Source organism: Leiobunum rupestre, chromosome 2 (genome assembly GCF_980474605.1).
Source record: "Leiobunum rupestre chromosome 2, qqLeiRupe1.1.hap1, whole genome shotgun sequence".
NCBI classification, from domain to species: Eukaryota; Metazoa; Arthropoda; class Arachnida; order Opiliones; family Sclerosomatidae; genus Leiobunum; species Leiobunum rupestre.
In genome coordinates, this window is record NC_143385.1 from 69,975,895 (window position 1) to 70,047,983 (window position 72,089).

A 72,089-nucleotide genomic window follows, 5' to 3' on the forward strand; every position below is an offset into this window, starting at 1 on the left:
TACCTGACAAAAAGTAATTTTTTTTACGAAGTTAATAAATGCATTTTTTTATTATTTTAACAATAATTTTGAGACATTTTATTAAACAGATTTTTCACTAACAACTTTTAGCAGCGGCTCATTGCAAAAGTTTGTAAGATACGCGCAAATCTTCCATACTTTCGTTTGTTGTGCATTCATACTATTTGGAAATACATGATAAAGCAAATGGAACTTTTTAACATTCCTTATTACACGTTCAACATGTATTTGCACACTAGCAATATCTCGAGTTTTATTTTCTTCTTCCAGCGAAAGCTGAGTTTTCTTCCTTAAGAATGGTGGGATATTTAAGCCAATATTTTTGTCTTTTAATAATGGTTCAATAGTAAATCCGCAATCTGCCATTATGGTGTCACCTGCTTCTAAAAGTCCACAATTTTGCTCTTATTTGTAAGCTCCAAATCCGACATTCGACCAGGCACAAGATCAGAAACAAATGTGACAAATCCATTTGGAGCTATTCCAATGAGACCTTTGGCCGTGCTGTGATGTTTGTAAGATGACCAAGTGTCACTTTGGGTTGTGTATTCGTGGGGGGTTTGTATATAAAGCTCCGAAGCGTCTATAATAACGCGCGTGGTTGGATACAATCTTTTAAATTCCTCTGGCATATCCATGTCAACAGTTTACCGAGATGGCCAAATATTGAGTTGCGATAACCTTTTATATAACAAATCAAACCATGTTATGCCTATGTTTGAAACTGTGGACACGGAAATGCCAAAGCGGTATGACAAATCTTCTTCAAGTAACCCCACTTTTAACCTACAAAGTACTAGAAAGAGCTGATCTTTAAAATCCAAGCTCATTGGCCTTCCTGTAGTTGATAAATTCTTTCTTTCAGATTTTCTTTTGTAACCCCCAGGACAGCTATAAAATGCTAAATGGGATAGGTCGGGTTCTACATATTCGTATAAAAAGTTAAAGTCTTCTTCCGAACTAAAGCCAGTATAAAACTGTAACATGTTAGAGTCAGTAATAGTACGTAGCGAAAATGTTTTGGTTTTTCCAACAACCGAATTAGTTGCTTTAATGAAATATTTGTAGTCTCTTTTTCGGGACGGAATGGAAATGTTTGAGATAGCGTTGCCAAATAATAATAAATTGCTATTAAAGTAATAGCTTTTGGGGCCCTTTTTCGGTTTGGGGCACGGCACTGGCACGACAACCATGATTTTTTGGTTAAGCTTCTTATTATTTATGGAACCTTTATAGATATCTGTTGGCTTACCACCACCCTCATACGCATTGTAACCCGGCCACCTGAATTAATGGCTTCAAAAGTCGCTTGACGACTTAGACCTAAGGTGGTGCGTTGGGTATTAGCCTAGCTGATTATTATTTATTTTATTATTATAAATGCTAAAAATATTTTTTATATAATATGCGGTTTACAAATTTCAAAAAATGGTCCATTTCGATAAGATCGACATCAACAATCCGATAAAAGGATGGGAAAAAATTCAACGCAAGTTAAATAAATGTGGTGTAGGTTTCCATTTTGTTGGAGAAATATTTTGCTTCCGAGGGGGGGGGGATAGAATCTAATACACGTAATTCGTGAGGGGCTACAAGAAAAGAGGATTTAGTGACAACTCGGCGTTAAGAAAGCGCATACGAAGTTAGATTTTCTCTCCTTGTCAAATTGACCCCTCCCGTCGAATTTAAATTAGGGGCATTTGCATGAACATTTGGGTGAAGCGCGTTTTGCTTTTATTTGTATATCCTTGGACGGTAACGAACCCAGAGGTGGATCTTTAAGCGGAAATAAAAACTCATAGTTATAAATCTTTTTAAAAACTGGTCGATAAAGCGTACATCATGCTTTTTAGAGTGGATTAGGTGAAGCGACGGCGAGAAATGAATGTGGAAAATCCAAACTATTAACGATTTCACATAGTTTATATTTCATGAGGCACGATTTCATTGGGTCGAACCGTGATTACCTAGAACTGGGGTCCATGGTCAAAGATTCAACTATAGTTAAAACCGTTTTTTGCCCGGCCTTTTTTTGTAAATGATCACTTTCGTACCGATCCGTTCTGTTAAATGGCGTCATGTGCTTTATAAGAGTTATTTTTATCTTGACATCCACTAAACAACGGATCTGCACGTAAGGAAATATCAACCACTACGCGATATTATAAAGTAACCATGTTTTATGGTTTTTATGCGTTAGGCTTCCCTCGATTATGGTTCTATTAGCACTCCAACCCAAGAGCTTATGAATTTTACCGCATATTCCTTTAATTTGGGATATAAGCAGGAAATTAATAACACCTTTTTTGTTCTTGTTAGTGAAGAATTTCAATTCTTCTAAAAAAATTAGACCGTCTGCAGATTTACTAAACTAATAATTCGATATTTTTAAACCTATAACTAAAAATATTCTTCGGATTATTAAGAAAAATATTTCCAAAAAGCGGTTAAATGCTTTGTAGATAAGGAAAGACGTTTTGTCGGAGGAGGCTTTAGAGGAAACGATACATTTTAGCATAACAGCTTTTAAATTAACCAATTAAGATTAAAATGCCCGTTTGATCATGTACCCGATGTTTGTCATTGAGTGTTTAAATCATCAAATTGTAAGTAGCTTCAATTTTGCTAAAATATTTTATTACTAAAAAAATTATTTTTATTGAAGGATTAGTGTTGTAAGTTGGAAAATTTTACGAATTTTTCCGAAAAATATAAAAAAGTTTTAATTCCATGATTAGTCTAATATTGTTTGCAAATTTAAATAAAGCGGCCTTTTCGCCTCATTTTTTTTATCTAAAAGTAAAACTAAACCTCTAAACTAGTTTAAACTGATTAACAATTTAACATTATTTATGTTTTGTAGTATGTTTACTGCCACTAGACATTTTGTATCGATAAAAAGTTGTAAAAAAACCCTTAAAAAGTAATTACTGTTTCAATTTCTTATTTTTCTGATTTACGGAAAAATTTTACGCATTTTATTTTTCCGGAAAATTAACAACACTATTTAGGATCCTTTAACTGAGACTCCAGCTATTAAGTTTTCAACCGACAATATTTTGGCATCTTCATTTGAAGTGAAAATTGAAAATATCAGTTTCGAGGTGTCTACAATAGAAAACGCTATTGCTTCGGGATTTTATGCTTTCCAATTATAGTATCCAAAGAAAAATGCCAAAACCATATATTATTTTCAGAAAGTGTTTTTTATAATTGGCAGCGAAAACATTTCAATGCCAAAATTAAAACTTGTAAACAAACTTTATATTTACACCTGAATAAGAATCGAAATAATTGCAATTTTTATTTCTTAAATGGCCATTGAAACGAATACTGTCGGAATACCTAGCTTATAGTTATTTATATATGTTCAGCTGTTAGCCGAAAACAACGAATTATATACATGTACAGCGTAAAAAGTGGTTATTTAAAGCTTGTTTAAGTTTTCGTTCTGCTCTTTAGAACTAACGCTTTCTAAGTTAAAAATATCCATGTTCAATCTGTGGTTACATTATCGGAAGAGATAATTAGTTATAATATACGGTGTAACCTTTTTAATTGTAGAGTTTAAAGTTGAAACCTACAGAATACAATTTCGATAAGGAAAACGTTCTCCTTTTCACGCTACAAAGCTAGCCATTTTGGTCCCAAAGCGTGTAAGTTTGCGTTCAAATGTACAACCACGAGCGTTGAATACAGAACAGCAAAGTGTAAAACTTTGAACATCATTTTGGCGTGCAGTTTTCGATCTTTCCTTTTTTTGTTTAAAGTTGCACGAAAATGTGTGCTCCCAGTGTGGCAGGACTTTGCTTACGATATTGTTCAGCTTTAAACAATTTATTTTAAGAGTATAAATGCAGAATTAGTTCTTCGTAGTTTCAGCCTTTACCACAAGCTGGGATCAAACCCGGCTCTTCTCTCTGCGAGGCAAAAGTACTCACCCCTCGCCATCACATTTCAATTTTACTGATATATAGTCGCAGGTAAATTATTATTTTTTTTTATTGAAACTGAGATATAATTATTAACAAGAAACAGGTTTTACGGAAACTAGTGTTGTTAATTTTCCGGGAAAAATAATGCGGAAAATTTTCCAATAAATTTTCCGAATCGCGCATAATTTTCCACAAATCGGAAAAATAAAAAATTGAAAAATAAATTATTTTTTAAGGGTTTTTAATTTTTTTAGCTTTTTATCGATATAAAATGTCTAATAACAGAAAACATGCTAAAAACATTAGTAGTGTTACATTGTTAATCAGATTAAACTAGTTTAGAGGTTTAGTTTTCGCCCGAGCTCGTCGGTTTCCCCTTCCATAAAAACTTGTAGAGGTAATCGGTAATCGCTAGTGTAGGGAGCGTTTCGCTCGCGTGGCATATTGGGCTTGCCACCACTCTCCTACGCATTTTAACTCGGCCGCCTGAATAACTGGCCTTAAAAGTAGCTTGATGACTTAGGCTTAAGGTAGTGCCTTGAGTATTAGCCTAGCTGATTATTATTATTTTGTTTTTTAGATTCGAAAAAAAATTAGGCGAAAAGCCCGCTTTATTTAAATTTGAAAACAATACTAGACCGAGGGGTAAGAAACTCTGCGAACTCGGTGTACACTGCCGTACCTTTGACAGTTTTACATGGAACTCGCGAACTCTAGAAAATATGTACGAACTCGGTGTACAGGTTATCTGAGACCGTCTTACCCCTCGTATTAGACTTATCATGGATTCAAAACTTTTTCTTATTTTTTTTCTTTTTTCGGCAAAATACGGAAAATATTCCGGAAAAGGCCTCGGTCATTTCCCGGAAAAATTTTCCAACTCACAACACTAACGGAAACTTTGTAACGATATTTTATTTGCAAAAGGAGAAAAACTATATAACAATTTATTTGACACCAAAGGGAAAATGGATTCGGTGTAATATTTTCATCAGTTTTGAGTTGTGATGTAAAATAAAATCTCTTAAACATAGTGTTATGAAAAAAAAACGGCATTTGTAAAATTGCTATTTTCGAAAGGTCCAAATAATTTGTGACTATTTTGCTTTAAAGCTAGATTTTTACGAAACACGTGAGCTTCTGCCAATGATGGTCGGAGATGCAAAATAAAATCCACACAGACTTTATGCGAACCACGCAAGTTCCGAGTTCTCAGATGCCTTTGGAAATCTAGCTTTAAACCTGGGTTATAAACACTTGTTAAATTTGATTTCTCGTTCAAACTGGCACTTTTCAAACAAAAGAATTACCAACGAATCCATAAATTTAACGAAAATGAAATTAGGTCCGCGCCAATCTTCGTTTATGTAAAGACAATTTACCGTTGACCAACGAAAAAACCTGCTCTTGTAGCGGACATTTGTGTACCCATAATTGTCCTGATGCGTTGAGTAAAATTTAAAACAACTTCACAATTTCCCTGTACACTAACTTAATAAGCGCATTGTAGCAATCTAAGAGGAATATTTATGAATAGAAGCGCTTTTCAAACACCCTTTTCATTCAAAACAGTATGTCAATCACCCTTACAAAAAAAGCGCACTAAGCAGTAAAAACCCAAAGAAGAACTATATCTCTATCACCCTGTGCTAAACAATATCGCACTAACTTAAGGGTAATTTTAGTATTTAACCATAAAGATAAACTATTACTGCTCTTTCTCAAACACCTTGTCCATTAATTAGGAATAATATTTCAATCAGCCTTTACATTTAATATAATTAAGCGGTTTGCGAAGGAACTTAATTTAAAAAAGTGTACTTCACTCTCCCTTTTAACCCTCTAAAATGCTTTTTTGATGTTTTACTATATTAAGAAAAATAATTAAGAGGCTATTTAAGGCCGAACAATTGACTAACTGACGAGCCACGGCGACGATTACTTATAGTACTAAATATTTGTATATCTATTTTTATTATATCGCGGGTATTCTTTCACAAACAGCTTTCTTACATAACCTCTACATTTAGCGTGACATTATAATATTTGGATTAATTTTCCCTGTAATTGATGAAATTTTAACTAAAACGAGCGCTACTTTTTCTTTAAGAACAATATCCCATTCAATGTCTTACTCACCCCGTAAAAAACCCTTTAAAATGCTTTCTCAAAAACCATTGATAAAAGCGTAAACAGTAACACTAAATCTAGCACCTGATTAAAGCTGTTTAAGGCATTTAAAGTCGCTAGATGACTTGGGCCTAAGGTGGTGCCTTGGGTATTAGCCTAGCTCTCGAATTTCAGACTTTGGGTGCATACGGAAAAATACCCCTAAGCTCCAATACGCCGGAAACGTTATTTATATAAGAAATAAAACACAGGTCATGGGCGTAATTAAAAATGGACTTTGCTCAAGTTTTGGGCTCAAATCGCAGAAAATGATTTAATTTCCCAAAAAGGGGGGCATTTTCTATCGATTGATACATTTTAACCAATGTCGACTTTGCGTCTATGCTGTGTGCTCCGGCTCTGGAAGTTGATAAATTTACACTTAATCTCATAATTGATTCACTATAAACTTACTCGTAAATTAGATAATTGTAGACTCAGTACTTCAACACCGCATAAATTATCTTGTTTATGTCCTCGACTTATATTCACGTTCCTTTAAATCACTGAAATATAATCCATTTGGTGAACTTTTTGAACTATCTTCCAATACCCGTACAAGGGTTCATATAGCTAAATTAGTGAAACCTCTGGTTAACAGCTCGGTGCGACAACGCCATTTCACTTGCAGAGTAATCAATGATTGGAACGCCCTCCACTTGAGATCCTTCAATCCCCCTCTAAGACAGTTTTCAGGAAAGCCGTTTCAACTTGGATATGTAAATCTAATAATTGTAGTTCTACTCTTCATATTTTCCAAAATAAATTTTTATTCGCTTGAATTGTTTATCATATATTGCTTTTTAAACTTAGCGATCAATCGTTGTTCGATATTAACGGATAGCATATAAGCTTACTGTCTTAGTTCTGAATGCAGCCTTTATAAAAGTATGAATTCACCTAATGTCTTTAAACCAACATGATTTTACCATTTCATCGTGTACCTTACTTATCTCTTTGTTTTCGAAAAAAACATTTTCAGTGTTCTTCGAAACTAGAGAGGTTTCTATTGTTTTGCAGCCTGCTTTGAACAATTTGCCACTTACAAATGCTTTTTGAATAATTAATGGAGGACTTTCAATCCACATTCGCTAGTTCATTAAATTGGAAACGTGACATTGAATAATAATAGTTATTATATCACCTAATTTCCATATATGTTAAACCAAGTAAATTTTGCCTTAGTGCTGATCTGTTTATGGGTAATTATCATATTGCACATGAGCAGGTTGAGCATAATAGATCTAAACTTGTTTATGAAAATATGTTTATCTAGGTCATTCTGCGATAAGAAATTGAGAATATTGAATGTAGATATTTACCAAGATTTTGATTTTACCGCTTTTAAACTACTGCGAGACCTAAAAGTGTATGTCAATTTTTTTTTTCAAAACCTAACCTGTAACAGAAAATAGTTATGCTAAGCCAAACAAACACACGTTGAAATTTAAACTTCAGCAAAGCCCAGTGAATAATATACGCTCGATTTCGTAAAATATTTTACTAATTTGGAAACAGCAATGCGAGTAGTAAGCATCAGTAGCCTTCGATGATCTGAATGCAAAATTTAAATTTATTTTGTAAAATTATAAACTTGCATTAGATCAGGGGATAAATTTTATTTTTTTATTTGCCTTTATTTAAGATGAGTATGACGCATTTTACTTACTCCGAGTACGCGTATATTATGCACCTAATGTACAGGTGGGCTCAGAAAAATAGTGTAGAAGCTCAAGATTGAACCAAGTACAGTTCCCTCAAAGACCTTTACCAGATAAACGCACATCTTCCGCTGTTTAGAGAACACGGGCGAATTCAACCACCAGGACAAACACGTTAGAGACTGAAAAACGTACCAGAAGGCCTTAAGAAACGGGTTAGTTCTTAAACCAATTTATTTTAACTAGTTTTTGATTACCCATTAGTTTAGGAAATTACTTGACCAACTTGGATTCAACCAATAATTATTCAGGTATTTAACATTTTCAGCAACGATCCTGGAACAAGTGCTCGGTGAGTTGGTAGCCGATGAAGACAATTTTACTCAATTTCCACAACACTCACCAGGGGAGTCAAGAACACCCCCGGGATTAGTACTAGATCTCACCAAGCCTAATGTTTTGAGTGTTATTGTTGGTGACCATTTAGTTGGTACCTTTTTCCTTCCTCCTAGGTTAAATGGTCACACATACTTACAATTTCTTCAAGATCATTAAGCGGAGCTACTCGTTGATGTTCCGTTAGGATCGAGAAGGCGCTTGTGGTTTCTGCACGATTGAACTCCGCCCCTTTTAAGCCGTGACGAAATATCTCATCTAGACGCGACCTTTCTTTTAATTTGCATAGGTCGTTTTGGGACCAGTTGTGTGACCAGCACGATCTCCAGATTGAACCCCTCTCGATATTTCCTGTCGGGATATCTTTAAGACTTACTGATGATTGAAATTCAAGACGCCGACGACCTGCGACAGCACAGTTGGTATCTTTGATAGAGTTCGATAATCGTTTGTACAATGAGCTCGTGCCTGTACAGCCGTAAGTGTCCATTTTAAACCATTTTTGTACTGTTTTAAATAAAACATAAATTTCCTTTGTAAGTTATATTCTAAGTTAGTAAACATTAGCCAATTCTTTCAAATATTTTATTAGAGTATAATGAAATCCATTAATGACATTAGTTACGGCTTTAATCGTTTCACGATGAATGGAAGCAATTGTAAGCATATGCAAGTACCATTTCGTTTCCTTAAGAAGCCCCATACATCGAGGAAAAAATTTGAAATGGCATTCCCCTCATAAAAGTTGCATATTTACTAAATTTCTTATCATGCTTCCTATCTGGGACATATAAAACATCGGGGATCCTTGAGTTCTGCTGTCTGTCCTGGATGCTGTGGCGTCACCAGACCCTATTTTGGAGGGGGGAGGGCATGGCCCCAACAAATTGAAAATTGCCCCCTAACTATTTTCCCCAAGCCCCCCCCCCCAAAGAAGACCGTAGCACCACAACTCATCAATAGCATTAAGGTAATTTAGATCTTCTATGAAGCGCCATAGAAAAGAGTTTCATGAACCTAATCCCAAGTTCAACTTTACTCAGTTTCCAGTCTAAACCAAGAAAATCTGCAGTTTTTGAAAAAAGCCAGTTTTTACTTTTTTAGCCGAGAAACGCGTAGTCTTAAAAACAAAGAATAAAGTTTATGTGGAAATTTTATTTCAATGATTTTATTGACAACGCGTATTTATTCCTCTATCAAGGAGACGACCCGAGTCGTAACTCACTGATTCCGTTTAAACTCGGGGACCAAGAAGACCTTAACACCACTTGAAAATTGCCCAAGGGATTCATTTCAATGGGCTATAGTTTTGCTATGGCAACGGAATTTGTTTTGACAACAATAACACGTTTTCTCCAGGTAATTTAACATGGAAAAATCTTAAGTTTTCAGGGACCCCCAGTGAAAAAATATAAAATTTAAAGAGTATAGAATTGAGTAAATTAGTCTTCTTTGGGTGATTGATAGCTAATTAAAGAAAATGCAAGTGAACAAGGGTAATGTTGAAAATGATATTAAAATTCTATAAATCCAAGATTAGTGATTTATATGAAATTGAATTGGTTAAATGCGAATGAATGTGGGCAAATGCGAATAAAAAGAGAAAATGCAAATACAAGTTATTTACGCATAAGTAATATCAAGTAAAGTTGGTTAATTGATACCAAATTAAACAAACTCAATTAAATTGAACAAACTCAATTAAATTGAACAAACTCAATTAAATTGATCAAACTCAATTAAATTGAATAAACTCAATTAAATTGAACAAACTCAATTAAATTGAACAAACTCAATTAAATTGAACAAACTCAATTAAATTCGGTAAAATCTTTTAAACTGTTTGAATACAACTAAATTTGGGTTATTGCGACTACATTTCGATAAATACATTAGTTATTTTTATACCCCCGTACCGTAAATTATATACATGTTGTCAGAATTTATAGCCCGGTGTACCGGTAAGAAAAGAACCACACTACCGGAGGCCGATGTATAAATACAGTGTGTCAGAATTTATAGCCCGGGGTACCTAGTAACAAAGACCATACCACCGGAGGCCTATCATCATAGTGCCCTACGCCAGCGTCCACCTAGCCCGGACAGGTGATAAATCCAGCATGGGTAGCAGAACCCTACTACTGATGGTCACACCTTTGACGCAAGCCACTCAACCCAGCAGAAGGTGCAGCAATGGGTGGACCAATCCCCACTTCGCACACAGCAGTGGGATTTAGAATGGATGTTCTAGCAAGTCCAGCCGACACCCTACCTACGTAGGTAAGGAGCCAAGCCCTTTGGAGAGAGCTCCTAAAGGGGAACGACGAGCACACAGCAGCCCAAGTAACCCGGCACAGCTGGCACCGGAGATCCCGGTGGGCCCCTAAAGGCTGGGAAACAGGACCGCCGTGCCCGCATATGGAGGCCCGCCGCCCCACAGCAGGCTACCCAATCCGCCGAGGCGGCCAGGTTGCCAGGCCCCTCTCCGTTAGCCTGAACCGAACTTCAGTATCCAGCCCAAACCGGACCGAAGTCGGAGGTGGAGATAGGACCATTTGATCAGAGCTAACATCTCCCAGTGCGCCACCGCCCTTATGGGTTACAAGAGCCGGACCCCGACTCCCAACCACCATCTAGGGCCCAATGTATAAATACATAAAGTTATGTATTTGTACCCCGCCGTTCCGCTAGGCACTACGGCGGCCCACAACACTCAAGCAGGTCCGGACAAAAATGCGCTTTGCGAAACAAACGTTCGGCCAGTGAGACAGCTATAAGAACAGGCTCACATATGGCAAACAAACGCCCTCTTCACGGCCCAACAAAAGGCGACACCATGAGCCTGCCCGAGAACCCATCCTCGCACAGCTGAGGGCTAGAAAGACTTTCTCTTCCACTGCAAAAACCATCCCCGATAAGGTTATCAAATGACAGGTATGGAGCGAACCATCGCGCGTACCCAAAGTCCGAGCCCAGCAACCACGAACACATCCGTCACCCCTCCGGCTGGCGGCGAAGGGGGCGATGCGAACTGGCGCGCAAGCCCAGAAATCAGGCCCGGCAGCCGCGAACGACACCAGTGACCCCATTAAGGACAATCCGGATAGGGACAGTGATACCTGTGCAAATCAGCCGCAGGTTATTAGCCATACGTTGCCCGGCTCTCGCCACGAGGAGGCTTTGCAATCAGGATTTAAATACAAATGAATTTGGATTAATGCGAATAATTTGGGTTTTTTTCATGACGTCATTTTGGAGGGGTTGGGCTGTTTCCAGCTTTGCTCGCGCCATAATGGTGGTAGGGCATTAATTTGCACGGTATATTATTTTCATCGGGGTATTCTTTCATAGAAGCCCTCATTCGGATCTCTATCTTAAATAGAAATAAAATGGCGGGCTCAGGCCAGAGAAGGCTGCCAGAAACGTTTGATCAGGACATCGTTACGTGCTTTGCAATCACGAATAAAACACGATTTTTGTTTATTATATATCAACAATCTTATGTTCTGTCCATTTCAATTTGCATTGATAAAAATATGTAGATTTTAATAGAAAAATCATCAATAAACCAAATACATGGCTCAATGATTTACTTGTGGCCAACTATTGTCTAATTTCTTAATGTGCTAAGGAGGGCATGATATTACCTATCTACCGACATAATATTGGCCATACTTGATCCATTCGTGGAGAGTAAAATTCGACAGCTGCGTTATCAGCTAAACTGTTTGTTAAACTTATATATACAAATGAGGCTAAATCTATTCATATTTGCCTTTGTTTCTTAACTCGGGATGTAAACGTTAATTTCTGATTTTGCTTTAATGATACGCTCATTATGTACAACAGATAAAGTTACAAGGAAGAAAATTTAGGAGCTTAAGATTTAGATTTACTCTAAATGCACGCTTGGATTAAGAATTTGTTACTGTATATATTACTCGTACCTTCGTCAAGGCATTTTGGCACGTCTCGATAAATTCTGAACTTGCGGGCGGGTACCACGCGGGCGGGATGGCATTTTGGTGTTACAAGCGCATTGCGCCGGTGCGAGGTTTCAAAGATAACGCTTTTGAAATTTGAATTTTTGTACTAGATTATTTGACTTTGGCTCTGAAGAAAAAGTTGTTTGTTAGAATTATAATGGGAAGAATAAAACATTGCGTTTATCCAAAGTGTAATAGCGATTCGCGCTATGAACATAAATCGTACATGCCGGGTATAACGTTTGTACCATTTCCTAAATCCAAACGAAAACCTGAAACATGTAAAAAATGGATAAATTGGCTAAGGGAAGTTAGGGCAGATTTCAAGTTAGAGAACATAACAAGAGGTACATATCTATGTTCTAAACATTTTCTTAATGAAAATGGTCCCTCTATACAGCATCCTGATCCCACTCATTGTCCGGTAAGTAATTATTTATATCGTATTAATTTATATATAACTGATGATGGTTTTCTTAGCGTGAGCTACCAATTTTGAGTACTCCATCTCTTATTGTTTGTGAGGAAGAAACAGATACAGTGGAAATAAATCAACAAGTGAAACTACATGACTCAAGAATCCAAGTAATTGAACCGGCGGCAGAAAATAAACAGATTTTTAATACTATTGATTCACAAGTAGGTTTCATTTCTACTACTTTGTTACCAAAGACTTCCTGTTTAAATTAACACACTGTTTCTTATTAGGGCATGGGATCTATTGTTTGCGAGGAAGTGTCTATTGTTTGTGCTGAAGGATCTATGGTTTGTGAGGAAAAAATTATTGTTTGTGAAGAAGAAACAGATACAATGGGAAAAATTCAACCAGTTAAACCAAAGGACTCAAGAATCCAAGTAATTGAATCTGCAGCCAAAAATATACAGATTTTTAATACTATTGATTCACAAGTAGGTTTCATTGATACTACTTTGTTACCAAAGACTTCTTGTTTAAATTAACACACTGTTTCTTATTAGGGCATAGCATCTCAATTACCTTCTACATCTATGGTTTTTATAAATAATGAAAACGTACCAATAATGTCTCAGAAGAGTGGTTGTAAAACACTGGACTCTGGAAATAATGATGCATCAAAGAATATGGAATTTACTGATCTTTGTCATACAGATGTTAGTTTCATTCAGTCTTTGATTACTTTTATAATTAGGGGTGTGCAAATTATTTGGACCAAATCAAATAGTGATTAAAACTATTTGTCAAATATTTTATTTCTTGACCAAATAATTTGATATTTGAAAATAGCTAAAAAAATAATTTGAGTGTTGGGTAAAATGCTTTCTTTTCGGAATTTTGACACTATTTGAAAACCAAATTATTTGATATTTGAATACTATATGGTATTTGATCAAAAAAAGGCATTATCACATCCCTACATACGCATACATCACAGTATAACCCAATTTCTGGTCAATTTTAGGAAAATGTGCAATTGCTTGTGGAGAAATCAAGTGCTGGAGAATTAGACCATCGAAATGTACTGTCTATTGCTACAAGTTTCACGCAATTTTTCAGTAGTGAAGATTGGCTTAAAATGCAGTACAACTCAAATTGGTTCTCTAACTTTTCAGCAATAAATGGCACTAAACTCCAAATCCATAGAGTCAATAAAGAAACCAATAGCATTGTAGTATCCATCACTGTTAATTCTAACTTCGAATTGAAAGCCAAAGTTTTAGGTGAAAAGTTTGGAGAAAATGGGTTTTTCAATCTACCACTCACAGTTTATTACGAAAATGAATTGCGTGAAGTGTTGTTTAACTTCGACCTTCTCAAAATGTGTAGTGGTGTTGCAGATGAACATCTACTTAATCTATTGAAAGAAAGAAATCATGGGAAGTTCTGCTTCACTTCTAGAGCAATGCATCATGAAAAATGTACTAGGTTATCCAACAAAAAAACGTGCTTGTTCTGTTTGAAGTTGCGTAGCTATGCTTTAAAAACCAAATCATTGAGTGTAAAGAAGCTCTCAAAAAGGTATAATTCTATGTCTAAACAAGAGCTCATTTCTCTAATTAAAGCCTCGAAGTATAATGAAATGCTATCAAGACGATAGATAAAACGACTACAAAAGAAAGTAAAAAAATATAAAGAGAATGATGGCAAACGCCTTGATGAAGAGGATGATTCCTGTATAGAATCCATTTTAGAAAATTCAATGCCAGAAAATGAAGATACTTCATTTGCAGCTGTTTTACTTCGCACACAATTAAAAATTAATAAAACACGTGAGAAACATGGACGCAGGTGGCACCCACAAGTCATTAAATGGTGTATTTTGCAGTATCATAAATCGCCGAGTGCATATCGAAGTTTAGCAAATTCAAAAATTCTTCAATTGCCTTCCTATAACACTTTGTTTCGGCACACGCCAAAAGACAAACGAACTTTAGGTTTTCCCGATGTTGTTTTAAATGAAATGAAGGAAAGTATCAAGCCAGAAACACTGCAGCCCCACCAACAATATTTTAGTATACTTTTAGATGAAATGAAAGTGAAAGAAGACTTGATACTCAAAAAGACAACAGGTGACATTATGGGATATACCCACCTAAATAAAAGCAGGAATAACATTAACAACATGAAATCAGAAGCGTATGCTGAAAAGTCTGTAGCAACACACGTACTAATGTTGATGCTTAGAGGAACCACCACCCGCATAAAATATCCTTTCGCTTATTTTGCTACAGATGATTTGAACTCCATAGTATGGGAAGCAGGTGAAAAACTAGAATCAATTGGATTCAAAATTATTTCTATAATTGGGGATGGTGCGGCGACTAACAGAAAGTTTTTACTATGAACACTGAATCCAAAGATGAAATTCCACATTTCTGCATGAATCCCTATAGCTCTGATGAAGAAAGACCTATTTTTTTTCTCGTTGATACTCCTCATCTGCTCAAGACAGCTCGAAACTGTCTACAAGCTAGCCAAGATGGTTGCAAGGTCCGACTCATGTATAAAAATGGGCATGATATTACTTGGGAGCCTGTGAGCGAACTGTACAAAAGTGAAATGCTGCATCCAGGAAACTTACGTAAAGCTCATAAACTTACAGGTGACCACATTTTTCTCAATTCGTACAGTAAAATGAAGGTCCGATATGCGGCTCAAGTTTTGAGCTCCTCGGTCGCGAATGCCATTGAATCTGTATTCAAAGAAGATATGGATAAATACAGTGAAACAGTAAAATTTTTAAAATTATTTGACAAGTGGTTTGATGCACTAAATACCACGAACTTTAATGAAGCACACCACAAGACGAAGCCAAACAAAAGACCTTTTTGCACGATCAATTCGCGTCTTAAGGTATTAAATATATTATTTTTTATTTAATTGGTATTTAATTTCACTTGTTCTACTTATCAGTGGTTGGAAAACGACTTTTTGGGATATTTGGACGAGTGGGAGTTGGATGTAGAGCGACGTCCAGGAAAGTATGGGCCCGAGGAAAGAAAAAAAAATGATACTTAAACAAGAAACTCTCTCGGGATTAAGGCAAACAAGTGTGTATTTTTTTAAGGTGCACTGTCTAAAAATGAATTTGTCAATTAATTTGATTTACTTACAGCAAAAGCCATGATAAGCATTATTAAATTCTTATTGAATAAAGAAGCTAGATTTGTGTTAACAGGAAATTTTAACCAAGACCCTCTGGAGTTAGAGTTCTCAAGACAACGAGGAGCAATTGGTTTGAATGAAAACCCCACTGTTGAAACTGTTGGCAACAACCGTGAAACACTTTGGATGTTGAAAAACTATAAAATTCCCTGCCATAATGAGTAGAAGGAAAGTAAGGGCTAGACATCGATCCCAGGTTCAGGTTTAGGTTCGGGATCGAGATCCGGGATTTAAGGGGTGAAATGGGGGGTAAAATCGTCGAAAAGTCAATGTATTTATGGTATTCCTCGCGACGATTTGTTTTCCCGTATATCAGCATATTGTGTTCAGGCCAACTTGTTCATATATCTCCGCTTATCTCGAAAGATACTTGAACGTATATCTTATCGCGTTTTATCGTACGGAATAAGTTGAAATGATGTAAAAAGTGATAACCTGAGTGGGAGGCGGATTTCCTGGGGGGCGCGGATTACCCGGGAGGCGCGGTTAATTTGAATTTAAGAGTGTTTTGACGTTATGGAATATGGGACGCGGTTAACGTGCGCGGATTGGGGCGCGGTTAATTTGAATTTAAAACATGGATTTGAATGTTTTGACGTCATGGAATATTCGTTGTTAAAGTAGAATGGAAACATTTTTAAACTTCATTTTAATATCATTGTAGTATGCTTGACACTTGAACCTATCTCACGAGTATTTCTTTAAACGAATATTTTAAGTATGAGAAACGTATCGTTCTCAAGTATTGTAATTGTACACGTGATCCCGTATGAGGATCGGGTAAATTCCTATATACGTAACGCGATACACTTCAAAATGCGTATACGTAGAATGGAATTAATTTTAAGCCCCATTTTAATAAATAAGATATCGAAGATAAATAATTTTAGAGTATAAAAAGAGAAAACCGTATAATAGTAAGACCATATTTAGAAAGTTCACCATCTGAATTGTATTGGAAGTGACTCCGAGGAACCTTAAAATGTAAGTAAGAATACTCAGTGATAATTCTTAACTTGTCTTAATGTATTTATTTTATAGGAATTGTTCATTTCCTGTGTCTGGTGATAAAGGGTTAATCGTTTATGCAGATGAAACCATCTACTGCGGTCTATTAGATTTAACAAACTAACAGAAGCGGAACTGCAAGAGCTATGGACAAAGAAAGATGCCATTGAAGCTTATTTCAATAACGAAGCTGAAACTTCATGGGTTTTCACAGGTTCTGAAACCAAACGGTTTTCGGTTCATAAATTTGCCGAACAAAAGGTTTTAGATGTTAGACAAATGTACCATGGTTATGGGGTAAACTATGGAAAACTGTTACCGACTAAAGAGGGGGTAGCTTTCGCTCAATCTTCTTGGTTGAATTTCCTCAACCAGTACGAGTCTATTCAGAAGTGTTTAAAGCAAATCAAGGAAATAAAGGAGGCGATGACTAACGTTGTAATTAAACAATTACACGGAGCTCTTAAGAAAGCGTGCAATGGCTGCCAAATTAATCATTCATCTCAACTCCAGCATGATTGTATCATGACGGATTATTCTAAGCGCGTAGATTTGCATTTTTATGAAATAATTATGTCGGTAGATTGTGAAAATATTATTGAAATGTTTACTATTCGCTGTGAATTGTCGAAAGAAATTTTAAATAATATAATGTCACTAATAATATGCAATGCTAAAAACTTGTTAAAAAACTAATAAAATTGATTGCACTAATGTTCCGATTCTCATTAACCATTATGGATTTAAGCTTACAACATCCAATGAATGGGCTTGTAGCCGGGTCCACCCAATGCGGAAAGTCATTCCTGGTGGGACGGTTGATTCAACATAAGAAGACCTGCATATCCCCTCCTCCGGAGAGGATAATATGGTGTTATACCGAGTATCAGCCGAAACTATTTCAATCGATATTAGAACATACACCTTCAGTCGAGTTTCACGAAGGGTTACTCGATGTTAATATATTAAACCCGCAAATTAGGAATTTAGTTATTTTAGACGATTTGTTATGCGAGATATCTAATAATAAAGATGTAACTAATTTATTTATTCGTGGATCTCATCACAGAAACACCTCCGTACTAATTTTAATGCAAAACCTTTATTACCCCGGAAAAGAAATAAGAACTTTAAATTTAAATGCTCATTATCTATTTATTTTTAAATCACCACGAGATAAATCAACAATTTATCATCTCGCGAGGCAGATATCTCCAACCAATAGCAAATACGTTATTGATGCGTTTCAACAAGCTACGTCACGGAAATTTGGGTATTTATTAGTTGACTTGAAACCTCACACCCCAGATCAGTATTTACTACGAACAGGTTTAATACCGGGTGAAGAATCGGCTGTCTTTATTCCAAAATGAAGTGTATTATAGAAGGGAATTTTTTTAGGGTTAATCGAGAGTGGATTATTAAAGAATTAGCTTACGTAGTATTAGAAACTGAAGAATCGGAAGTGTTTACTTTCAAATCTCCATGCCCTTTCAAAGAGCTTTCAAACGAAAATAAAAGACAATGCAGATGGATATCTCATAACATTTGTCATCTTCGATGGGATGACGGCGAACGTCCTTACAGAACGAGACGTGACATTTGCAATCAGATAGCGGAAAAAGCTACTTCGTTTTTCACCAAAGGTTTAGAAAAAGCTGCAGTATTATCGACACTCCTCGGGGTTCCAGTAAATAACATCGAAGATACCGGCTGTCCTAAATTATCAGAACTAGAAGACGTTGAATTAAACTGCCCTTTTCATTCCGAAACTGTTCATTGCGCTTTAAGAAAGGCTAAGAAAATCTCTAAATGGATGTCTCAAAACGAGTAAAGGAAAACCTAGACTTTCTACGTTTCCTGACATCCTGTAATCTAAATCAAAGAAAGACAGCTATTAAATACGCTAGCAAGGAAGCTATACTGGCTCTCGTTGAATGTTGTATAAATGTTTTACACGGAACAATTGAACTGTCAGAACGTCATCGTAAGCGGTTAAAGAAACATAGCGCGGTTATACGAAACGTGTCGAAGAAGAACCCTATATCAAAACGACGAAAGATACTGGTACAAAAAGGTGGTTTTCTTCCATTTTTATTAGCGCCACTGCTATCTATCGTTAGCTCAGTCGCCGGAAGTGCAATTAGCCGAGCTATAAACCGATGATGGCTCGAAAAATGCTTCTAGTACCTGAAGATGTAATGGAGAGATTAAAAAACACTCCACCTTCCAAAACAGAAGAAACACCTGAACTTCAAAAAGAGAAGACACTCGATGATGAAATGAAATCTATTCTAGATAATCCAGATTTAAACGAATCAGAGAAATTAGCATTATACAATCAAACTCTCCAACGACGGTTAACTTACGTACGTAAAGAGCAAATCTCTCCCGTTATTGAAAACTCTGAACGGCCTAAAACCTGGTTCGCGCAAATATCTTATTCTCTACCTGCAACTTATGTTAGTGATGCGATTTCATTATACCGAGCGACTACGGAAGATCCGAGATATATTAGATGGGCTAACTCAGGAGAGCTTTCTATTCGAGGACAAGTGATTGGAGGATCTAATATAATCGATCTTTTGTATGACGCTGTGAGAAAAACGCCTGGAACAGCGATTGATCCTATAGGAGTTACAGAGTTTTACGAGGGCATTCATAAGTCAAATATTTCAAAACGTTTAATTAAAAATCCTGTAAGATTGACACTGTTAAAAACATTCGCTGTATTTCATACACCACCAAGTAGTTCAATGTTATCATCATCTTCACCTAGTCCTCTAAGATCTTGGATACATACTAAATAAAATATATTAACCTGATAATTTTGTTCTCATTTCATAGTATAAGCCTACAATGGAAGGTTGTACAGAAACGGTCTATTTAGGACTTTTAGCCTATTTATCACAATCATTTTCAAAATCACCGAAAATTATCACAGCTGTATTAATTATCATAGTTATTATAATATTAGAATTATTTAATTTCCTTTTTTGGCGTTACATGCCATTACATCAAAATATTACCCAATATGGAGAAAGAACTTGAGCAGATCTATACTAACCCCGCTGGAGTTCGAGCGCTCTATAATTCAGCTCGACATAAAGGTTTAAAGGTTTCATTGGAAAAAGTAAAACAATTTCTAATAAAGCAGGATACATATACGCTGCATAAACCTGCTAGAAGACGATTCAAACGAAATCGAACTATTGTTTATGGAATTGACGAACAGTGGCAAGCGGACTTGGCAGATTTTCAGAAGCTGTCTAAATATAATTCAGGATCTCGCTATGTATTATGTATTATCGACATATTTAGCAAATACGCTATGGCTGTAGCGGTTAAAAATAAGAAAGGTGTAACAATTTTAGAAGCGTTACGTAACGTTTTTGAAAAAGGCCGTCAACCGAAAAGAATTCAAAGTGATCATGGAAACGAATTTGTCTGTCAAGAAGTGCAGAGTGAATTACAACGAAGGAACATTAAATTTTTCGCTACCCGATCGGAAATGAAAGCGTCCATTATTGAAAGATTCATTAGAAGTTTTAAATCTCGTTTATATCGCTATTTCACGCAGAATAACACCCTTAAATATATCGACGTTTTAGATGATATTATAAACGCTTATAACAATAGTTATCACAGATCAATTAAATGTAAACCCGCGGAAGTTACTCTAAATAACTCTGCTAAAATATGGAAAAATCTTTACGGTTCGGTAAATTTTTCTCCTCCGTTAACATACGCGTTTGAAATTGGAGATATTTGTAGAATAAGTAGAAATTTATCAATTTTCGATAAGAAATATAACCCGAATTTTACTACAGAATTGTTTAAAATAGCTGAGAGACTACCACGTGACCCACCTGTATATAAGCTGATGGATTTAAATTCTAACCCCATTTTAGGAGTATTCTATCGAGGGGAGGTTCAGATTGTTGGTCGAGATTTAAAAGACTGTTACTTCATAATCGAAAAAGTAATAAAAAAGAGGAAAAAATCGGACGGCCGCGTAAAACTGTATGTCAAGTGGCAAGATTACGACCCTACATTTAATTCTTGGATACAAGAAGTGGATTTAAAATGAGTTTTTACGTAACGCTACCTTCAGATTCCTCGTCATTATATTACCAAGATAATAGCGTTGGTAAATTTCGAACGTATTTAGCTGAACCGTTAAGATTTGAGGAACAGTACGAAGTTGGGTTAGCGGAAATAAGCTATCCTCGGACATGGCATAACGTTCGAAAACCTAATCTATTGGTTATTAAAGACCCTCTCGAATATGATAAAATGACTGATAACCCTCTAGTTAAAGACCCTCTCGAATATGATAAAATAATTGAAGTTCCCGCGGGTTTTTATAAAACTCCGGAAGAACTATTACATGTTATGAACGTCCACAACCAAGAAGAAGAACAAGTTACATTCGCTTATTTAAATTATTCTAATCGAATTAAAGTTAAATTGCAACCGAAAATCAGAGCTGTAATTGGCCCCGATCTATCGATTTTACTAGGTTTTAAGGATAGAAGAGATAATGATTTCACCATTTTAAATTCAATGATAACCCCCTACCCAGTTGATATGAACGCTGGGTTACATTCCTTATTCGTTTATTCAGATCTGGTTGAAAATAGCGTTGTTGGGGATAGTTTAGCACCTCTATTAAGAATCATAAGCGTCGAAGAGAAAGCCGAGTCTAATGGGAAAACAACTACAAAAATATTTTCACAACCTCATTACCTACCAGTCGTGTGTAATAAAATTAAGACTATAGAGATTAATATAACAGATGATTTAGGTGAGCCAATACAGTTTCATAGTGGAAAAGCTCACGTTGTATTACATTTTAAACCCCGTAAAATGTGGACTTCACTATAAACCTTTAATCATTCAGGACACACCTTCATTCTAGCTTAAGAGAGCGAACAGTTAACATCATGAGGTCTGAATATTCACCTTCAAGAACTGATTATGAAAGTTACTATTTAAACCAGGTTGGTTTCGGTGGAATACCTGTATATAGAGGTTTAGCCGTGCAAAGAGGACATGGACTAGGAAATATATTATCTTCAGCGTTTAGATTCGCGGTACCTTTACTGAAGAAAGGCGCTTCTTACTTAGGAAGAAAACTTTTAAGTACCGGAGCGAAAGTAGCGACCGATGTTGTTAGCGGAGTCCCAATTAAAACAGCGCTTAAATCGCATTCTATTAACGCTGGAAGGAAAACTTTAGCTTCAGCAGCTGATGAAGCCATGAGACTAACATCTTCAGCTACGGATCATATTAAAAGAATGACGGGTTCCGGAAATAAAAGGAAACGAACTCAGTCGAAAAGCGCCATTTCAACAGCAGGCAGGATAGCGAAAGGACGGTTCCCTAAACGTTCCGATATATTCTCATAATGTCCCTTTTACACCCGCACTCAGTGGAGTGTATAAATTCCGAGCTAGATTTGTTTCAAGTACCTATGACACAATCTTCGATTATTGGTGGAGAATGGGTTGAGTATAATCCAATATCAAATATAGTTGATAACGCATCAATTACATTTTCTATCAACGGTAACTCTGAAACGTATATAGACCTTTCACAAACTTTGCTGCACGTTCGAGTTAAGGTAACTAAAGATAATGGTCAACTACCGCAACCCGCGGTTCCAGGTGTTGCGGGTGGGGCCGCCGGAACTCCAGCCGACAATATCGCCCCCGAGAATTTGTTTCTTCATTCGCTTTTTAGCGACGTCCACGTATTTCTTAATGAAAGATCAGTAACACCTTCCAGTCAAAATTACGCTTATAAAAGTATGATACAAACTTTATTAACGTTCGGAGATTCTGCGAAAAAAAGTTATTTAACGAGTTCACTTTTCTATCGGGATACGCCTGGAAAGTTCGATTCATTTTTCGATAACGATGGTTTCTCTAAACGAGCGAGTTTAGCGCAAAAAGGGGCGATTGACTTGTTAGTCGTAGTCCATACTGATTTATGTCAACAACCACGCTTTTTATTAAATATGGTTGATTTGAAATTTAAATTCGTTAAAAATAGAGCAGCTTTTTGCGTTCATTCCGACGTAAAATGTAAAGTGGAGATTTTATCAGCTTCCCTTTATCTGAGGAAAGTTAAAGTGATACCGGAACTATCGCTCGCTCAAGCCAAGGCGTTACAATATGGAACCGCTAAATATCCTGTAACTCGTTCGGAGTGCACCTCATTTTCTATACCCGCTGGTCTTATGGCTAGTGTGCAAGATCATTTATTTACCGGACAAGCACCTAAGAAAGTTGTTATCGGGTTTGTGGAACAAAAAGCGTTTCTAGGAGATTTGAAAAAATCCCCGTACAACTTTCAACATTTCGATTTATCAAGCATCGGATTGTACATTGACGGTAGCAGCGTCCCTCATAAGGCGTTATCTCTAAACTTTGAGGAAAATCTATATATTCAAGCGTATTGCAATCATTTCATTCAAACTAATCAGTGGAACGTAGATGAAGGGAATCAGATAAGTCGGGAAGATTACCCTAACGGAAATTGTTTATTCGCGTACAATTTAACCTCGGATCTTAATAACAACGCTAATCACTTGCATCTTGTAAAAAACAGTAACCTGAGATTAGAATTAAAATTTGCAAAACCGTTACCGGATACGATTTCCATTCTAATTTAGGCTGAGTTTCAAAATTTGATTGAAATTGATAAAAATCGAACCGTGATTTTCGATTACAGTAATTAATGGATTCGCTACAGATAACTAAAAAGTATATTTCAAGGCGTGTTCGCGGCTGACATGCTACCTAAATACGTAAAAATATTCCCTTCTCTATTTATTGTAAATACCGATACGAGTGCTGAACCTGGAGAACACTGGGTTCTCATATATTTTTCTAAACATAAAAATTGTGAATTCATGGATTCCTTTGGAAACCCACCAGATTATTTTAAATTTAATGACTTTATTGAACGAAACAGTAAAACTGTAACTTTTAATTCTAATCAATTACAGAGTAATTCTAGTAATACGTGTGGAGCATTCTGTATCTATTTTGCTATAAACAGGTGTAAAGGAATAGAAATGTATAACATTGTGTCTAGGTTTAAGAAAGATAAATATGTACACGATAAAATGATTAAAGAGTTTATGTGTAAAATGTATCCAATAAAATAATTTTAAACAATTTATAGCAATATCAGTTTTTTTTTATATATACATAAATACAAGCATTCATTATAATTTTTCAATATCTTTATGACCGTGCGCTAATGTACGAACCCCGTAGGGTAGAATGTATCTCTTATCATCATTTGGTGATAAACAAAGTTTTCTAGTATTTAAAGTAAATAGTTCATGCTTGAAACTAGCTATACGCATCATCTCGGCTGACATGGTTTCTTGATTAAAAAGACAACGTTCATAGTCTTCGTGGCGGATGACGTTTCTAATAACGTTCATGGCAACGCCCTTACAAACCTTTTTATGGTTTAAAATTGACTCTAAAGATTTCCCCAATCGCAACTCCTTTTCTATCTCTTCAGCGGTCTTAGACTCCCCGTACAATTTAACAGAATAAAGCTTTGGACGAAGTCCTACAAAGCTTTGAATTAACTGCGAATTTGTCTCGTCTTTAAAATAACCGAGAGCTTTTTTATTCTGATTAGAATGAAGGAAATGCGAAGGTGGATAATCAGAGAAGTCAAAGCGGTTTTTATGAACTTCAAAGTCTTTATAAACATCATCCGTCTTAATGTTGTACGTTAAACTGTCTGTAAATATTTTATATATTAGTACTATTTAAATAAAAAATGCATATTAAATTAAATTACCAGTGTCTGTAAATAATAGTGATGCTTTGTCCCCGTACGTATTTTTTATGAATCCATAATGGAACCGATACATGAGCTCCTTGGATAAATCTAGAATGGTGAATCCGGTAAATATAGGCCGGTTAAGAACAATTGTAGCTCTCTTCTTATGAGCGCCGGCTAACTCTTCATTAAAGATGGTAAAGTGTTCAAACTGCGGGGAACTTGTAACTTTTAACATTCTTTCTGGTTTATGAATCAACTCGAAATTTATATGCTTCCGTAAATTTTCCATTGTTTTTCTAAAGAATTAAATGAAGTAAGGGAAAAAACAGCAATAAATTATTTAAATTGATTTACCCGAAAACAGAGTTAACCATTAGTTTCCAGAAATTCTTTTCAAATGAACTCTTGGATAATTTCCTCTGTTCAGTGTTGAATCTAACATATTTTTCTAACCATTTTCCTTGAGTGAAGGTTAGAGCTCGATGAACCTTGGTTATTTTCAAACCTAATTCTACATAATATTTTAAATTGCGGTAATGTACTATGTATTTCTCTTTATTATTTAAATTAGGAAGAAGTTTTGGTAGACTTTGATTATCCTTAATATTTAATTTTCCTAAGAGATCTTTGGAGTATGGAGATAGCATATCATGTGTAATAACTTTAGATTCCGCCGCTACTGGGAGATCGTTATGTAAGTCATGAAACTCTGGAGGATATTCAAGATCCACCTGCAAAGGAAACAATTCTTTAAAAATATAATTCAATAATTATAACACTTGTTATTTACCTCTAAAATGTATCCGTTTTCAACGTTATTGGGAATACTCAGAATATTTTCACAAAGTGTTTGCAAATCATCCTCCTGAACCCACTGGAAGTCGCCTAGCGGTAGTGGTTCACACATAACAGCACCGTACAAATTATTAGCATCTTCAATTAAGTAAAATTAAGTTAATTAATATAATAAAAATTAAAATAATAAAAATAAAAAAATAAAAATAAATATTTATTTTTAAAAAAATGTAAATTACCTAAATAGCATATATAACTGCTCTCTTTAGACGAATCATATGTGTCGGCCATATATTTGTTATTCGCTTCAGAATAACGAGTTGAGATCATTGAAACACCGCCTCGAATCCCTAAAAATTCAATGTAAATACAATAATATTTAAAATATCACAAAAGCGTTACCCTTTTCAATAAATAAGTGTTGATCTATATCAAGTATGAGATCGAGGCGAACATCGGTCATCTTCAAAGCTGCTTGCCAGGCTAAACCTGGTGCGGTGTAAGCGTGAGCGGGATCTAGTTTATAATGAGTTATAGATAATGTTCTAAAATTTTCAAAAACGTCGGCTAAGAGCAACGCATCGCTTTTCACATAGAGGTCGGTGTATTCTCCTACGAAAACCGAGTTTAAGAGATTTGAAATATTTATACTATAGTAATTTTACCTAATGTTTGAATATTAAACGCTGTCCAAACATTTTGGGCGTGTAAATAATCAGATTCTAAAATATTTTGATTTTTCAATGAACTGAAAAACGCTTCTCTAGGTGGCAGCATCGTCTCGTCAAATTTCTTTTCATCGTCCATATACTCGTACGGGTAGACTCCCTTCCGCAAAAGCAGTTGAACTTTCTCACTTTCAAAATATTTCTTAACAATCTGAAATTTACTGGCTTCTTCCAAAACGAGATTAGATACTAGAGCATCGAGGCTATCGCTTAGAAATCGATAAGAGTCTAAAAACCGAAATCTCCCTAAAAAACAATAAAATTAATGTTAAGGTTAAATTCACAATAAAATATATTTACCTAGTTTCAGAGAAATATAATTTTCGCTAGTGGAAGGAATACAGTCGAGTGTCTGTTCCTTAAAATGACCAATCTCCTGACATATGAGATGTAAATCGTATCTATGCAGATTTATTATTGATATTATTATTATACCTGGTTAATTATTTTACTTAATTTACCTGCTAATGTTATGAAGGAAAACAGGGATAAATTCTGGAACTTTCTTTTGAAGATTACAGAGGTTATGCGCTGGTCCCCTGTATTTCCCAGTGAAATGACAATGATCGCGAACCGCGGGCATATTTCCCTGGTTAAGCTGCTTCTGACAAATGTAGCAATGTGTAGCAGCTTGAAACTGTTCCTCCTCCACCGGGGTAATAATCATTGGTACATTTGTCTCAATGAGTTCCATCAACTCCTTTTCTAATTCCAAAATAGACACTAGAAATCTTCGAGTTGCATCTTGTCCTCGATAGCAATCAGTTCGAACAGGTACACCTATTAGTATCCTATTATAATTTATCTGTTAAACAAAATTTTGCAAAATAACTTACCGTTAGGTCCTACAAGTACCCAAGAATACGCACAACTGATATGCATGTTTACTTTGCTGGTATTTGTATCGGGATCTAGATCACATCCTTGAACTCTCGGTAGGATTGCTTCAAAATCGGCGTAAAATACATACTGCACCTAATAATTTAATTTCATTAAGAGTTAAATTAAATAATTTTTATTTTTACCTTTTCTGTCCACTCATATTTATCAAAATCAAGCGTCTTCTTCTTGGTAGGGAAAACTGTTTTTTGGACGCCGTGGGTGGCGCATTCTTCGATATGTGCATCACGTCGCTGTTCCGCGTTGTTTCCACTGAATCGGTGAAGACACATTCTAATACAAAAAATAATTAGTAGATTTCAAACTAATATATTGGAAACTAAATTACCTGCAGTAATAACTTATGCTTCTGTTTTTTGTTAGATGCTGTAACAGTTTTCCTAGGTCTCGTATAAGACAGTAATGTCTGTTCCCATCGTCAATATCTTTAGTTTCATCAGTGATGTAAAGCAAATCAACCTCCCTTTCCTTACTACACTTGTTAACGCTTACGTAAAGAGGGAATATATCTCCCGAGAAGCCAAAAACAGATATTGATAAATTATTCATTAATACAAATTTTTTAAGTTCCGTAGCGTTTAATTTGAAAGGGAAAAATATACACCTTACGAAAATGAACTTGATACCAGTGATATATTTCGAAACACGGTTAGCGTTTTGAGTCCAAGGAACTGGATGAAGCTTAGCGAGAATTGACCAGAGAAAACATTTCTCATCATTTTCGTTTCTAATATTAAGAATCGCTTGACGCCGAGATAGTTTTTCAGGTAGTTCCATATACGATGACCCTCGCAACGGTTGGTAAGATGCTACATTTAATTCTACATACAGAATACGATCAATTACCCAACCCGATCCTATCAAAAATATAATGTTTTAGTTCAAAATATAACTTATAAATTTTAGTACATACCTGTCGCTTCAAAGTTTTCTGCTGCTGACTGTATTGTTTCAATGCAGTCATTCAGCTGGCTTTCAATGACGTCGGGCGTTAATGTTGTCTGCATAGTGCTCCGGAAATAGGGTCTCACTTCCGCACTTTGTTCCGCACCCCCCAAAGGTCTCATATAAACAGATCTTACGAGTAGGAACCACTTAATTCCACGTTTACTAGCAAGTCTTTCCATTAGAAATTTACGAAAAGCGGTTCGGTAACGTCCAATAAACATCCCTGCATCAATATCATAGTCTTCGGCATTGTAACGGATAGAGGCTAGCGTATCATTCAAGGCTTGGACCATACTTGGGGATGCTGGTGGTGTTTCATCAAGTATTGGTGAGGCGGGAATAGGTGATGGTGTTAGGTTGTCGGGTAAAGCTGATGTAGATGGCTGTGTACGGGTAGATTCCAGTTGAATGTCTTGAAGCAGACTAGGTGAAGGTGGACGGGTTGGTGATGGCGAACGTTGCATTGGCGACGGTGTGCGAGACAGGTCCATGGGTTCGGAAGGGCCGGGTGCGTTCAAGTCATGAGTTCGTTGATGGCTCTTGAAATTTTCCAATCTAGCAACAGTCTTACCACATACTTCACAGACAAACTTATGTCTATCACCGTGCACTTCTCTAACATTCCGATTTAAGGGGGACTTGGTAGCGAAACTTTTCGCGCACGTAGGACATGTATACTGAGCTTTAGGCATATTGAATATAGCTACCGCAGTTAACCGTGGAATGACCTCCACAATCCTATACAACCCCTTTTATAGTATATTCAAGTATCGCATTTTGAAGTGTATCGCGTTACGTATATAGGAATTTACCCGGTCCTCATACGGGTTCACGTGTACAATTACAATACTTGAGAACGATACGTTTCTCATACTTAAAATATTCGTTTAAAGAAATACTCGTGAGATAGGTTCAAGTGTCAAGCATATTTAAGTACCACTTACGTGATAATGATATTAAAATGAAGTTTAAAAATATTTCCATTCTACTTTAACAACGAATATTCCATGACGTCAAAACACTCAAATCCATGTTTTAAATTCAAATTAACCGCGCCCCAATCCGCGCACGTTAACCGCGTCCCATATTCCATAACGTCAAAACACTCTTAAATTCAAATTAACCGCGCCTCCCGGGTAATCCGCGCCCCCAGGAAATCCGCGCACGCGCGCTATCTCCCACTCAGGTTATCACTTTTTACATCATTTCAACTTATTCCGTACGATAAAACGCGATAAGATATACGTTCAAGTATCTTTCGAGATAAGCGGAGATAAATGAACAAGTTGGCCTGAACACAATATGTTGATATACGGGAAAACAAATCGTCGCGAGGAATACCATAAATACATTGACTTTTCGACGATTTTACCCCTATTTCACCCCTTAAATCCCGGATCTCGATCCCGAACCTAAACCTGAACCTGGGATCGATGTCTCGCCCTTACTTTCCTTCTACTATAATGCTTTCGGAAATACATCTATTGAGTCCATGGAAGAACTGATGGAATAAATTTCAAGTTTTAATTGTACAATGTTTTTCATTTACCAATCCCTGTTGACAATTGTTGCAATTGTTTTCTTTGCCTGTCTTTTGAATTGGCTTTTGATTTGGCTGCTTTCAATCTCGCTTTCGATTTGAATTCGTCTTTCAGTTTTTTTATATGCCCATTTCCTACTGTGTTTATGAAATATTTTAAACAGTGGTTTAACAATTCCTTTTCTTCACTTTTTGGGACGATGCTGTCACAAAAATTGCTCCATTGTTTTAGAATTTCATTATCTTCGAGAAGTTCTTTCTTTGCCTCAGATACTCTATCTTGTACGGAAATTTTATTATAATATTTCCATAAGTGTTTGTAAATTTCCCAAAAGAAATCAAAAGCTGCTTCTGTTGGGTAAAACAACCCTCCCCGGTCTTGGGCTTCAATCCATTTCCGGATTTCTCCATTTAACTGTTCTTTAGTGGTGCATAATATTTTAAGTAGCTGCACACCAAAATCCGACTTCCTACTAAGTGCCCTTAACGTGGCCCCAACAACATACATTAAAGTGTCTTTCGCCTCTTCAATTGGCAAATTCATGTCCAAGGGAATAATTTTTTTTATTGCGCTGCCCATTTCCACCAACCTCCTTATTAGAGTATTCACAGCACAAAACCTCTCCTGGTTTTGAAAATCTTTAAACCCCTGTATTAAGAGACAAATTTACATTTAAGATTCTATGAACCAATATTTTTTAAAATTTCACTTACTGCAGTATGTTTTAAAGAATTTAAAACTCTTTGAGTTTTGTTTTAGTTTCGAATGAGCTCATTCGTTTTAACTGAAACTCTATCTCCAGACTTTTCAGTTAGAATTGCCTTAATTGTATTCTTTAATTCCGCTAAATCTCTAACATTTAAATTTATTATCCATGCCGCAGATTTTTTGCCACTCAATGTGAAATAAAATTTAGAAGTTGCTAGCAAAGCTTGGACTTCTAACAAAATTCCCCCAAATGAAGCGTCATAATCAGTCGCTAAAAACGGAAGTTGTGTTATTACGAAATATAAAATTTAACATTAAATAAAATGCTTGGTTGCTTACGTGCTATCATGTGGCTACGCACAAGTTTTTTTGGCCTTTTGGGAGCTGGTTTGATGGTATTGCTGTTAGGTTGTATCTTGCTAAAAGAAAATTTATTATAAATTTTAAAAATACCAATAAATCAGAATAGCTAGTTAAACTTGCTTTGTTATATTTCCCAATGCTCGTGGGACTCCTGTACTAATTTTCTTTCGACCGTCATTTGTAGCGAGTTCTTTAAAAAAAACTTTCAATCTCCTCATCGCTAAGTAAATCCTCTTCACTAAGACTTGTGTTTTCATCTGTTAGAAAACCATATAAATACTTATTTTAATTTCAATGAAAACATGGTTGTTCATACCTGAAGACAATTCATAATAATGGTCTATTTGTAGCTTATCCCGCCTGGGTGCCTCCTTCGAAACCTTTTCTACACATTCATTTTCAGTCCAATCTACATTAGAGATAAGATCATGTATATAACGTTACGGTAAATATTAAGAGGTACCATACCCGATGATGTTTCCCCTTCATGTACACTTTCATCTAATATACAAAAATAGTTAATTCGCAATTTCAAAACTTTCAGAAGTGTTCAAACTTATTACCAGAGGAATTTGAAGAGTCCCAATTTATTTCTCTTTTCCTAATTTCCGGATTAGGAATCCCCATAACGTCATAAGTATTCCAACAATTCATTTATTTAATTCTACTTGCAAAACTTAATAAAAGATAGAAAGCCGATGGAGTGATGTATAAGCATAATAAAGCACGTGTCCCAGCTGCAAAATGTTTGTTACACCAAACAGGAGTTTTAATATTTCATCGATAGATAGCGCTACGGTCGCGCTGCGAATGTTCGCGGACGGAAAAAATCGAAGTAATATATCCAGTAACAAATTCTTAATCCAAGATGCACGTATAACATTTTCATGAGCTAAGGCTTAGTGCGTACTTAAAGCAGCTTATGACCGTACGTCAATCCACGTCCGATATTTTTAAGCAGCTAGTCGGAATGTTGCAGTTAAAAGTTTGGAAATTGAAACTTATCTTAAATTAATAAGCTTATAAAATTGGAGTTCTTTGTATAATTTTGGGTATAAAATCCATTTATGAACGCAATACGTTTCTATCGTAAAGCGATTTTTCAAAACCCAGAAGTAAAATTCCTTATCATTCATTTTTTGCTTATAGTATAAAGCACTTAAAATTGTGTAATTTAACGAGTCATTTGATGACCATTTTTAAGGGGAACAAATCTTTTATTTACTCTATCATTAACATTTGTATTTTGGCTCTAACAGCCTGAGTTTCCCAAATGTTTAATTTTCTAACGCAGTTCTATAGATACCGATTTCAAACGCGAGAGTACAATATTTCTAAAAGACTGAAGCATAAAAATCATAAGCTTCCGTAGTGGTTCCAGAGATATTGAATGGCTAAATTTTGTGGCCTCCTAGTGCCCAAATATAAAGGTTGCGTTGAAATCAATATTATAGATTTATTCAATAATAACCAAAACTCATTTCACTTAGGTCATTCTGAACATAGAAATTAAATTGAAATAAGGGTTTATTTATATAGGCTACATTATGATCAATATTTTCACTAATTAAATACGGGCTACAGCTAGGCTAAGCCAAACAAAAAGGAATTTATATCTACTATAAAAGACACTGTTGCTGTTTAATCTACCTCTTGCTCTAACTGTTAAGTCCTATTCCAACAAAAATATCAATTAATACCGGAATTTCATTGGATCCTTAATACTGACGTCAATTGAAACACACACCTTCCCCTGTGCTTCCCCCTCCACTCCTGGCAGGGAAAAACTAGACCATGGTTTCAACGGGATTGCCATTCTCCCAAAGAATAAATTAATACTTTATACACCAACAGAACAGTGTTGAAAGTTTTACAATAACAAACTGCAACAAATCAATAAAGCCACGATTACTTTCATTACGTCCTGTGCGTAATAGCATTTGGTTTTCAACGGTTCAATATAAACCGTCCAAAGGGATCGGTTATTCAGTGGCAGTTTTTATTTAAGCTTGATTGTAGAGTGAAGATATTTTGGCTGTTTTAAAAAATGGTGAGTTCAAATTCGAAATGTAATTTTAATACAATCGCGTGATTAATAGAGTGTCAAACAAATACATTAATAGATGCCCAAATCTTGAAAAGATTGTAACATAAGAAGTTTATAAAAAAAAGGCAATAAACAGAGAACTGAATGTATTTCTTTTTTGTTTCTTTATTTAAATTTAATTTTTTGATACTTTGAATAAGAAGGATACTGTAAGGCATGGGGACATCGGTGAATTAGATAGTTTTTGATATAACTTATTTTTTTTAAATGATTTGTTGCAATGCTTTACACATTTTCCCCTTTAATTATGTATTATAACTATCAGTTAGAGTAACCAACATAACGATGTTTTTGATTCTGTGAAAACACCATTATCAGTGTCGTGCGTAGCGCGAGAGAGGCTCTGGATAAATGATGGCTTTTATTCTTGTTCTAAAGGTAAAAGAGCTTAAAAGTGATAAGTGTACAGAAAATGAATGACGATATGGCGTCGAATGAGTTCAGAAAGGTGTATGATGATTTATTCTTTAAGTATAGGTACGTGGTATTTTTATCTCCAAATTCGAAGGGGGGTAATATTTTCAATGTAATTTGATAACCTTTAACGATCTTATTTCACGAAATTTCGATCTCCAGTATCGAAAAATATTTAACAAATTTTTTTTCTTTTTACTTCGTTACCCTCTTCTTGACAGCTATGGTCACATGGTTATTCGGATTTTTGCCTTCCCAAGTGTAATTTAACTATTGGTAATTTTGAGTACAATCAGTAGCGAAAATCAGATGGTAATCGGAGTTAACTTAGCTATTGATTGAAGAGGCCATTAAACGGTTTTAGTTTCAGTCGCTGATTTTTTACAACATGGCAGTGAAAATTACTTACAACGAGTGTGCTGTTATTACAAAAGTAACATATCTGTTATCTTGTTTTTCTTTTTGGTGTCAGATGGTCATCATGACCTAAAAACAGAAAACGTAAACTGAGATAGAATTGGAAACGATGACATCAATTACCCACCGATGTTTCTGGTGTGTCTATATAGGGTGTTTTTGTTGAGTATGTCACACCCTCTAGGGCGTGTTTTTAGGGTCCATATTAGTCAAAAATGTCTTTTTTACGTGGGTTCTTTAATGTTTCGTTTCAAAGATTTGGGCTCCCAAAAACTACCTCAAAAACCGATGTACAGCCTTCAAACTGACGAACGAAATTTTTTCTTAAAACTAATTATTTGTACAAAATCATAAGTGGTTTTTAATCGGTATAGTAAGAAAATTAATAAAATGACAAAAGTTAGTTAACGATGTTTTATAAGTAAGATCGTGAATACAAGCTAATTCAAAGCATTGCAGATACTACACCAAATAAAGATAAATTTAGTATTTTGTCATATATTAGTCAGAGATGTCTAAATGATTATAAAAATTTAAATATACCAAGGCATTTCTTGGTTCACACTTACAAGTTAGTCAAAAACTGTTCAAAATGACAATATCTGGCTATTATACGCTGTCGTATAAGTAACTTACGTTCTCTCTCAGACTTTCTAAGCGTGTTACGAATAAACTCACCTTCAATTATAAGTTGCCACAAGTCCTCAACACTTCGTGGTACTGTCTTGAACACTTAATCCTTTTCATAGCCCCAGAGGGATAAACGTAATACCAAAAGTGACATAAGATATTTGTGGTATCGAACCCCAGCAGCGACTATAGGTCTATAGTGCTATCCAATCGCGATTTCACTTCCCTTTACCATGCATCTTAGTACGATTTTCTTAAGTTGATTGAATTTGTAATGTTTTGACCGAGAGATGTCGTTGTGAGTTCGAGCTTATCGTCACCTGAGAGTAATTATCACGTAACTCAATTTACGAGGTTTTTCCTTTCAGCCGAAATTTTCTTGATTTTTCCAAACAAGGGGTTTTAGATCGTAGTGCAAGGAGTCATTTCAATAGATTATAACAAAAATTAATATTTTGTTATGATAAAATTAGAAATATGACGAACATTTCTGGAGATTTACCGAATTATATTTTAATTAAACCTTACGAATTTTTCTTGATAAAGGTATGTGATTAAGGGATTTTTCTGCTGTAAAGTTTCGGTTACAACAATGGCTTCGTATATTTTTCTAACCATAACTTTCCAGATGAGGTAAAATTATTCGTACTAATATGACTTGTACGCGCTTTTCACGTAGATTTTCCAGGAATCTGTACACATTCTGTTAATTTCCACAGAGCAAATAAACATGTTTAAATGTTCACCTACATTCACATTGCGTTAATTAATAATTAATTAAATAATAATATCAAAATTTTATAAAAGGGTTATCTTCTTACCTTTATTATGATTGTTTTACTCTGCATGTGTTAGGGTGAACCTTTTCCATCTAAAAAAATTACCAGTATTTTAGATTAAAACAAATCATAATGATTAATGTGCTAAATTACATTTAAGTTTTCTTAATCAAAGAAATTTAAACAGACAGTACCTAAGATAAAGACACCATTTTTGTTGTTGTTGAGCCGTTGCCTACGTTATTTATACAATAAAAATAAAAAATAATCTTAACGAACCAGAACGTTATGAAGAAAGCCTTTTACGAAACGGAGTTCCGGTGCATTCCGGTCCATTTCGAACACTTGAGCTAATGTGCAAATCAAAAGATAAGTTCTCAACACAGGACCCCACCTCGTACCCAAATATTTTCCAAGATGGTGGTAAATCCTCCAACTCAAGAATGCGGGAGGTTGTACCACGTGAAAAAGCGCCTCAAAATCTATATAGTCCTAAATTTCTTGTACTATAGACAGTTTGGTCTAATTAGGACTTACAGAGCATGCCCAATGGTTGACGCTATACTTGTAGGAAACAACATTTAAACGGGTAACGAGGTGAAACCAAAAATATGTGTTATCATTTTACCAGTTAGCAGTGTACCAATCGTTTTTCCAATATTTCGTATCCACTTGTAAATAGTAATTCATAATGTAGTTGTTAAAATGGTAAATAATGATAATTGGTTTATGATAATTTGTGAAATCAATAAAAAAATTGTAAATTGTAATAAATCATTTTTAAGTTACTAAGATTTCTAAAGAATACAGAAGTCTGTTCTAAAAGTCCTAGTCTTAGTTGGAGTCTTTGAGAAACGGTTTCAGTGTCAGCTCGAAAGGTTTATAAATGGGTTAAGTAAGAAAAAACTACTATATATTTGTTGAGAACGTTGCTGATCGCGATGTACAACTTGGAGCTCGCTTTTTTTGGCTTTTTTTAAATTTGTGTAATGGCGCTAGCCTGGGGCTATTTCGAGTATGCCAAGGTGTTTTCTACAGATTCACGTTTCCGGGAACAGAATGGTCTGACGGAATCATACATGCTGTTAGGAGCTACGTAAAATATAACCCGAATGTTCCATTTTCTAAAATAACAAAATTTCAACGCATTTAAAGAATGTGTAATTGATATTCGCGCCCTTTTTTTATTGTGGTTGTCTCCTATACCGTAAAGTACCGAAAAGGGAGCTTTTTATTCGGTGACTTCTTTGAGGAACGTGATGAAATTGACACATTTAGGTTTTAAATACTGTTAAATATTTAAAAAAAATTATATTTACCATTATCTACCATTATTTACTACTTTTACAATTTTATACCATTACGTTACTTACTTACAATTTACCACGGTTTACATACCACTTCGGAATACGGCGAGTAAGTGTGGCCTTTAACATAGTATATAGAACATTATATGATGTCTTTATAATATGAATAGGTTTGTTCACGAAAAAGAATTCATCGTCGCAGTTTTTGAGGTAAGTTGTTAAATTTATTATCTCTTGATTCTGCTTAAACTAGGTCAACAGCTACGGTTATGGTAAGAGTCGAAAATTAAAGGTGTTGGGTTTCACCACCTTATTCAGTAGGGGTGTCCCAAATATGTGGATACGCCTAATAAAATGAATCGTTAATCTAAAGTTCTAATCTTCGAATCGTATTTCCTTAAAAATAGTGAGATATTTAGTGAAAGACTTTTAAAGCTTTTAATTCAGGTGGCCGGGTTACAAAGGGTAGGTAGGTGGTGGCCAGCCCTTTATGCCACGTGGCTCAAAAATATTTGATATTCAATGTTTAACCAATTAACAAACATAAAACTTTGGGTGTGGTGGAATTTCCTGTCTTCTGGTGAAAACTCAAAATCAATCGAAAGTGGATTAATTCTAGATTTTTCCGAATTTTGATGCAGTCTATTTCTTGACGTTTAATAATTTAAGTCTTCTAATCTGCATGTTATACATTTTCAATCTCAGACATTTTTTGTTAGGATTAGACAAAAATAGCCGTTTTTCGAGTGAGTAGCCAATCTGACTGTCCGAATATTCGGAGTGTTTGCGAAAAAGCCGTCTCCCAATTCGACTCAGTAGGTTCGAGTTTGGACGCTTTTAAATAAAATCTTAGAATGTTGAACGTTTTTTTTTAGAAATTGTAGTGTGGTTTTAACAGCATTTATCACTGTTGTTTGTGTTCTTTTTAACTCCTAACGGTGTAAGTGCACACCGTTAAAACAAAATTTCGTGCTTAGAAATGTGTATTACTACGGCAGCGGTTCCCAATTTGATTTTGCTATGGAACCCTAAATTATCCACGTAATTCTGGCGGAACCCCAAATCATTTGTTATACTTATCCTAAAAGACTCTTGACACAAACAAAGATGGCCGCGCTGCGAATTCTCGGAACCCCTGTGACCCTTCCGTGGACACCTGGGGTTCCGCGGAACACCTTTGGGGAACCGCTGTACTACGGAATATCGCCAATACCCTTTTATGTTAAATAAAAATAAGTTTTGTAGTTGGTAATATACACAATGATGAAACAAGTCATTTTAGGGAAGCAGGATCAAGCCTCTTTACATATTTATTTCATACAGTTTTGGAAATAAATAATAACTATGTCTCTTCAACCTATAAACATGCTGTGTTAAAAAAGTTACTCATTTTGCACAAAAACGTAAAATAGTTTATGACTCTGAGACAGTACAAATTTTCAAACTAATCTCCACAATTTCGAACATGGGCAAAGTTTATCAATAAATTAATTTTCTTGGAACCTATTCCCGATTCATTTGGATAAAAACGGTGCCAACTTGGAGCAAAGTATCGGCTAACGTTAAAGCTGAAAGTCTCCTGTTAGTAATAATTAGAGCGTTTTGACTAATTTTTGTTACCTAAAATTAAGATTTTAAATGGTTTCTTTATTTGGAATCCCAGACAAACTATTCTCGTGACCACCATCCTCAATAAAGTCTTTTTTTTTATCTCGAAACAAGTAGAAGGTTTTTGAACTAAAGAAATATTAGAAATAAGTAAAACCATATTATAAGTCTCATGCTATCAGACGCCTTTAGGAAGGATGGATGATAGAGAATATACAGAAATTGTTTTATGTAGCAGAGGATTTCGTGAAGAGGACATGTAATATCAGGTATTTATTTTAATGATAGAAAAACCAACTGAATAGTGTCTTCTAAATCAGATGATGTTCCATTAAAAAATTAACGACTCTCAGAATATAGCACAAACTATAAGGTAAACTAGTGCATAAAAGAACTGCGCCCTCCAATAAACTTCCAACGGTTACTAGATTTTCAGCCAAAGTTCTCAATCGCGCAATTCTTAATTTTCCACCTTTAAGAAGTTTCCAAAATGTTTTATTCAAATTAAATTATTTTTTTCCAATTGTCATATCTTATTATCACATTTTTCACCTCAAATTATTTTACTTCACAAGTCTGAAATATCATAAAATTGTTTAGTATTAAACAACTAACCCGGAATAGTGTATCTTATCTCTAAAAAGAGGGATTATCTACGGTGCACAAAGTAAATTTAAGGAATAGTAACATTCCCAAATTTGCGAACAAATATGAAGTAAAATAAAAAATTAGGTTCAAAATTATATCGTAGTGTATGTTAGGCCTATATAACTTGCCCAACCACCTAAATTATACCGAAGCTAATTGGGTCACCTTTTGCTCATAACATGGGAATTCTCCCACTGATGTCAGCAACTGACACGCGATTTTTTTATTTTTTAAAGGAACATTTGTGATTTTAGAGAAACTATCACACTGATTTCCGACTTCCATATAAACTGAATGCCCAAACTAAATATCTTTAACAACCAATAACTTTGAGAAATCTGTATTTAATATTAATAATAATAATTATAATCAGCTAGGCTAATATTCAAAGCACCACCTTAGGCTATAAGTCATCCAGCGACTTTTAAAGCCATTAATTCGGGTAGTCTCTTTACAATGCGTAGGACGGTGGTGGCAAGCCTTTCATGCCACGCGAGCCAACAGCTCCATACACTAACTATAACCGTTGACCTAGACAATTTTTTACGGAAGAGGAAACCGAAGAGCTCGGGTAGTGCTCGGCATTCGATTAATTTTTATCCATGAATAAAATAAACTCGGTGATATTTAAATAATATTTATTTAAATAACCAATAGTTGAATAAAAATTGTAAAATGTTTAAATAATCGAAAGTGAACAAGCCAATTGTTTAAATAAAACAAACAATTATTTAAATAAAACAAACAATTATTTAAATAAAACAAACAATTATTTAAATAAAACAAACAATTATTTAAATAAAACAAACAATTATTTAAATAAATACCACTTTTATTCAAATAAATGCATGGTTGCGTAAATAAAACATAATTAAATAAGTTAAAATGATATTCTTTTTACCAACGTTTTTTAAATAAATCGGAAAATTTGTGGATAATGAATAAACAATTCCGAGCACTAGACTCGGGGGAAAACCGCTTATACTAGTGGGGAGAGACCAAAATTCGAAGATTAAAAACAAGGTCAGAAAATAAAATTTCGAAAATTAGTAACACCTTTTAGGACCATAACAATTGGAGCTGTGTAATTAAACGGAAATAAGTTTGCATATTTAAGATGTTGGTCATTTGCTATTAGAAATTCTGATCTTTAAAATTTTACAAAATTACTTTTTTAAGCACCGTGAAGTTTTAATATTGCGACGTTGTAGGACGATTAATCTCGAAACTATTCAACAGAAACATCTCGAACATTAGGGTGGTAGTAGAATCACCTTTAACGAAAGAAAAGGGTAGATAATGGCCAAGTCAGTCACGAAAGTACAACTAAACATTAGTTTTCCGTATATTTTTGTTAGAATAGGATCATTTCGGTGGCAAATTATCTAATACTTGGGCCCCTGTGCTGGAACTTTACAAAACCAACCTGACTTTCCTACATCGATGATTGTTCAAGTTTTTTTGTTAAAGGAAATGGTTTAATTATTAATTTAATTTTTGTTGTCTTGAACATAAGAATTTATTTTTAATATTCAGGGTAAGTATTTAACATTCAAGAATCAGATCAAGTTTTGGGGAGTAGTATTGCTGAGTTCCTTTATCAGCCACTTCGTTTCAAAAGCGCGTAATTTGGATTCGAGCAATAATATAATAAGAAACCTATACTTTCTTAGTTAATATTTGCATTTCTGAAAGGTAATTTTTTATTCCAGCGCAACTATTAAGTTTTTCAACGTCCTTCAAATATCAAAATACTTCGAGGCCAGCCCAGAAGAATTTAAATCTTTAGAAGTAAGCTGAAGTTATGTAGAATTGCATAAAGAAATAAGTACTAGTATGAAAAACATGAAAATCATTAATAGTTAGTAAATGTGTATTAAATAAATGCATTTTCTAATATCTTATGATTTTGAAAATAGGAAGTTCACCTCATTTTTGGTCCTTCTGAAATGCAGATATTTGAGAAATCCGTCAATTTAACTGATATCGGAATAATTACAACTAGTGAAACTTACATTATGTCTTCTGCGCCGAAAAGTGTAGCGCAATCCAGTGTATCGTTTCTTGAAATGGACTCTGATGTAATTATCCTTTTTTATATTTTGAAAATACCCATGATTTAAGAAGCCAAAAACCATAATTCCTGATTACGTTTTATAAGGACTTAAGTTTTTCCCCATAATTTATGTTGTTATAAAAATTACCTCAGTAATAATAATATTAATAATAATATTTGTTTCGCCAAAATACATTGCAGGCAACAACATGGGCAAAGCCTGTACAGGGTGGTTACCAGGACAGTACACAGTACACATAAAATGACAAAAAATAAGTTAAAATTAAGTAAACATTAAATAAAAAAATTAAATGAAAACAATAATAAATTAACTAAACTAAGAATTTTGATTGGTCCCAACGAGCAAATTAATATTACGAAACTAGCGAACGATATTGAGGAAAGATAGCTGATTGGCATATTCCCGGACGTAATAGCGCAAACTGTTCCAGGTACAAGCAGCCCGAAAGAACAATGAATTCCCAAGCATATAGCAAAATTATCATAGTTAGTTGCGATAGTTCGCCTGGAATTCATGGTCTTATGCACACCAAAATAGAAAGTCGTCGACTTTTAAGAGCGTTATCATGTTCGAAACTCCCCTTCAAAAAGCTAGCGGTCAAAGATTGGGAGTTTCAAGGCGCTTTTCAAAAGGAATATGACCAGTTGAATTGGGCCAAATAATGTTATGCATTATGCGTTCCAACGACCCAATATCCTTCTTGAGGTAGAAAATCTAAACAGAGATGCTGCTCCAAGCATTATCAAGACAGCCTAATTCAACGGTGGTCTTCATCGGAATGCCCTACGCCAGCGTCCAAAAGCGCTGGGAGGTGACAAAACAGCCTTGGTAAGCAAGAGAAACCAACTACTAAAGTTCTCACCCTCGACGCAAGCCAATTATCTCGACCAAAGGCGCAACAAAAGGGCTACCAGCTTCCACTTCACGCACAGCTCTAAGATAGAGAGTGGATGCTCTAGCATCCATCACCCGACACCCTACCCTCGAAGCCTAGACCTTCAGAAAAGGCTCCTAAAGGGGTACGACGGGCACCATGCGACCCAACTTAACCCAACACAGCTGGCACCAGAGATTCCGACGGGACTTCTAAATCCACGAAGCAAGGGACACAGCTCTTCATAAGCAGACCCGCCGCCCCACGGCAGTGTTTCAAGTCCTTCGAGGTGACCGAGTGACCTGAGCCGAAACCAAGTTTCTGGCCGTTACCTGAGCGAAGTCGGAGGTGGTGGTAAGACCATTGCTAATATCACCCAGTGCCTCACTACCCTTATGGGTTACACGAGATGGACCCTGACGGCCGGTAAAGCCACCAGTTATTACACTACACAACCCGTTAAGGGCCACTCAAGAACTGTCTGGCCCAGCTAACGAAATAGCATAGTGTTTGTACGTGTAAAAGCAGTTGTCCTAAGAATGAGGCCACAATGATGACGACCTCGATTGCCTAAGTAAGTCACGTGAGGCGTCTACTTAAAATCTCTTAAAGCAACAACACCGATAATTTGATATTGGAATTACGAGCTAAAGAAACATTATTTGTCGTGTAGATGACGTCATCGAAAGGCTTCCTCGGAGTTGCTGTTGAGAGAAATGTTATAGGCAACGCCCGATTGGGAATTTCGATTGACATTATCTTGCAAGGTCAAATGGTCATTCACAGATCGAATCGCGAGCGATATATAACTGTCATCCGCATATTGATGAATAGAACATTCAGTTGTCAGTGCATATGAAAGATCCGACAGGAAGATATTAAAGAGAGCAGGGCCCAAAATAGACTTTTAAGAAATCCCAGAAAGACCTGGTCTATAGGTGCTGAATTCACCACCTCTTTGGGAGCGATAAGACCAAAAGATCTTTAACCACCTCAAAATTTCATCACTGATTCCAATTTTCTACAGTTTAAAAATCAACCGCTAAAGGAAAACAGAGTCAAAAGCGTTTGAGCAATAAAACGTTACCACGTAAATGTCACGTTTGAAACATTTACTTAACCGAGGCATAGTTTAAATTATTCCTTCCGGCAAACTAATTTTATTTTGTTAAGGAATTGCATACCAACACCAATTACTAAGATTTCTAAATATAAGATTTAAACATGGGATATTATGTCTTGCCATTATTCAATATTAAATAATTATTAAATATTATAATTTTTATCATATAAGTTATGGCGCTAGTGGTTGCAATGGCAAAGTAAGGATAAGTCAACAGTAATGTTCAGTATCGCGTTTACATTGGAAGTGAAACTAAAATCAAAACGGAAAAGGAAATAGGTTTTCCGTTCGATCATGCTCGGATTACATTATCGTATTCTTTGTTTGCTGAATAAATAAAAAACACAATACATAAAAGAAAAACCGTTGCTAAAAATATTTTTTGAACAACCAAACTTAAGGGTATTTTATTTACTAACAATGTCTTCAAATTGTTTAAAGAAAATAGATTTTTTTTCTCGAATCAGGTGGTCGCTTACTTTGGTATCAGCATCGTATTAATATCTGTTATCATGTTATTGTCATCTATTCGGTGTGTTATTGGCTTTGAGAAAAGATCCTTTCGATTTTACCTGAAACAGACTCTCCTTTACATTTGGGACTTGACTTCTATTATATTTTATGAACGTAAGCGACATTTTTTATACTTAAATTTTATTCTCAAAATTATTATTATATTGATAAAAGTAATATTTATTTATTTTAATTTACCATTTTTGACTAGTTTGAAAAGTCGCATGATGACTTAGGCCTAAGGTGGTGCCTTGGGTATTAGCCTAGCTGATTATTATTATTGTTATTATTATTATTATTTTAATTATACAGGGTGTTTCAAAAGGTTATGCAAAAGTTTTAAGGAGTTGTAGGGTGTGAGTTGAGAAGTTTGCCTGTTTTTTTTTTTCATTTTCCTACGTTAAGTTAAAAGAGCGCCAGAGAGCTTCCAAATATGGCCTACTAGCCCCTGGAAGTAGGCTGCAACACGCCCGGTGATGCGCCTGTCTGGACGATCAAATATCCATTCTCCAAGGTACTCCGATCCAATCAAAGTCGGGTCGTCTACAGGGCGCGATTGAACACAAAGAACTACACTCGCACAACCACTACACTGTCACACGTACGTTATGGAAGTCTGTCGGGGTCTCAAGTTTGACCTTTGCCAACGAAGTTATTTGTCTAACGGAACCCAATACCCGTCAGCTGGAGCAAGCTCAGTTCTCTGTGCGGAAAGCGGGGTAAGACTTTAGTATAGGACCTGCACTATAGCAGAACTCATGAAAATGAGTTCAAGTGTTTGGACTTAACTAAAAAAATAATAACAATTGAGAAGTATAGTATAGTCGAACAAATGAAATAATTGGTGCCTTGTTTGGACAAAACTAGACATTTATATTATAGTTCAGGAGCAATGTATCTCAATTATTTCGTTTTCCGCGTTTTGAGCCCCAGGAGCACGTGCCGTTTTTTGAACATTTTCTTTTGGAATTCTTGCTAGTTAGTCCGATTAAATAATACACAGGATTGGGTTCTGGAGACCTGTGCTATTTACAAGACGGGCTACCATCAATTTTCTGAAGTAAAATAAATAATTTGGATATTATTATTAAAACCTCTCACCATGTCAGTCTTCACCTTTCAACCTATGAATAGAAACGTCGTCTGCTTTTTCAACATTTATTTTGTTAACTGGTATTAAAACAGACGGCGCTATTTTTGTAAGATATAATACTTATAAGTTGGCCACCTTTTTAACCACCTTAATAAAAGGGTTGTCATACATTAAAGATGTTAAATAAAAATGTAAACAAAAAAGTATTTAAATTAGCGTCTGCTTCACCTTGCTCTACTCCAAAGCTTCCGAAAATCGCCACTTGAGGGAACAAGTTGGCAAGCCAAAATATACCTCTCCTCGGAAGAATGGTCCCTAGTGGTATTAATTTCTCGACACGACCCCCAAAGATATCTCCGCAATTCAGAGTTATTTACGAAAAACGTATTCTCGGTTCAAACCCTGCCCGGTATAAAATTTTAATTTTAATTTAAATAATTGAGACGAAACAATCGAGTTTAATTTATTCAGAATATTATAAATTAAGTAGTTACAACAGCGAGTTAGACTTACTAAAACAATGCACAATTGAATTTAACCCTTTTTACAGTACATGTTTATCAGTTGAATATAATACTAAGCAAATTTTAATGAAAGAAATATCTACAGATGGTATTTGTATTTTTCTCGCTTTCGAAATACTTGCCGCATCTTTAACGCTCATTTTATTTCAACGCTCGTAGACTTCCAGTTGACGTTGTGACACATACCGCATGAAAAAGACCAATGCCGTCCAATTTCCAATATCATATAATGACTCGCACAACCAGGAAATCATTGACTGCGTTAGAAATCGTAGATATCCAGATATCCACACCAAATATATTTACAAGAAGCAAAAACCTTACCATCAACAAAGCACAGAGAGCCACTTGACAAACCGCCAGCTCTTAAAGCAATTAACGTTAAATTATCTCCTTTGAATTAAAACAACTATATATAGGTCGTTAATAATACCCGTAAATAAATAACAAAAAAACTAACAAAGTGGACCACCCTCTTATCTCGGCTGACTGCGCTAAAACAAGATTTAACCTTAAAAAAAACCAGATTAGGCCTTCATAAATTCTTTAATAAAAAAAGACTTTATTACCTATTATGCTTACGATGCGTGTCTTAATTTCAGTGAACCTAAGCAGCTATCGGTGGTTCTGTGGTAGAGCGCTCGACTGCCAAGCCGAATGGTCTGGGTTCGAAACATGGGTGGCACATTTGTTTTTAATCAAAAGAGAAACGCTAAATTAGAATTTCTTCGATGCAATAATTTCAATTTCAATTCTATTTCAATTAAACCAAAATTTCGTACTCTATTAAATACGCTTCCGATAAAGCTGAAGGTCTAATTTTCAATAAAGCGTAACAAGTGTCGGTGGTTCTGTGGTAGAACGTCCGCCTGTCAAGCAGGAGGTCTCGGGTTCAAATTCCGCCCGATGCGATCGCAAATTGATACTAAGACGAATACCGTGTACAACTGGTGGAAACCCTGCCATTGGACGTTGAGAGGTAGAATTACACTCAGCACTCGGTCCGTCCCAAAGTCATTAAGAAGAAGTTGGAGAGAAAGCGCCCATATAAACACAACAGTCTCAACATGCACAACCATCAGAACACAAACACAACAAATTCAACACTCACAACCTACGCATAAACATTACAAAAACGTAATACACCAAACCGTCACGAAAAAACACCATCCAAACCAAACCGCAAATGAATCCGTTAACGCTCACCGTCACACGGTGGTTTTGCCAACTCTTCGAGAAACTGCGAACGCAGAGATCTTGACAAACTGCGTACGCAGTGATTACACTTTGCACCGGAAATGCGAACGCGTTCGCAGGCCTGGCAGACAGACCCACAGACAGACACGGTGGTTGTATCAATTTGAACCGATATTACTTAAATTGGAAAAAATGTGAGAAAAAAAATAAAAAATACAAACATTGAAAAAAATATTTCCAAATTGATTAAAATAATTTTTTTTCAAAATTTTTAAAAAAAATTAAAATTGAAAAAATATTGATCAGAAACAGTCGTTTCGATCAAAATTCATAGGAATTGATGGAAATTTATAAGTTGTGTAAAATTGGATTAATGTATAGATAAATTGCGATTTTTTGAAAAACAAAGTATTTGTTTTGGTCAATTTGATCAAACTTGACCAAAATTTTAAAATAATAGGTCTAAATTGGCCCAATTTTAAAGTTTTGTAAAAATTATATAAAAATGAACTAAATTCGACCAACTATCTCAAACTTGTTTCAAATATTTATTTTCAAAATTGAAAAATGTTAATAACACTGAAAAAAATTATCAAAATCAATAGTTTCGATCCAAAACGATCAAACTTGATACGAATTGATGGAAATTTATTTATAAAGATAAATTGCTTATTTAATATCGTTTCTCGGTTTTTCTAATCATTGTTTTCTCATATTTTACCTTTTTAAGTACGTTATATTTACACAAACATATTTATATAAAGTACTATAATACTATATAGGAAAGAAATTAGTTCGTTTCCGATTTCTACCAACCAACATGATTTTTTACTAACAATTGTGAATTTAATTAAAAGTAACTTATTCGATGGTTTACTCAAGTATAATTGAACTATTTACGCGTTTACCCAATTTTATATGAAATTATTAATAATTTTTCCCAATTTTACTTGAAGTAACTAATATTTATTGGTTTTACCCAAATTTGTTCGCTTTCATCCGTATTTAATTGTAGGCATGCAAAATTACCTATACAAGCCCGAAATCGTTAAAATCGCTGTTATTTGGCGAATATTCTTTATTTTTCCCAATTTGGGTCATTTTTAACGAAATCTCTTTATTATTACCCAATTTTCATATTTTTTTATTTTTTCTCCCAATTTGGGTCAATTTTAGCGTAATTTCTTTATTTCACCCAATTTACTGAATTTAACCCAATTTGATTTGATATAAATAATTGTTAATGAATTTCACCCAAATTTATAACAAATAACTTATTTTCCAAGGTTTATTTCATCCAAATATTTAATTTTTAAAATGTTTTTACCCAATTTTATTTATTTGATAGCAATATTTTTTAATGATTTTCATTTATTTTTATTTATTATTTACAAGTTAATAATATTTTAGAACTTTTGAAACCAAAACAACTACAGATATAGATTGGAAATTAATGCGGTTTTTGATCGAAACTACTGAGATTTTTAAATTTTTTATACTTTTTTTTTCATCAATTCCTATCAATTTTGATAGTTTTGGATCGAAACTATTGATTTTGATAAATTTTTTCAGTGTTATTAACATTTTTCAATTTTTTACAAAACTTTAAAATTGGGCTAATTTAGATCTATTATTTTCCAATTTTGGTCAAGTTTGATCAAATTGACCAAAATAAATACTTAATTTTTCAAAAAATCGCAATTTATCTATACATTAATCCAATTTTACACAACTTTAAATTTCCGTCAATTCCTATGAAGTTTGATCGAAACTACTGTTTTTGATCAATATTTTTTCAATTTTATATATTTTTTTCAATTTTGAAAAAAAAATTATTTTAATCAATTTTGAAATATTTTTTCAATGTTTGTATTTTTTTTCACAGTTTTTCCAATTTAAGCCATATCGGTTCATTTTCACCCATTTGGTTCAAATTGATCAAAATGTGATCAATTTTGATTTTTTTCGTCAATTTTTAACAATTTTTTATAATTTTGGTATTTTAAAATTATTTAAATTTTTTAAAATTGTTTACAGGGGGGGGGGGGGGGACCCTTGGAATCGATCAAAATCCCATGTTATTTTCAATAGGAAAATTTCTATTTTATGTTGTCAAAAACTTTTTTCGTTGCCATGGCAAAACCGTTGCCCATTGAATAAATTCCCTTTAGAATTTTTCAAGTTACATGAAGGTCTACCAATCCCCCGAGTTTGAACAAAATCGGTGTGTAACACCTCGGGTCGTCTCCTTGTAAGTAAAGAAAGTTTTAGAACCATTAATTTGTAAAGATAAAATTAAAGATACAATTTTGATATAGTAGCACTCGTGAAAAATTAAAACTAAAAAAAAACAACTACTGTCAAAGAAAAGTTACTCGTACCTTTGAAAGGAATAAAAACAGCAGTGTCGTTAAGCCAAAAACTTGCATTGAATATTGGAAAATTAATATATAAATAAATTATTTCGCAAACAAATTACAGAATTTTTTTATATTAAATAATTTGTAGGCCCATATATTAAATTTTGGAGGCCCCTTAAGACGACTTTTGGAGGCCCCTACCAAAATTTCAAGTAGGCCTTGACCTACCCCGGCCTATTGCTGGCGCCGCTACTGCCACCCATTAGTTGGCTAGTAACATTTAGCAAGAATAGTCCCACGTTGTGCGTTTCAAATTTTAGCTATCACCAATAATGAATCCGTTAAATCGGCGCAAATTATAATCGACTCATTTTTCTTAACTACAGTGCGGCTTTTCATTCTTTATAACTTTAAGGTCGAAATGATAAGGTTATTATTTTTGACATAAAATTAAATGCTTCATGTTTATATTTAAGCTACACTGGTGTAGCGACTGAGTAGACAAAATTGGTAAGAACTAGACCCAAGATCACAAAGATATAAAAAAAATGTTAAAATAAAAATTGCAATAAATAACGATTATTTCCACTAGCATGCGAGTCTTCGGTTCGACGTCTACCATTTCGTTTAGTTTTGGCTTCGTGGATTATTGCGGTCACTTTCCTCGTTTCCGTCATGAGTTGCTTTCTGCGATCGGAGTTCGTGATAGAGAAGTATATCTTTATTGATTCATTGCAAGATCTACTTCAACACAGAAGCTATAAGCCACTAATAATTCCAGATGGTTTTGTTATTCGACATTTTCAAAAACTAGTAAGTAAATTATTTTTAAGTTGCACCAATTAGACTGCAATCAAATTATGGTTAACGATGTTTGTTAAAATGACGGCAGATTTAAATAAATTTTGATTGAAAATCTCTGCTCAAATTTTAGTTCTGTAAAAAAATATTAAAATATGTAAAACAGCGGCTATTTCACGGCTTAATTTTTTGTTTGAATCAAACCTTTCAAACCGTGGGCCTTCGTCAGCTAGTGACAATTACAATTCATTCCTTAAATTCACACAAACACGAGCGCAATATATATCTACAAATATATGGTATTTAACCCCTCTCATTGAAAAAAAAACTGTATCTACTACCAACACATGTTCCAATCTTTAGCCATACTATAGCTGGGTTTTTCTTTGCTTATACTGTTCAAAAACGGTTCCATTACACGGGGCAAAAACAGTCAGGTGGATCCCCAGTAAACCCTACACACATTTTCAAATATAAGAAATTGAATACGAGAAAAAAATTTACGACCAATATTAATAGCTCCTCGTATTAACGGTTTAAGTAAAATCCAAAAACCGGGAAACCCTTTGAGACCTATAGTGTCATCCACGAATAGTCTCACGTATAGTTGTGCAGAGGGACAAACAAATTGAATCCTCTTACATGGAAAAATGGTCGTTCTCTTAAAAATTCCTACCTTTTTCTATTATGAACAACAACTATTCAAAATGATGAAGAAATAGGTAGCTTAGATTTGGATTACATGTACGGTTTTAAACCCGTAAGACTTTCCTTTATTGGATGAGGAGTCATCTTAAAGATAAAACATTAAAGAAGCGCACAAGCCTGAGTATTAATACAAATAATATGATAAATGAAATATGTTTGAAATACACTTATTTTACCTACATGTATGATGGTAATTTCTATATGCAGGAATAAGGTATAGCAATGGGAAACCCATTAGCGTTCGCAATTTCTGGCATGGTCATGGAACATTTAGAACAAGCTATATTTCGGAAGAAAGAAATTGAAGATATACAATTTGGTATCGTTTAATGTACGATTTCTTTTTTATAAAGAAAAAGACCCTATTGATATAGAGTCAGAATTGAATTTTAATTCTTTTGGCCATGGACATAAAAATTTGTCTAATTAAATCCTTAAAAAATATAACATTTCTGATTACCATGTTATGTATTAAGAAAAGTATTTTCAACAGTTGATAACTAGTGGATATCCGAGAAATGCACTTAGTTTACCATACGTAAAAAACTAGATATCATCTGAAGAATCTCAAGGTAGGATTAGTTAATATAAATGTAAAAACGTTAAAAACAAATATTATGAAAAATAAACCATAAAATGAAGAAAATAAAGCTGGGGTTGTATACGCAATAGATTTATATTGCAAAACCACGTATATAGGTCAATCGAAAGGGATTTATCATAAAAGAGTTAAAAAACCTTAAAAATGTGAAAATATGAAAGATTTTATAAATTGCTCGGCGCATCATAAAGTTAAAAATAACACGCATTAAGTTGACTGGGATGCAGCGAGAATCATACGTAATGAAGCCAAGTAGAAATTTCAAAGAGTCTGTGTTCATTGAAAATAAGAGGAATTTAAAAAAGATGGGGGCACAGTCAGAGTAAAACGTTGGCGTTTAGTAAATTAAGATAAATATAATATTAAAGCATAGGGAATTTGTTTCGAAAAATAGTAAAGTGTATACATACATTTTTGAAAATGTCTGTAGGGATTAACCTGACTGTTGTTTCCTTTTTCCATTGTTTGGAAATGTTCGGGTGAAAAGTATTTATGAAGGTGACGTATAGTCTGACCAGAGATTGCAAGAAGTAGATAGTGAGTTTTTCCGTAGGAAAGGGTTAAAGCCCAATTGTTTTCGTCACTAACTTAAAAAAAGACCAAGGTTCGAAAGCTTCCATTCAAATAAATGGTTTTTAAGCTATATGAATAACTATATAGTAACTTATAAATTTTATGTATTTATATTAATTGTAGTTTAAACTATAGAGACTGTCTGGTTGTCTCAATGCGATAGGCGAGGGAATTTCCTCAAAAACTATTAAATATTGAGTTTCAAAATATGCCCTAACGAAAATTTAATTCGAGTGAGGGGCTTCTTCCCTCGTGTGAAAACTATAAGGTCTTTTACCTGAAATTTTAATTTCGATATGTGGTATTTAACTTAGTAACTGCTTAAGAAACTTTTTTATGATTCTAGTCTCTTATATATCGTCGCGTTATATTTTTACCGTGAATTGTTTACTTAATAGATTATCTGATCTTGAAATATCTTAAGCATTTTACGCTAACATCTGGGTTTCTTTAAGTTGTAGACGCATGGCTGTAAAAAAGTGACACCTACTCGAATAAAGAAATGTAAATAATTGTGCCGATCGAAACATTTTAATGTTTCAGGCTCAAATTGATCGAAGTGTTGATGAGTGGATTAGGACATTTAAAAAAGAAAACGGTTTTCGTCTGGTGGAATTTTTTGAAGAGGACTTTTACCTTAAAATCCTAAAGGAAAAATATTCTTTGATTTTCAGCCACTATTACCTTACTCTATTCTTGGGATTTTATTTAAATTTATCCAATGATGCAAAGGAGACCATTAAAGGGCTAGACGGATTTTATTTCTCAAAGAATTCCATGAAATCCGATCTTTTACTTTTGCCAGCCAACAGCAGTGTACTTCAAAACAGCGTCTTTAAAGACAATTTAGTACTTAGGTAATAAATAAAAATCGGCCAAGCTTATACCCAACGCAGCACCTTAAATGCTTTTAAATCCGGTGGCCTGGTTACAATTGGTAGGAGGGTGGTAGCAAGCCATTCAATGCACGCCACCCAACAACTCTCCACAGTTGACCTCAATTTTCTTTTTTAAAGTGGCAACCGATAAAATAAATCGTGAATTCTACGCAGAAAGAGTAGTTTCGAGTTTTAACCCAGTGCCACAAGCTGGGATCTACACCGGTTTCTTTGGCTGCGAGACGAAAGTGCAAACTACTTCGCCACCCCACATTTATTACTGAAATCATACATACATACATACATACATACATACACCCATACATACATACATAAATACATACATACGTACTGATAGGGTGGCGTGTGGTAAATATAGTTCGCTGTGAGTGATTGCCCTATCCATATATTAAATTATTTATTTTAAACAACCAACGAAAATATCTTCTTTAATATCATTTTCGATTATGTGAGGAGCAGAGAACGTATAAATAAAACAAGTAAAATACTTACATAATTTTTTTTTTATAAAATAGCATATCTCAAAAACTAGAGGCCAACGTCAAAATATTTTTTATAATTCGTTTTATATTTAAATATAAATATTAAGTACACTTTAATTTGAAGATGCTCAAATCAAAGTTTTATTCAATTGCGGAGACACTCTTTTGGTTAACTAAAAGTGAAAGGTTTTGAAAAAAATTAATTATCAAAGCCATTGACAATATCTCAATGCGTAAGAAAGACAACACCAAAAATTATTAAAGTATTAATTGAAAAACACACTTAATTCACCTTTTTACAAATTCAAATTTTAGTACTACACGTATAGATTAAATATGAAGCTCATTTATTTTGATATTATAAAACTATTTTTCATTTTCTTGTGCCTGAATGTTTGACACTTATATAAAGAGTAAAGCAAATTATAATTTTATTTATTTCAGTTTTCTAGTGGCATTTGAAACAGACGTTTTTCAAAAATACTTAACCCAAGACTCTTTCATCTTGGAATATGTTTCTTGGGAAAAACCAATAGAATCGGCCAAGACATTAAGTCTAGTAGCTTCAAAAAGTGCATTCCTTCTTTGGTTGTTTGGACTTGGATTCTCAGTTTTGACATGCGCCATCGAGATAACAGTATCTTTAATACTTACTCGAAGTCAGAATACAAATTTTATTCACGCTTGATCAAATAAAAATTAAGCACATGCGTATCGTGCATTCCATCATGCATCACGAAATATAGAAGTTTTGTTGTACTTATATAAGTAAAATATTCACAAATGCGACGAACGTAAAGACACTAACGCTTAAATAAGATTTCTCTTAAAATATTAGAAAGCTTAATCTAGTTTAAGTTAGCAAATTATACTTTTCTTCACTCGTATTTATGTGAAAAACCATCCAGTGCCAATAAATAAAAATCTTTGAAACGGAAAACTCTAATGACCTTGAGCCAAATCTTCACGGTCATTTAAAAACTCCAGAACCGTTGAGTTTCGAGACTTAGTTTCAATAAGAAAAATATGCGCCATAAAATTTTATGGTCAAAATGCTTTGATGTCCTGTTAATTGGCCAATCAAAAGCTGACAAGTTCAAAGCAAATACAAGTTGTTCATGTTGAAAATAAAGCCCTAAAGACAAAACTGAAGAGTTAATACGTCTTAATCTCTTCTTAGTACGTATTTAAAATTATCAGGTAACGTAGCACGTGCGGGAGTACAATTGAAACGGGAAACTCCAATTACCTTGAACCATGTCATTTAAAAACTACCTCGATAAATTTTGAGGTTAGAGACTTGGTTCCAAATAGAAAAATGTGCGCCATGACATATTGTTTCGAATTTCGGCATATCATTTAAAGGCAACTCTAATAAGCACACATGTATGTGGATCGGCCTTCTAGTAGTATTGTCACTAAGCGAACAGTTTCTTTTTAGTTTCAAAAGTATTTTTAAAACTCAGTAAGGCCTAACGGTAGAGAAATTTAAAGTTGGCCTTATGGTTTCTTAGTCTTAGAGATAAATTTTAGACGGTTAGACAAGACATTTATTGGAATAATTAAAAATCAATAATAAAAATGTTTTCAGCTCAACAAAACTCTGAAATGGTGTAACAAAATGGTTACTTTACCTAATTATGAATGCCCCCTTATTATATTTCAACGACTGGCTCTGGTTTTCCCAAGTTCACTATTGCTCTCTGGTATTGCCCAACTACCGCAACACCTTCTCAAACTTTCCATACGTGAAAGAACCCCAACGACCCCGTAGCAAACCCTTGTTCTAATAGGGATAAAAAGACGGGTCACACGGGTCTCTCTCTTATTTTTTTATCCCATGCCATGAAGCTGACTGGACCTCTTCACCAACCTCCGAACTCAAGCCAAGTTTACGGCATTTAACCGCAATTCCAAGTTTGCGTCCGATATTCTCCGCGAGTATGAACTATGAACCGTGTAGTGCGCTTTGGAAGAGTGTTATTCGGGCTTCAATCCGCAGGATCATATTACCGTCCAGAAACCTTCACGTTGCAACTTACATAAGAATGATTTAATTCATTGGGTACCAGAGAGCCATGTCAATTAATGATTTCATTTAAATGTTAATGTTTTATGTTATTAATAATTTTGCGTATTCGAAAATACAAGTATACCATTAAATTGATTTTTTGATTACTTTACAATGCTGGCACTTTAATCCTAGAAATACTAAAACCTACCCCTAGACAACTTCAACGACCGAATTAACTACTATTTATTAAAATACGTAAAAAGTGTCACATTTTGGGGGCCCGTTTCCGGTTTTGAATTTCGGATTTGGTTTTATGTACCTAGTAACCTTAATTTCAATGGCCTTCTCTTTAATTATTTCTTTTGTTTGTTAGGTTTAACTTTTAATGTCGTATTTTGATAGGATTTCGCGTTTATTTGTAGGATTTTTTTCGCGGTACAGTCTTTGTTTATTGTTTTTTACAAATTTGTTATTCTAGGACTTCTGGTGCGTAGGTTCGGTTGGTCATCTCCCTCCCTTACTTTTTTTTTAGTTCTTGGTTTTGGTCTTTTGGCATGCTCTCATTGTTTTCGAATACTTTGTACACTTTTGATGGTTGATGCCTATTTGTAGAGATGTTCATACTCGTGGTTGTGCCCTAGCGTTAGGTGAAATTTTTAGTTGCCAAGAGTGTTTTGAAGTTTATTTCCTTACTACCCATCCACCCCATTTAGACGCCAATATGCCTAATAATGCTGAAAATAACGCCAATGGCGACCCCACTGCCAACGCGGCGGCTATCGCGGCCCTTCAGGCACAGTTGGCCCTTCTTACTAATACCGTCCAAAATAATGTTATCCCCTCCCGCCGCTGCGGCCATGCCGGCTGCGTGGGCTCCCCCCGTAACTCTGCCTAGTTTTTCGGGTAGTTTTTCGGGTGGCATCGCGATGGAGTTTCTTACCACGGCGCGTCAACTACCCCGAACCCTTCTTTGTCAAACATTGGGTTCCCGCTATGGTATCGGGCGCGGCCCTTGAGTGGTTTTACGCTCAGCCAGATTTCGCTTCCTTGGCCGATTTTTCGACCACTCTTAGCTCGGAATTTCAGATTCAAAATACCGACGACCGTTTGTTAGATCAGTTAGATTTTAATTTTCAACAACCGGGTGAGTCAGTTCGTAAATATGTAGAAGGTATGATCGCCATCATTCGCCAATTATCTACCCCTATGCCGGTCGCCACTCAGATTAGAAGTATTCGTAGGAATTTAAACGACGAACTTCGCGTCGCTCTCGCCACGGATCACTTTGCTTCGGTTCGCGATCTCGTGGCTAAAGCCGATTTAATTGAAGAGGCAAAGGTTCCCCGGCGCGGTACCGAACCTGCACGGACTCCGCTCGCGAGAATAGTTGACGCATCAGTTTATGGTAATATAGTTTGCCTTCGTTGTGGAGAACGCGGTCATTATCAGAGCCACTGTCCGACCTTACGTAACCCCCCTCCTCGTACCGGCGCTTCTAATTCCCATTATCAGGGTAATTTTCAGTCTCGTGACTTTAAAATTCGCAACGGTCCTCATGGCGCCGGCGATAATTCCCAGGGGCGTATCTTTTTTCGTTCCGATGCTCCTCATTCTGGCGGTGTAGTTTGCCACTATTGTCACACACCGGGTCATATTCATCCAGCGTGCCGGCTCTATTTAGCGTCTCAGTCTCAGCCCTCCCCACCGTAACAATTCGGGAAACCAGAACGTGGGAGGCTACACTACCGCCTCCTGCGCTCAAACCCATCCCGTCAATGCTCCCCACCCCACCGTAACAATTCGGGAAACCAGAACGCGGGAGGCTCCACTACCACCTCCCGCGCTCAAACCCATCCCGTCAACGCTCCCCGCCGAAATAAAAATTTCCCATTTGCAGCGCAGGGTCCACACGTCGCATTATTCCAAATTCAGATTTGCCATCTTTGGCCAAAATAAAAATTTCTCTTAATGGTTCAACTCCTTGTCTTGCCATTGTGGATCCTGGGTCTACTTACACGTTAGTCAATGATAAATTTCGTAGCGTAATTTTAAGTGATGTTCAAAATAAGAGTAAATGCGAACAAATCCCGCGTAACTTCGACTGGCATCGGTACTGCCCAAATTAATCTTCCGGGGAAAGAAACCGTTCACGTTGTACATTTTGTCAAGAATTTAATTTTCCCTTGTATATTGGGTTTGGATTTATTACAAACTTTAGGTTTCGTTTTGGATTGCTCCGAAATGAGCTTTTCGTGGCGTTCTTCCCCTTCCAACTCTCCCTCGGAATAATATTTTTTCCTTCGCAATTTTGGCGACCTCCCACCAGCTATTGTTAGTACCGCGGCCGACCCTCGCGAGTTTGATGCTGATGATCTTCGAAAGGCTCTTTTGTTGGCCAAAGTATTTACCGAGGAGCGCGCGATTCTCGAGCCCCTCGTTTACGACTTTACACACCTGTTCCCTACAACCCCCGGCCTTACTAACGCTGCCACGCATTTTATTGACACGGGTGACGCTTGTCCAGTTTCCTGCGCCCCCTATCGTTACTCCCATCATAAGCGTGACAAGATAGATGCCATTATTGACCAAATGCTAGAAGACGACTTAATCGAACCGAGTAACTCCCCCTCGTTGCTAAGAAAGATGGAGGTTCTCGTCTTTGTATTGATTATTCGGCGCTAAATAAACTTTCGAAAAAGATTCCTACCCCTTGCCGAGAATAGATGATATTCTTGATTCTCTTCAACATCCCAAATTCATCACGACTTTGGATATGAAGAGCGGATATTGGAAAATTTCACTCGATGTTCAAAGTCGTGATAAAGCCTCCTTCGTCACTCACAGAGGGTTATTTCGCCCAAAGGTTCTCATGTTTGGGCTCACGTCGGCCCCGCAACCTTCCAAAGGATGGTTGATCAATTATTTGCCCCTTTGCGCCGAGAGGGTGTATCCGCTTATCTTGATGATATCATCATTATTTCGTCATCATTTGATGAACACATGTCCACCCTCAGAAAAGTTTTTAATATCATGAGTACTGCTGGTTTAACCATCAAGGCGAGTAAGACCCATTTCTGTGAGACTGAAGCCCTAATTTTGGGTCATGTTATTAATGAGAAAGGTGTAACTGTCGATCCTGCTAAGACTTCGGCTATCAGTGAAAAACCCCCTCCAACAATTTAAAACAACTGCGCGGTCTTTTAGACGCTGCCCCTTATTACCGCAGATTTATTTAATATTTTGCCACTATTGCGGCCCCCCTCCATGCTCTTTTACATAACGACGTGGTTTGGTGTTGGACTCCCGCGCATCAGCAAGCTTTCGATTCCCTTAAATCTGCTTTAACGTCCGCTCCAATTTTAGCTCAGCCCGATTTTAATAAGCCTTTTAATGTTTTTTCTGACGCGTCTAACTCCGGTCTCTGTGAAATTTTGAGTCAGGATAACGATAGTAAACCCGTAGTTATTCAGTATGCTAGTCACGCTTTTGAGTGGCCCAGAAAAAAAGTATTCAGTAACTGAGCGCGAATGTTTAGCTATTAAATGGGTGATTGATAAATTTCGCCCTTATATAGAAGGTGGTCAAGTTACCGTTTACACTGACCACAGTGCTCTGCAGTGGTTGCGAACCGCTCGTGACCCCCGAGGGGATGATCACTCCGCGTAATCGGTATACAGAGCCGTACCTTTGACTGTACTAATGGGATTACGCGTAATCTTTGAAGTCCCTGCCTGTGGCAGTGGTAATCTTAGTGTAATCCGGTGTACAGACTTTCTAAGAGTGGTTAGCCCCTCGGTGACCCCACAGGTAAATTAGCTCGTTGGCGTTAAGCTATTCAACCTTATGCATCGGTCATCAAGCATATTCCAGGCAAGTATAACATAATAGCGGACGCGTTATCCCGTTTCCCAGACGACGACACTTCAAACTCGCTGGTCGAGGATGAAACTAGTTTTCTGGACCTTCCAATTTTAGCTTCTGTCATTGACGATCAGACTGGCCCCCTTATTCATTTCGATGAAAAGGTTTTAATCGACACTCAATTAGCTGATCCTAATCTTTATGCTCTCCATAATTTTCTGCAGAATTCGGTAACTCCCACTGATCCTAAATTAAAAGATTTTGTTATAGAAAATGCGCCCCAGTGCACTCTTTCTCACGATATTCTTTATAAAAATATATGCTCCCCCGCTTCTGATAGTAGTTCGTTTAGAATTTGGGTTCCTGATTCTTTGGTTACTACTGTTTTGCAATTAAATCACGACATTCCCTGCTCCGGACATCTCGGGATTTTTAAAACGCTCCGTAGAATTCAATCTCGCTACTTTTAGAAAACAAGTTGGCAAGCCAAAATATACCTCTCCTCGGAAGAATTGTATCTCCGCAATTTAGAGTTATTTGTTAAAAATATTAACCCATTTCTATCCCGCCCGGTATAAAATTTTAATTATAATTAAAATAATTGAGACGAAACGACCAATTTTAATTTATTCAGAATATCATAAGTTAAGTAGTTACAACAGTAAGTTAGACGTACTATAACAATGCACAATTGAATTAAACCCTTTTACAGAACAAGTTTATCAGTTAAATATAATACGAAGCAAATTTTAATGAAAGAAATATCTACAGAGGCTTTTTGGAATTACTCGCTTACGAAATACTTGCCGCATCTTTAACGCTCATTTTATTTCAACACTCGCCCTTGATGAAGATACCGTAGATATCTGGTAGTGGACGACTCGTTCACTTCCTGTGGACGTTGTGACGCATACCACATGAAAAAGACCAATGCCGTCCAATTTCCAATATCATATAATGACTCGCACACCCAAGAAATCATTGACTGCGTTAGAAATCGTAGATATCCAAATATCCACACCAAATGTATTTACAAGAAGCAAAAACCTTACCATCAACAAAGCACAGAGAGCCACTTGACTAACCGCCAGCTCTTAAAGCAATTAACGTTAAATTATCTCCTTTGAATTAACAGAACTATATATAGGTCGTTAAGAAAGTGGACCACCCACAGGGTCTACCCTTTAACCCTCTAATCTCGGCTGACTGCGCTAAAACAAGATTTAACCTTTAAAAAATACCAGATTAGGCCTTCATAAATTCATTAATAAAAAAAGACTTTATTTCCTATTATGCTTACGATGCCTGTCTTAATTTCAGTGAATCTAAGCAGCTATCGGTGGTTCTGTGGTAGAGCGCTCGACTGCCAAGCCGAATGGTCTGGGTTCGAAACCTGGGTGGCGCATTTGTTTTTAATCAATAGAGAAACGCTAAATTAGAATTTCTTCGATGCAATAATTTCAATTTCAATTCTATTTCAATTAAACCAAAATTTCGTACTCTATTAAATACGCTTCCGATAAAGCTGAAGGTCTAATTTTCAATAAGGCGTAACAAGTGTCGGTGGTTCTGTGGTAGAACGTCCGCCTGTCAATCAGGAGGTCTCGGGTTCAAATCCCGCCCGATGCGATCGCAAATTGATACTAAGACGAATACCGTGTACAACTGGTGGAAACCCTGCCATTGGACGTTGAGAGGTAGCATTACACTCAGCACTCGGTCCATCCCAAAGTCATTAAGAAGAAGTTGGAGAGAAAACGCCCATATAAACACAACAGACTCAACATGCACAACCATCAGAACACAAACACAACAAATTCAACACTCACAACCTACGCATAAACATTACAAAAACGTAATACACCAAACCGTCACGACGGTGAGCGAAAAAACACCATCCAAACCAAACCGCAAATGCATCCGTTAACGCTCACCGTCACACGGTGGTCTTGCCAACCCTTTGAGAAACTGCGTACGCAGTGATTACACTTTGCACCGAAAATGCGAACGCGTTCGCAGTCCTGACAGACCCACAGACCCACAGACAGACACGGTCGTTGTAATGGAAAATTCGTTGTTAAAGTAGAATGGAAATATTTTTAAACTTCATTTTAATATCATTGTAGTACTTAAATATGCTTGACACTTGAACCTATCTCACGAGTATTTCAAACGAATATTTTAAGTATGAGAAACGTATCGTTCTCAAATGATACTTGAATATACTATAAAAGGGGTTGTATAGCGTTGTGGGAGGTCATTCCACGGTTAACTGCGGTAGCTATATTCAATATGCCTAAAGCCCAACATATTTGCCCTACGTGCGCGAAAAGTTTCGCTACCAAGTCCTCCTTAAATCGGCATGTTAGAGAAGTACACGGTGATAGACATAAGTTTGTCTGTGAAGTATGTGGTAAGAATGTTGCTAGATTAGAGCATTTTAAGAGCCATCAACGAACTCATGACTTGAACGCACCCGGCCCTTCCAAACCCATGGACCTGTCTCGCACACCGTCACCAATGCAACGTTCGCCAGCATCTTCCCGAACACCATCACCAGCCCGTCCACTGTCACCTAGTCTGCTTCAAGACATTCAACTGGAATCTATCCAACCATCTGCATCAGCTTTACCCAACAGCCCAACACCATCACCTGTTCCTGCCTCACCAATACTTGATGAAACGCCGCCAGCATCCCCAAGTATAGTCCAGGCCCTAAATGATACGCTAGCGTCTATCCGTTACAATGCCGAGGACTATGATATTGATGCGACTATGTTTATTGGACGTTATCGAGCTGCTTTTCGTAAATTTCTAATGGAAAGACTTGCTAGTAAACGTGGAATTAAGTGGTTCTTACTCGTAAGATCGGTTTATATGAGACCTTTGGGAGGTGAAGAGCAAAGTGCGGAAGTGAGACCCTATTTCCGGAGCACTATGCAAACAACATTAACGCCCGACGTCATTGAAAGCCAGCTGAATGACTGCATTGAAACAATACAGTCAGCAGCGGAAAACTTTGAAGCGACAGGTATGTACTAAAATTTATAAGTTATATTTTGAACTAAAACATTATATTTTTGATAGGATCGGGTTGGGTAATTGACCGTGTTCTGTATGTAGAATTAAATGTAGCATCTTACCAACCGTTGCGAGGGTCATCGTATATGGAACTACCTGAAAAACTATCTCGACGTCACGCGATTCTTAATATTAGAAACGAAAATGACGAGAAATGTTTTCTCTGGTCAATTCTCGCTAAACTTCACCCAGTTTCTATGCTTCATCACGCTAACCGTGTTTCGAAATATACACCTTACGAAAATGAACTTGATACCAGTGATATATCTTTCCCTTTCAAATTAAACGCTACGGAACTTAAAAAATTTGAATTAATGAATAATTTATCAATATCTGTTTTTGGCTTCTCGGGAGATATATTCCCTCTTTACGTAAGCGCTAACAAGTGTAGTAAGGAAAGGGAGGTTGATTTGCTTTACATCACTGATGAAACTAAAGATATTGACGATGGGAACAGACATTTCTGTCTTATACGAGACCTAGGAAAACTGTTACAGCATCTAACAAAAAACAGAAGCAAAAGTTATTACTGCAGGTAATTTAGTTTCCAATATATTAGTTTGAAATCTACTAATTATTTTCTGTATTAGAATGTGTCTTCACCGATTCAGTGGAATCAACGCTGAACAGCGACGTGATGCGCTTATCGAAGAATGCGCCACTCACGGCGTCCAAAAAACAGTTTTCCCTACCAAGAAGAAGACGGTTTATTTTGATAAATATGAGTGGACGGAAAAAGTAAAAATAAAAATTATTTAATTTAACTCTTAATGAAATGAAATTATTAGGTGCAGTATGTATTTTACGCCGATTTTGAAGCAATCCTACCAAGAGTTCAAGGGTGTGATCTAGATCCCGATATAAATACCAGCAAAGTAAACATGCACATCAGCTGCGCGTATTCGTGGGTGCTTGTTGGACCTAACGGTAAGTCATTTGACAAAATTTCCTCTTAGATATATTACAATAGGATACTTATAGGTGTACCTGTTCGAACCGATTGTTATCGAGGACAAGATGCAACCCGAAGATTTCTGGAGTCTATTCTGGAATTAGAGAAGGAGTTGATGGAACTCATTGAGACCAATGTACCAATGATTATTACCCCGGATGAGGAGGAACAGTTTCAAGCTGCTACACATTGCTACATTTGTCAGAAGCAGCTAAATCAGGGAAATATGCCCGCTGTTCGAGATCATTGTCATTTCAGCGGTAAATATAGGGGACCAGAGCATAACCTCTGTAATCTTCAAAAGAAAGTTCCAGAATTTATCCCTATTTTCCTTCATAACCTTAGCAGGTGAATTTATTAAGTTAATTAACCAGGAAATAAACCTAATAATAATAAATCTTCATAGATACGATTTACATCTTATATGTCAGGAGATTGGTCATTTTAAGGAACAGACACTTGACTGTATTCCTTCCACTAGCGAAAATTATATTTCGCTGAAACTAGGTAAAATATATTTAATTATGAATTTAACCTTAACATTAATTTTATTGTTTTTTAGGGAGATTTCGGTTTTTAGACTCTTATCGATTTCTAAGTGATAGCCTCGATGCTCTAGTATCTAATCTCGTTTTGGAAGGAGCCAGTAAATTCCAGATTGTTAAGAAATATTTTGAAAGTGAGAAAGTTCAACTGCTTTTGCGGAAGGGAGTCTACCCGTACGAGTATATGGACGATGAAAAGAAATTTGACGAGACGATGCTGCCACCTAGAGAAGAGTTTTTCAGTTCATTGAAAAATCAAAATATTTTAGAATCTGATTATTTACACGCTCAAAATGTTTGGACAGCGTTTAATATTCAAACATTAGGTAAAATTACAATAGTATAAATATTTCAAATCTCTTAAACTCGGTTTTCACCGACCTCTATGTGAAAAGCGATGCGTTGCTCTTAGCCGACGTTTTTGAAAATTTTAGAACATTATCTATAACTCATTATAAACTAGATCCCGCTCACGCTAACACCGCACCAAGTTTAGCCTGGCAAGCAGCTTTGAAGATGACCGATGTTCGCCTCGATCTCATACTTGATATAGATCAACACTTATTTATTGAAAAGGGTAACGCTTTTTGATATTTTAAATATTATTGTATTTACATTGAATTTTTAGGAATTCGAGGCGGTGTTTCAATGATCTCAACTCGTTATTCTGAAGCGAATAACAAATATATGCCCGGCACATATGATTCGTCTAAAGAGAGCAGTTATATATGCTATTTAGTTAATTTACATTTTAAAAAATTAAATTTTATTTTTTATTTTAATTATTTTAATTATTTTAATTATTTTAATTAACTTAATTTAACTTAATTGAAGATGCGAATAATTTTTACGGTGCTGTTATGTGTGAACCACTACCACTAGGCGATTTCCAGTTTGTTCATGAGAATGATTTGCAAACACTCTGTGAAAATATTCTGAGTATTCCCAATAACCTTGAAAACGGATACATTTTAGAGGTAAATAACAAGTGTTATAATTATTGAATTATATTTTTAAAGAATTGTTTCCTTTGCAGGTGGATCTGGAATATCCTCCAGAGTTGCATGACTTACATAACGATCTCCCAGTAGCGGCGGAATCAAAAGTTATTACACATGATATGCTATCTCCATACTCCAAAGATCTCTTAGGAAAATTAAATATTAAGGAGAATCAAAGTCTACCAAAACTTCTTCCTAATTTAAATAATAAAGAGAAATACATAGTACAAGGTTCATCGAGCTCTAACCTTTACTCAAGGAAAATGTTTAGAAAAATATGTTAAATTCAACACTGAACAGAGGAAATTATCCAAGAGCTCGTTTGAAAAGAATTTCTGGAAACTTATGGTTAACTCTGTTTTCGGGTAAATCAATTTAAATAATTTATTGCTGTTTTTTTCCCCTTACTTCATTTAATTCTTTAGAAAAACAATGGAAAATTGACGGAAGCATATAAATTTCGAGTTGATTCATAAACCAGAAAGAATGTTAAATGTTACAAGTTCCCCCCAGTTTGAACACTTTACCATCTTTAATGAAGAGTTAGCCGGCGCTCATAAGAAGAGAGCTAAAATTGTTCTTAACCGGCCTATATTTACCGGATTCGCCATTCTAGATTTATCCAAGGAGCTCATGTATCGCTTCCATTATGGATTTATAAAAAATATGTACGGGAACCAAGCATCACTATTATTTACAGACACTGGTAATTTAATTTAATATACATTTTTTATTTAAATAGTACTAATATATAAAATATTTACAGACAGTTTAACGTACAACATTAAGACGGATGATGTTTATAAAGACTTTGAAGTTCATAAAAACCGCTTTGACTTCTCTGATTATCCACCTTCGCATTTCCTTCATTCTAATCAGAATTAAAAAGCTCTCGGTTATTTTAAAGACGAGACAAATTCGCAGTTAATTCAAAGCTTTGTAGGACTTCGTCCAAAGCTTTATTCTATTAAATTGTACGGGGAGTCTAAGACCGCTGAAGAGATAGAAAAGGAGTTGCGATTGGGGAAATCTTTAGAGTCAATTTTAAACCATAAAAAGGTTTGTAAGGGCGTTGCCATGAACGTTATTAGAAACGTCATCCGCCACGAAGACTATGAACGTTGTCTTTTTAATCAAGAAACCATGTCAGCCGAGATGATGCGTATAGCTAGTTTCAAGCATGAACTATTTACTTTAAATACTAGAAAACTTTGTTTATCATCAAATGATGATAAGAGATACATTCTACCCTGCGGGGTTCGTACATTAGCGCACGGTCATAAAGATATTGAAAAATTATAATGAATGCTTGTATTTATGTACATATATAAAAAAAAACTGCTATTGCTATAAATTGTAAAAAATTATTTTATTGAATACATTTTGCATATAAACTCTTTAATCATTTTATCGTTTACATATTTATCTTTCTTAAACCTAGACACAATGTTATACATTTCTATTCCTTTACACCTGTTTATAGCAAAATAGATACAGAATGCTCCACACGTATTACTAGAATTACTCTGTAATTGATTAGAATTAAAAGTTACAGTTTTACTGTTTCGTTCAATAAAGTCATTAAATTTAATATAATCTGGCGGGTTTCCAAAGGAATCCATGAATTCACAATTTTTATGTTTAGAAAAATATATTAGAACCCAGTGTTCTCCAGGTTCAGCACTCGTATCGGTATTTACAATAAATAGAGAAGGGAATATTTTTACGTATTTAGGTAGCTTGTCAGCCGCGAACACGCCTTGAAATATACTTTTAGTACTTAAATCTTTTTCAAGAATTTTAGTTATCTGTAGCGAATCCATTAATTACTGTAATCGAAAATCACGGTTCGATTTTTATCAATTTCAATCAAATTTTGAAACTCAGCGTAAATTAGAATGGAAATCGTCTCCGGTAACGGTTTTGCAAATTTTAATTATAATCTCAGGTTACTGTTTTTTACAAGATGCAAGTGATTAGCGTTGTTATTAACATCCGAGGTTAAATTTTACGCGAATAAACAATTTCCGTTAGGGTAATCTTCCCGACTTATCTGATTCCCTTCATCTACGTTCCACTGATTAGTTTGAATGAAAAGATTGCAATACGCTTGAATATATAGATTTTCCTCAAAGTTTAGAGATAACGCCTTATGAGGGACGCTGCTACCGTCAATGTACAATCCAATGCTTGATAAATCGAAATGTTGAAAGTTGTACGGGGATTTTTTCAAATCTCCTAGAAACGCTTTTTGTTCCACAAACCCGATAACAACTTTCTTAGGTGCTTGTCCGGTAAATAAATGATCTTGCACACTAGCCATAAGACCAGCGGGTATAGAAAATGAGGTGCACTCCGAACGAGTTACAGGATATTTAGCGGTTCCATATTGTAACGCCTTGGCTTGAGCGAGCGATAGTTCCGGTATCACTTTAACTTTCCTCAGATAAAGGGAAGCTGATAAAATCTCCACTTTACATTTTACGTCGGAATGAACGCAAAAAGCTGCTCTATTTTTATCGAATTTAAATTTCAAATCAACCATATTTAATAAAAAGCGTGGTTGTTGACATAAATCAGTATGGACTACGACTAACAAGTCAATCGCCCCTTTTTGCGCTAAACTCGCTCGTTTAGAGAAACCATCGTTATCGAAAAATGAATCGAACTTTCCAGGCGTATCCCGATAGAAAAGTGAACTCGTTAAATAACTTTTTTTCGCAGAATCTCCGAACGTTAATAAAGTTTGTATCATACTTTTATAAGCGTAATTTTGACTGGAAGGTGTTACTGATCTTTCATTAAGAAATACGTGGACGTCGCTGAAATGCGAATGAAGAAACAAATTCTCGGGGGCGATATTGTCGGCTGGAGTTCCGGCGGCCCCACCAGCAACACCTGGAACCGCGGGTTGCGGTAGTTGACCATTATCTTTAGTTACCTTAACTCGAACGTGCAACAAAGTTTGTGAAAGGTTTCAGAGTTGCCGTTGATAGAAAATGTAATTGATGCGTTATCAACTATATTTGATATTGGATTATACTCAACCCATTCTCCACCAATAATCGAAGATTGTGTCATATGTACTTGAAACAAATCTAGCTCGGAATTTATACACTCAACTGAGTGCGGGTATAAAAGGGACATTATGAGAATATATCGGAACGTTTAGGGAACCGTCCTTTCGCTATCCTGCCTGCTGTTGAAATGGCGCTTTTCGACTGAGTTCGTTTCCTTTTATTTCCGGAACCCGTCATTCTTTTAATATGATCCGTAGCTGAAGATGTTAGTCTCATGGCTTCATCACCTGCTGAAGCTAAAGTTTCCCTTCCAGCGTTAATAGAATGCGATTTAAGCGCTGTTTTAATTGGGACTCCGCTAACAACATCGGTCGCTACTTTCGCTCCGGTACTTAAAAGTTTTTTTCCCAAGTAAGAAGCACCTTTCTTCAGTAAAGGTACCGCGAATCTAAACGCTGAAGATAATATATTTCCTAGTCCATGTCCTCTTTGCACGGCTAAACCTCTATATACAGGTATTCCACCGAAACCAACCTGGTTTAAATAGTAACTTTCATAATCAGTTCTTGAAGGTGAATATTCAGACCTCATGATGTTAACTGTTCGCTCTCTTAAGCTAGAATGAGGGTGTGTCCTGAATGATTAAAGGTTTATAGTGAAGTCCACATTTTACGGGGTTTAAAATGTAATACAACGTGAGCTTTTCCACTATGAAACTGTATTGGCTCACCTAAATCATCTGTTATATTAATCTCTATAGTCTTAATATTATTACACACGACTGGTAGGTAATGAGGTTGTGAAAATATTTTTGTAGTTGTTTTCCCATTAGACTCGGATTTCTCTTCGACGCTTATGATTCTTAATAGAGGTGCTAAACTATCCCCAACAACGCTATTTTCAACCAGATCAGAATAAACGAATAAGGAATGTAACCCAGCGTTCATATGAACTGGGTAGGGGGTTATCATTGAATTTAAAATGGTGAAATCATTATCTCTTCTATCCTTAAAACCTAGTAAAATCGATAGATCGGGGCCAATTACAGCTCTGATTTTCGGTTGCAATTTAACTATTTTTCTATTAGAATAATTTAAATAAGCGAATGTAACTTGTTCTTCTTGGGTGTGGACGTTCATAACATGTAATAGTTCTTCCGGAGTTTTATAAAAACCCGCGGGAACTTCAATTATTTTATCATATTCGAGAGGGTCTTTAATAACCAATAGATTAGGTTTTCGAACGTTATGCCATGTCCGAGGATAGCTTATTTCCGCTAACCCAACTTCGTACTGTTCCTCAAATCTTAACGGTTCAGCTAAATACGTTCGAAATTTACCAACGCTATTATCTTGGTAATATAATGACGAGGAATCTGAAGGTAGCGTTACGTAAAAACTCATTTTAAATCCACTTCTTGTATCCAAGAATTAAATGTAGGGTCGTAATCTTGCCACTTGACATACAGTTCTACGCGGCCGTCCGATTTTTTCCTCTTTTTTATTACTTTTTCGATTATGAAGTAACAGTCTTTTAAATCTCGACCAACAATCTGAACCACCTCTCGATAGAATACTCCTAAAATGGGGTTAGAATTTAAATCCATCAGCTTATATCCAGGTGGGTCACGTGGTAGTCTCTCAGCTATTTTAAACAATTCTGTAGTAAAATTCGGGTTATATTTCTTATCGAAAATTGATAAATTTCTACTTATTCTACAAATATCTCCAATTTCAAACGCGTATGTTAACGGAGGAGAAAAATTTACCGAACCGTAAAGATTTTTCCATATTTTAGCAGAGTTATCTAGAGTAACTTCCGCGGGTTTACATTTAATTGATCTATGATAACTATTGTTATAAGCGTTTATAATATCATCTAAAACGTCGATATATTTAAGGGTGTTATTCTGCGTGAGATAGCGATATAAACGAGATTTAAAACTTCTAATGAATCTTTCAATAATGGACGCTTTCATTTCCGATCGGGTAGCGAAAAATTTAATGTTCCTTCTTTCTAATTCACTCTGCACTTCATGACAGACAAATTCGTTTCCATGATCACTTTGAATTCTTTTCGGTTGACGGCCTTTTTCAAAAACGTTACGTAACGCTTCTAAAATAGTTACACCTTTCTTATTTTTAACCGCTACAGCCATAGCGTATTTGCTAAATATGTCGATAATACATAATACGTAGCGAGATCCTGAATTATATTTAGACAGCTTCTGAAAATCTGCCAAGTCCGCTTGCCACTGTTCGTCAATTCCGTAAACAATAGTTCGATTTCGTTTGAATCGTCTTCTAGCAGGTTTATGCAGCGTATATGTATCCTGCTTTATTAGAAATTGTTTTACTTTTTCCAATGAAACCTTTAAACCTTTATGTCGAGCTGAATTATAGAGCGCTCGAACTCCAGCGAATGACCCTGGGTCTGCGGGGTTAGTATAGATCTGCTCAAGTTCTTTCTCCATATCGGGTAATATTTTGATGTAATGGCATGTAACGCCAAAAAAGGAAATTAAATAATTCTAATATTATAATAACTATGATAATTAATACAGCTGTGATAATTTTCGGTGATTTTGAAAATGATTGTGATAAATAGGCTAAAAGTCCTAAAGAGACCGTTTCTGTACAACCTTCCATTGTAGGCTTATACTATGAAATGAGAACAACATTATCAGGTTAATATATTTTATTTAGTATGTATCCAAGATCTTAGAGGACTAGGTGAAGATGATGATAACATTGAACTACTTGGTGGTGTATGAAATACAGCGAATGTTTTTAACAGTGTCAATCTTACAGGATTTTTAATTAAACGTTTTGAAATATTTGACTTATGAATGCCCTCGTAAAACTCTGTAACTCCTATAGGATCAATCGCTGTTCCAGGCGTTTTTCTCACAGCGTCATACAAAAGATCGATTATATTAGATCCTCCAATCACTTGTCCTCGAATAGAAAGCTCTCCTGAGTTAGCCCATCTAATATATCTCGGATCTTCCGTAGTCGCTCGGTATAATGAAATCGCATCACTAACATAAGTTGCAGGTAGAGAATAAGATATTTGCGCGAACCAGGTTTTAGGCCGTTCAGAGTTTTCAATAACGGGAGAGATTTGCTCTTTACGTACGTAAGTTAACCGTCGTTGGAGAGTTTGATTGTATAATGCTAATTTCTCTGATTCGTTTAAATCTGGATTATCTAGAATAGATTTCATTTCATCTTCGAGTGTCTTCTCTTTTTGAAGTTCAGGTGTTTCTTCTGTTTTGGAAGGTGGAGTGTTTTTTAATCTCTCCATTACATCTTCAGGTACTAGAAGCATTTTTCGAGCCATCATCGGTTTATAGCTCGGCTTATTGCACTTCCGGCGACTGAGCTAACGATAGATAGCAGTGGCGCTAATAAAAATGGAAGAAAACCACCTTTTTGTACCAGTATCTTTCGTCGTTTTGATATAGGGTTCTTCTTCGACACGTTTCGTATAACCGCGCTATGTTTCTTTAACCGCTTACAATGACGTTCTGACAGTTCAATTGTTCCGTGTAATACATTTATACAACATTCAACGAGAGCCAGTATAGCTTCCTTGCTAGCGTATTTAATAGCTGTCTTTCTTTGATTTAGATTACAGCATGTCAGGAAACGTAGAAAGTCTAGGTTTTCCTTTACTCGTTTTGAGACATATTTAGAGATTTTCTTAGCCTTTCTTAAAGCGCAATGAACAGTTTCGGAATGAAAAGGGCAGTTTAATTCAACGTCTTCTAGTTCTGATAATTTAGGACAACCGGTATCTTCGATGTTAGTTACTGGAACACCGAGGAGTGTCGATAATACTGCAGCTTTTTCTAAACCTTTGGTGAAAAACGAAGTAGCTTTTTCCGCTATCTGATTGCAAATGCCACGTCTCGTTCTGTAAGGACGTTCACCGTCATCCCATCGAAGATGACAAATGTTATGAGATATCCATCTGCATTGTCTTTTATTTTCGTTTAAAAGCTCTTTGAAAGGGCATGGAGATTTGAAAGTAAACACTTCCGATTCTTCAGTTTCTAATACTACGTAAGCTAATTCTTTAATAATCCACTCTCGATTAACCCTAAAAAAATTCCCTTCTATAATACACTTCATTTTGGAATAAAGACAGCCGATTCTTCACCCGGTATTAAACCTGTTCGTAGTAAATACTGATCTGGGGTGTGAGGTTTCAAGTCAACTAATAAATACCCAAATTTCCGTGACGTAGCTTGTTGAAACGCATCAATAACGTATTTGCTATTGGTTGGAGATATCTGCCTCGCGAGATGATAAATTGTTGATTTATCTCGTGGTGATTTAAAAATAAATAGATAATGAGCATTTAAATTTAAAGTTCTTATTTCTTTTCCGGGGTAATAAAGGTTTTGCATTAAAATTAGTACGGAGGTGTTTCTGTGATGAGATCCACGAATAAATAAATTAGTTACATCTTTATTATTAGATATCTCGCATAACAAATCGTCTAAAATAACTAAATTCCTAATTTGCGGGTTTAATATATTAACATCGAGTAACCCTTCGTGAAACTCGACTGAAGGTGTGTGTTCTAATATTGATTGAAATAGTTTCGGCTGATACTCGGTATAACACCATATTATCCTCTCCGGAGGAGGGGATATACAGGTCTTCTTATATTGAATCAACCGTCCCACCAGGAATGACTTTCCGCATTGGGTGGACCCGGCTACAAGCCCATTCATTGGATGTTGTAAGCTTAAATCCATAATGGTAAATGAGAATCGGAACATTAGTGCAATCAATTTTATTAGAATACAATCATGCTGGAGTTGAGATGGATGATCAATTTGACAGCCATTGCACGCTTTCTTAAGAGCTTCGTGTAATTGTTTAATTACAACGTTAGTCATCACCTCCTTTATTTCCTTGATTTTCTTTAAACACTTCTGAATAGACTTGTACTGGTCGAGGAAATTCAACCAAGAAGATGGAGCGAAAGCTACCCCCTCTTTAGTCGGTAACAGTTTTCCATAGTTTACTCCATAACCATGGTACATTTGTCTAACATCTAAAACCTTTTGTTCGGCAAATCTATGAACCGAAAACCGTTTGGTTTCAGAACCTGTGAAAACCCACTAAGTTTCAGCTTCGTTATTGAAATAAGCTTCAATGGCATCTTTCTTTGTCCATAGCTCTTGCAGTTCCGCTTCTGTTAGTTTGATACCCTTTGTTAAATCAAATAGACCGCAGTAGATGG

General features: G+C 35.6%; 1 protein-coding gene across 1 annotated transcript; it reads right to left on the reverse strand.

Moving 5' to 3' along the window:
* Positions 1-15,708: 15,708 nt before the first annotated feature.
* On the reverse strand, positions 15,709-28,472 carry LOC149958899 (uncharacterized). Its single transcript, XM_090167277.1, has 7 exons — positions 28,199-28,472; positions 26,098-26,328; positions 25,835-26,044; positions 25,672-25,782; positions 25,428-25,570; positions 25,143-25,368; positions 15,709-15,722 (listed from the first exon to the last, which is right to left on the reverse strand). The coding sequence occupies exons 1-7, from the start codon at positions 28,470-28,472 to the stop codon at positions 15,709-15,711; spliced, it is 1,209 nt and encodes a 402-aa protein (XP_090023403.1).
* Positions 28,473-72,089: the final 43,617 nt, after the last annotated feature.

What these genes read in the sequence shown, in the direction of transcription:
- LOC149958899 (XM_090167277.1), bottom strand. Translation starts at nt 28,472, where the DNA reads ATGCAACGTTCGCCATCACCAACCCGTCCACCTTCACCTAGTCTGCTT. An exon ending in ACGTTACCGAACCGCTTTTC is followed by an intron (nt 26,329 to 28,198) that starts GTAAATTTCTAA and finishes TCGTTTTGGAAG; the next exon opens with AAGCCAGTAAATTTCAGATT. An exon ending in CAGTTATATATGCTATTTAG is followed by an intron (nt 25,571 to 25,671) that starts GTAATTTACATT and finishes ACTTAATTGAAG; the next exon opens with ATGCTAATAATTTGTACGGT.